The following is a 72089-nucleotide window of genomic DNA, read 5'->3' as shown; positions in this document are numbered from 1 at the left end:
ATAGGGGACAGCACTGTCGTGTTCCTGAATATAGAGCAAAGGGCTTCAGTTTTTCACTGTTAATTATGAGATTAGCTAAGGGTTGTCACATATGGCCTTTATTATGTTAAGGTATTTTCCTTCTGTAACTATTTTGTTAAGTATTTTAATCATAAATGGATGTTGTATCTTCTCAAACGCTTTTTCTGCATCAATTGATAGAATCATATGATTTTTGTCCTTTATTTTGTTTATGTGATGTACCACATTGATGGATTTGCGAATGTAGAACCATCCTTGTGCCCTGGGGATGAACCCCACTTGGTCGTGATGAATAATCTTTTTAATGCATTGTTGTATTCGATTTGCTAGAATTTTGTTTAGGATTTTAGCATCTGTATTCATCAGAGATATTGGTCTGTAGTTTTCTTTTTTTGTGTTGTCTTTACCAGGTTTTAGTATCAGGGTAATGTAGGCCTCATAAAATGAGTTAGGGAGTACTGTCTCTTCTTCAATTTTTTGGAAGAGTTTGAGCAGGACAGGTATTAGATCCTCTCTGAAGGTTTGGTAGAATTCACTAGTGAAGCCATCTGGTCCCGGACTTTTGCTTTGGGAAGGTTTCAGATGACTGATTCAATTTCCTTACTGGTGATCTGTCTATTTCGATTTTCCAATTCTTCATGATTCAGCCTAGGAAGGCTATATGTTTCTAAGAACTTGTCCATTTCTTCTAGGTTATTGAATTTGGTGGCATATAGTCCTTCATAGTATTCTTGGATGATCCTTTGTATTTCTGTGGTGTCCATGATAACGTGCCATCTTTCATTTCTGATTTTGTTTATTAGTGTCTTTTCTCTTTTTATCTTTGGGAGTCTAGCCAAGGGCTTGTCAATTTTATTAATCTTTTCAAAGAACCAGCTGTTTGTCACATTAATGTTTTCTATTGTCATTTTGTTCTCTATTTCATTTAGTTCTGCTCTGATTTTTATCATTTCCTTTCTTCTGCTGACCTTGGGTTTTATTTGTTCTACTGTTTTCTACTTCTTTGGGGTGTAACGTGAGGTATTTATCTGGGATTTTTCTTCTTTCTTGAGATAGACCTGTGATGATATAAATTTCCATCTTAAAACTGCTTTCACTGCATCACAAAAATTTTGGTAGGATGTATTTTCATTGTCATTTGTTTCTACGTATATTTTGATTTCTCCTCTTATTTCTTCTTTGACTCGGTCATTCTTTAAAAGTATGTTGTTTAATCTCCACATATTTGTGTTTTTTTCTCCTTTTTTTTTTTGCAATTGATATCCAATGTCAAAGCCTTGTCATCAAAGAATATGCTTGGTATGATTTCCATCTTCTTAAATTTGCTGACGTTAGTTTTATGTCCCAATATATGGTCTATCCTTAAGAATGTTCCATGTACACTAGGAAAAAATGTATAGTCTGATGTTTTAGGATGAAGTGCTCCATAAATGTCAATTATGTCCATTTCATCTAATGTGCCATTTAGGGCTGCTATTTCGTTATTTATTTTCTGTTTGGATGATCTATCCATAGCTGTCAATGATGTATTTAAGTCCCCTAGTATACTTGTGTTTTGGTCAATTTCTCCCTTTAGTTCTGTTAGTAGTTGCTTGGTATATTTCAGTGCTCCCTGATTCGGGGCATAAATATTGATGACTGTTATGTCTTCTTGTTGTATAGTCCCCTTTACCATTATGAAATGTCCATCTTTGTCTCTTGTTACCTTTTTCACCCTGAAGTCTGTTTCATCTGATATCAGTATGGCTACACCTGATTTTCTCTGGATACCATTTGCTTGGAGTGTCAATTTCCACCCTGTCACTTTGAATCTATATTTGTCCTTGTATCTGAGATGTGTCTCTTGGAGGCAGCATATGGATGGGGTTAGTTTTTTGATCCAATATCCTATTCTGTGCCTTTTTATTGGTGAGTTTAGTCCATTTACATTTAGGGTGATTATTGATATGTGAGGATTTCCTATCATTTTATCTTTGGTTTTCTGGTAAGACTGTGTCTCCATTGTTTCTTTGCCTCTTTGTTTTTGTCTATAATTTCTGTGTGGTGGTATTCAATGATTTTTCCCTCTGTTTCTTCTTTTATTATTTTATATATTTCAGTTCTGGAATTTTTTTGTGTGTGGTTACAATTAAGTTTATTCAAAAGAAAGTTTGATATTTAGAGTATTCCATTTTCTTCAGCATGCTTACTTTCTCCATTCCCATATTATGGTTCAGGCATTTACTCTCCCCCTTTTATGCTTTGGTTGTCACAAATTATCCCTATTTATGCTGGTCGAATAGCCTTCTTCAGTATTTCTGGTAGTACAGGTCGTGTGTTAGAAAATTCCCTCAGATTCTGTATGTCAGGAAAGATCTTTATTCCTCCTTCATATCTAAAGGATATCTTTGCTGGATATATTATTTTTGGCTCATAATTTCTCTTTTTCAATAGTGGGAATATTTGATTCCACTCCCTCCTGGCTTGTAGAGTTTCTGCTGAAAAATCTGATGGTAATCTAGTGGGATTTCCTTTGTTAGTTAACGTCTTCTTTTCCCTGGCTGCCTTGAGGATTCTTTCTTTGTCGTTAATTGTTGACAGCTTCAATACAATGTGCCTTGGAGAAGGCCTGTTGGGATTCAGGTAAGTAGGTGTTTTTTTTGCTTCTTTGATTCGAGGATCCAGTTCTGTCCACACATTTGGAAAGTTCTTATTGACTATTTGTTTGAATATACTCTCTGTTGCCTTCTCCCTTTCTTCTCCTTCTGGTATGCCCATTATTCTTATATTGCTGTTTCTGATGGAGTCAGAAAGTTCTTGTAGATTACTTTCATTTTTTTTAAGTCTCAAGTCTCTTTCTTCTTCCATCCATGTCATTTCTAGATTCCTATCTTCGATGTCACTGATTCTTTCCTTCATCTGGTCAACTCCACTACCTAAACTGGCTATTTCATTCTTCATTTCTTTTATTAAATTCTTAATCTCCAGAAATTCTATTTGGTTCTTTTTTAAAATTTCAATCACTTTGGTAAAATGTTCATTTTGTTCTTTGATTGTGTTTTTAGTTCATAAAACTGTGTTTTCTTGCATCTCGTTGAGTTTTTAAGAATTGCAATCTTGAAGAGTGACGTCATAGGAATGGGGGCAGCGGGATGCACTTTCTGAGTTCTCCGGATCTTATTACAAACAGGACATATAACCAATCAAAGAACTCTTTGCTCGTCACGCAGAACAGCTAAGAGACTCGTGGAAGGATTACTTGAAGGTGCTCAAATTGGGTGAGCAGGGGAAGAAGCAAGGGAGCGTAGTGAAAACGCGTGGTCCAGCGGTGGAAACGCGGCTGGAACCCGCATCTGCAGAGACGCATGGGACCCAGGGCGGAACAGAGAACATAAAAGCCAGGAGGTGGGCTCTTGCCCTGGGTCCCACAGCTGATCTCTCTTGCCAGGGAGGCAGCTAGGTGGGCCCTACAGCGGACAAAGAACACAGACTCCATACCTGGGCCCCTCTCCCCCTTTCTTCCAATCCTACCCCTGCCCTTCCAGAGATTTAAACTGGCCCCTGAATTGAGGAGTAGTGTCAGATTACAGAGGAGCCGTAGTGCTCAGGCTTTGGGAAGACTGACAGGCAGCTCTGACCCAGAGAAGAGCCTGGGAAGAGTGTGATTTTGGCTGGGCTGGACAAGAGAAGACCCCTCCATCCCCAGCCCCTACCCTTTCCGGCCTGCCTAGGGCGGGGCAAGTGCAACTGCGGAGGCACTCCAGAGATCAGCAGTAAATAGCAGACACAGCTCCCGGCTTTCAGCAGTTCACAAATATCCTGCCCACCCCACCCCGACAAACACACACACAGAAATGCCCTAAGACTCAGGAGTACTAGTCACAGGGCTGGTGTTGCTACTCTCAGTGTGCATATGTGCAGGCAAGGGCAAAAACTGCACTGACTTTATAAAAACTATCATCCAGACCACCCAGTCCCACGCATTTAAATCTACAGTCCCAAAGTCACCGTGGGGACCAGGTGACCGGTTCTGCCTGCACAATAGGCTGGTAGAGCAGAGGACAACCTGGAGATTACTTGGTGGGCTTAAGCCAAGACTGGCGCTGCTTTTTGTTTTGCTTTGTTTTATGTTGTTTTGTCTTTATATCTTTGATATCTTGACTGTGCTGAGTGGGAGTTATCGGGTGTTTTTACATGTGAATGTATTTGATTTTTTTCTTTGTTGTTGTTGTTGTGCTTGGTGATTTGCTTTGTTCTGAAATTGCCCTATCAGGGCCCAGGTTAAGAGGCACAAGATTCGACATATCCAGAGGCCAACTCCAGACCAAACCAGAGTACTACCGTGTTTGACCTACAAGTCACACACCCAGAGGGAATTCTCTGCAGGCACAAGAGCCCACAGAGGCAAAACCACATTTAAGTGGTCAACCCTCATGCAGCAGAACACCCTGTGTCGGGCAGAGCCAAGTCTCACAACTAGTCAGCCTAGGAGTTAACCCCATCTACTCACAAGCAGAAAAGCAATTAAAGATCTTCTTTAACAGGACAATATACACAACACAAGAGCACACACAGAGGAGAAGAACAGAGTAGTACAAGTCAAATATAAAGAACACATACTACATAAGATAACACAGCAAGAACTAAGAACTCTAGGGGATCAACCTAATACATCAAAGCAAACACAGAGAGTCAGCCAGAATGGGGAAACACAGAAACATGTCCCAAATAAAAGAACAGAAGAAACCTCCACAACTGGAACCAAATGAAGCAGAGGTAACCAACCTATCAGACATAGAGTTCAGAACACTGGTGATAAGAATGTTTAAGGAGCTTAGAGAAGACATAAAGAAGGATGTAGAAATCATAACGAACAACCAGTTAGAACTAAAGAACACAATTACCGAAATTAAGAACTCTCTTGAAGGAATTACCAGCAGGTTAGATGAAGCAGAGGATCGAATCAGCAACTTAGAAGACAAGTTAGCAGAGATCACCCAAACAGGAAAACAGAAAGAAAAAAGAATAAAACACAATGAAGATGGTTTAAGAGACCTCTGGGATAACATCAAGTGCAACAACATGCGCATCATAGGAATACCAGAAGGTGAAGAGAGGAAGGAAGGGATTGAGAACATATTTGATGTAATAATATCCGAAAACTTCCCTAACCTGATGAAGGAAACCAACATACAAGCCCAGGAAGTGCAGAGAGTTCCAACCAGGATAAACCCAAACAGGTCCACAACAAGACACATTATAGTTAAAATGGCAAAGCTTAAAGACAAAGAGAGAATCCTAAAAGCAGCAAGAGAAAGGCAGAGGGTTACATACAAGGGAACTCCCATAAGACTATCAAGTGACTTTTCTACAGAAACATTGAAGGCCAGGAAGGAGTGACAGGAGATACTTAAAGTGATGGAAAACAAAGGCCTACAACCTAGATTGCTTTATCCAGCAAGGCTATCATTTAAAGTTGATGGAGATATAGTCAGATAAAAATTTTCCTTTAATCTACTGCACCAATAAAAAGATCAATTAAAATGAAGATTCAGAGCTGGCAAAAAAAAAAAAAAAAAAAAACTTGATTTGAGTCTGTATATTGACTCTGTATTGTGAAATTTTACAAAATCCTCTTATTAGTTCATAGTGGTTTTACAGGTGACTTTGGATATTTTACGTACAGTTGGGCTGCCTGAAAAAAATGACAACTTTATTTCATCTCTTTCAAAATGTATTCCTTTTATTTCTTTTTCTTGCCCTATTATATTACTGGGATCTCTACTTCAATGTTGGGGGTGGGGGAAAGAGATGAGAACAGTCCTTGTTTTGCTGCTGATCTAAAGCAAAAGAGGTTCATTTTTCACCATTACATTTGATTTTAGCTATAAAGTTTTCATAGATGTTCTTTATCATATTGTAGAAATTTCCCTCTATTACTGGTTTATTGTTGGAATTTTTTTAAATCATAAATTGTCACTGAATTTAGCAAATGCTTTTTCTGCACTATTGAAATGATCATGTGATAAAAAAAAATAAAAAAAAAAATAAAATAAAAATAAAAATAAAGTTGATGGAGAGATAAACAGCTTCCCAGAAAAGAATAAGCTAAAGAAATTTATTACCACCAAGCCAGCATTGCAAGAAATACTAAAAAGACTTCTGTAAATAGAAGAAAGATAAAAACAATCTAACTACAAATTTAAAAATGGCAATAACAATAAAGATGGGAAAAATGGCGGCGTGAGGTGAGCCTCTGTAACGCTCCCCTGGAATTTACAACGAATCGGACAACAATAACTCCACAAAGGACTCCTTGCACAGCAGACAGGCAAGACGAAGAGGCCGACTACTGAATTCACCTCCAGGTGGGTGAATCGCGCGAGCGAGGGAGGAGGGAGAGAAGAAGTGCGGAGACGGAGCCGCGCGGGCGCAGGACGCAGACCTAGCTCAGTGCTCGGAGCCCGCTGCTCCCGGATCTTCCGCCGCTGCGGGAGAGGGAAGGACTCGGACTGCTAGGGCTCCGCTTACGGCCCACAGGGCTCAGGGGGCAGCATACAAAACCGCTGAACCCAACGCTCGCTCACGGCAGACCTCGGAGCAAAGACTGAGGGAAGAGGGCTGAAATCAGTGGTTTAAGCCCTCACTGCTGAGCGGAGAACGGAAGCCTTAGGCACGGAGACTAGCCGCCCCCTCCCTACCCTCCCAGAGCTCGCCCCGCCCCCACCTGCCCGGTGCTAGAAGCGATAAAGTAGCAGTGTCGGGTCAAAGGACAGAATATTTGCTGCTCTGAGAACTGTGGACCGCAGACACAGATTCGCAGCTCAACTAGTTCCGGCAAAGGGGAGGGAGCTGTGGAAGCAGGACTGGCTGTGGTGGTGGTCGCCGCCATTGCTCTGGGCCACCTCTCACAACTCACCCCGCCCCTGGCCCCACCTATCTGGGCGGATCCCTGCAGGAGTAAACAGAACTGCTGAAACAAACGGGCTCTGCATCTGGTGCAGAAAGAGCTTTGGAACTCCAAAAGCTCTTCACATACCTATCAACCTGTTGCAGAAGACACTCCTGTAGATGTCTAGGAAGAGAAATAGTAAATCAGTGATTGCCATGAATAACCAAGGCAACAAGATAGCTCAGAAAGAAAGTGAAAAGTCTCCAGAAAAGGAACTTAGAGATATGGACCTTTGTGATTTAAATGACAGAGAATTCAAGATCGCAATTCTGAAAAAACTGAACGAGATGCAAGAAAACACAGAAAGGCAGTTTAATGAACTCAGAAACACAATCAAAGAACACCATGAGCATTTTACAAAAGAGATTGAAATCTTGAAAAAGAACCAAATAGAATTTCTGGAGATTAAGAACTCAATAGAAGAAATTAACAATAAAATATCCAGCTTAGGTAGTAGAGTGGACCAGATGGAGGAAAGAATCAGTGACATCGAAGATAGGAACCTGGAATTTACACAGAGGGAAGAAGAAAGAGACTTGAGACTTAAAAGAAATGAAAGAACTCTACAAGAACTTTCTGACTCCATCAGAAAGAGCAATATAAGAATAATGGGCATACCAGAAGGAGAAGAAAGAGGGAAGGGAACAGAGAATATATTCAAGCAAATCGTCAATGAGAACTTCCCAAACTTGTGGACAGAACTGGATCCTCGAATCCAAGAAGCAAATAGAACACCTAATTACCTCAATCCCAACAGGCCTTCACCAAGGCACGTTGTATTGAAGCTGTCTAAAATCAATGACAAAGAAAGAATCCTCAAGGCAGCCAGGGAAAAGAAGACGGTAACTTACAAAGGAAAGCCCATTAGATTATCATCAGATTTTTCAGCAGAAACTCTACAAGCTAGGAGGGAATGGAACCAAATATTCAAACTATTGAAAGAGAGAAATCATGAGCCAAGAATAATATATCCAGCAAAGATCTCCTTTAGATATGAAGGAGGAATAAAGACCTTTCCAGACATCCAGAAGCTGAGGGAATTTTCTAATACACGACCTGCACTACAAGAAATACTAAAGGAGGCTATTAGACCACCATCAACAGGGACAACTTGTGGCAACCGAAACATAAAAAGGGGGAGCGTAAAAGCCTGAACTGGAATATGGGAATAGAGAAAGTAAGCGTACTGAAGAAACTGGAATACTCTAAATATCAAACTTTCTTTTACATAAACTCAAGGGTAACCACTCAAAAAACATCCAAATCTGAAATATATATTGTAAAAAAAGAAGAAACAGAGGGAAACATCATAGAATACCACCACACAGAAATAACAGACAACAACAAAAAGGCAAAGAAACAATGGAGACACAGCCTTACCAGAAAACTAAAGACAGAATGACAGGAAATCCTCACATATCAATAATCACCCTAAATGTAAATGGACTGAACTCACCAATAAAGAGACACAGAGTAGCAGATTGGATCAAAAAACTAAACCCAACCATATGCTGCCTCCAAGAGACACATCTCAGCTACAAGGACAAGCATAGACTCAAAGTGAAAGGGTGGAAATTGACACTCCAAGCAAATGGTACCCAGAGAAAATCAGGTGTAGCCATAATGATTTCCGATGGAACAGACTTCAGGGTGAAAAAGATAACAAGAGACAAAGATGGACATTTCATAATGGTAAAGGGGACTATACAACAAGAAGACATAACAGTCATCAATATTTATGCCCCCAATCAGGGAGCACCGAAATATACCAAGCAACTACTAACAGAACTAAAGGGAGAAATTGACCAAAACACAATTATACTAGGGGACTTAAATACATCATTGACAGCTATGGATAGATCATCCAAACAGAAGATAAATAACGAAATAGCAGCCCTAAATGACACATTAGATGAATTGGACATAATTGACATATATAGAGCACTTCATCCTAAAACATCAGACTATACATTCTTTTCTAGTGTACATGGAACATTCTCAAGGATAGACCATATATTGGGACACAAAATCAGCCTCAGCAAATTTAAGAAGATTGAAATCATACCAAGCATATTCTCTGATCACAAAGCTTTGAAATTGGATATCAACTGCAAAAAGAAAGCAGGAAAAAACACAAATACATGGAGATTAAACAACATACTTTTAAAGAACGACTGGGTCAAAGAAGAAATTAGAGGAGAGATCAAAAGATACATAGAAACAAATGACAATGAAAATACATCCTACCAAAATTTTTGGGATGCCGCGAAAGCAGTTTTAAGAGGGAAATTTATATCATTACAGGCCTATCTCAAGAAACAAGAAAAATCCCAAATAAATAACCTCATGTTACACCTTAAAAAACTAGAAAAAGAAGAACTAGCGAAACCCAAGGTCAGCAGAAGAAAGGAGACAACAAAAATCAGAGCAGAACTAAATGAAATACAGAACAAAAAGACAATAGCAAAAATTAATGTGACAAAAAGCTGGTTCTTTGAAAAGATTAACAAAATCGACAAACCCTTGGCTACACTCACTAAGATAAAAAGAGAGAAGACACTAATTAACAAAATCAGAAATGAAAAAGGGGAAGTTATCACGGACACCACAGAAATACAAAGGATTATCCAAGAATACTACGAAGGACTATATGCCACCAAATTTAATAACTTAGAAGAAATGGACAAGTTCTTAGAAACATATAGCCTTCCAAGGCTGAATCATGAAGAACTGGAAAATCTTAACAGGCCGATCACCAGTAACGAAATTGAATCAGTCATCAAAAACCTTCCCAAAATCAAAAGTCCTGGACCAGATGGCTTCACCAGTGAATTCTACCAAACCTTCAAAGAGGATCTAATACCAATCCTGCTCAAACTCTTCCAAAAAATTGAAGAACAGTCAGTACTCCCTAACTCATTTTATGAGGCCAACATTACCCTGATACCAAAACCTGGTAAGGACAACACAAAAAAAGAAAACTACAGACCTATATCTCTGATGTATACAGATGCTAAAATCCTAAACAAAATTCTAGCAAATCGAATACAACAATGCATTAAAAAGATTATTCATCACGACCAAGTGGGGTTCATCCCCGGGGCACAAGGATGGTTCAACATTCGCAAATCCATCAATGTGATACATCACATAAACAAAATAAAGGACAAAAATCATATGATTCTATCAATTGATGCAGAAAAAGCATTTGATAAGATACAACATCCATTTATGATTAAAACACTTACTAAAATTGGTATAGAAGGAAAATACCTCAACATAATAAAGGCCATATACGACAAGCCCTCAGCTAATCTCATAATTAATGGTGAAAAGCTGAAGCCCTTTGCTCTACGTTCAGGAACACGACAAGGTTGTCCCCTATCACCTCTGCTTTTCAACATAGTGTTGGAAGTCCTCGCCAGAGCTATCAGGCAAGAGAAAGAAATAAAAGGCATCCAAATTGGGAATGAAGAAGTTAAATTGTCACTCTTTGCAGATGACATGATACTATATATAGAAAACCCTAAAGACTCCACCAAAAAGCTATTAGAAACAATCAATGAATACAGTAAAGTTGCTGGCTACAAAATCAACGTACAAAAGTCCATTGCTTTCCTATATACCAACATTGAAATCTCAGAAAAAGAGATAGAAAAAACAATTCCTTTTGCAATTGCAGCAAAAAGAATAAAATACCTAGGAATAAACTTAACCAAGGATGTGAATGATTTATATGCTGAAAACTATAAGACATTTTTGAAAGAAATTGAAGAAGACACAAAGAAATGGAAAGACATTCCGTGCTCATGGATTGGAAGAATCAACATAGTTAAAATGGCCATATTACCCTAAGCCATATACAGATTTAATGCAATCCCCATTAAAATCCCAATGGCATTTTTTAAAGAAATAGAACAAAAAATCATCAGATTTGTTTGGAACCACAAAAGACCCCAAATAGCCAAAGCAATATTAAAAAAAAAGAACAATACTGGAGGTATCACACTCCCTGATTTTTCCTTGTACTACAGGGCTACAATAATCAAAACAGCTTGGTATTGGCGGAAAAACAGACACATAGACCAATGGAATAGAATTGAGAACCCAGAAATAAAACCACATAAATATGGACAGATAATTTTTGACAAAGAAGCTAAAAACATACAATGGACGAAAGACAGCCTCTTCAATAAATGGTGCTGGCAGAATTGGATAGCTACGTGCAAAAGAATGAAACTGGACTGCTATCTGTCACCATGTACCAAAATTAAATCAAAATGGATCAAAGACTTAAGCATAAGACCTGACACAATAAACTGCATTGAAAAAAACATAGGTACTAAACTTATGGACCTTGGGTTCAAAGAGCATTTTATGAATTTGACTCCAAAGGCAATGGAAGTAAAAACTAAAATAAACAAATGGGATTATATGAAACTGAAAAGCTTCTGCACAGCAAAAGAAACTATTGACAAAATAATGAGGCAACCAACTGAATGGGAGAAGATTTTCGCAAACAGTTCCTCTGATAAGGGGCTAATATCCAAAATATACAAGGAACTCATGAAACTCAACAACAAAAAAACAAACAACCCAATTGAAAAATGGACAGAGGACCTGAAGAGACATTTCTCCAAAGAGGATATACAAATGGCAAATAGACATATGAAAAAATGCTCAACATCGCTAATCATCAGAGAAATGCAAATGAAAACCACAATGAGATATCACCTCACCCCAGTCAGAATGGCTTTCATCAACAAAACAAATAGTAACAAGTGTTGGAGAGGCTGTGGAGAAAAAGGAACTCTCATACACTGTTGGTGGGAATGCAGACTGGTGCAGCCGCTATGGAAGGCAGTGTGGAGGTTCCTCAAGAAATTACGAATAGAATTACCATATGACCCAGCAATTGCTCTCCTGGGTATCTACCCCAAAAATATAAAAGCATTTCTCTATAGAGACACGTGTACACCAATGTTCATTGCAGCTTTGTTTACGGTGGCCAAGACATGGAAACAACCAAAATGTCCTCGATAGATGAATGGATAAAGAAGTTGTGGTACATATACACAATGGAATACTATTCGGCGTTAAGGAAAGATGATATAGGAGCATTTGTGACAACATGGATGGATCTCGAGAGAATAATGCTAAGTGAAATAAGTCAGACAGAAAAAGCAGAGAACCCTATGATTTCACTGATATGTGGTATATAAACCAAAAAGAACAAGACAAACAAATGAGAAACAAAAACTCATAGACACAGACAATAATTTAGTGGTTACCAGAGGGTAAGGAGGTGGGGGGTGGGTGATGAGGGTAAAGGGGATCAAATATATGGTGATGGAAGGAGAACTGACTCTGGGTGGTGAACACACAATGGGATTTATAGATGATGTAATACAGAATTGTACACCTGAAATCTATGTAAATTTACTAACAATTGTCACCCCAATAAAATTAATAAAAAAAAAAGAAAAAAAAAAGTATCTGGGCCTCAGAGCCCCTGATTTCCAGCCCACTTTTTGCATTAAAAACAATGATTATGACATGTTCAATCACTTAATATGTAGCAGGTGGTTTTTGAAGTAAATATCTTTACACCCTATTTTATAGATGAGAAAATTGAGGTTTAAAGATATTAAATATTTTGCATGAGGTTATTCAGCTACTAAAATACAGAGGGATGTTGATTCTAATCTCAAATTTATATCCTTCATTATTGAATTCTGCCTCCAGTTGAACTGTCAAATTGGGTTTTGTTTTAACTTTAGCCCTAATTTTGCTTTAAAAGTAACTTCTGTTTACTATTGTAGAATTGAAATATGCTAGTATACAACCTTTCATAAAAATTGTAACCATTGAATATTACAGCTATTTCCATATTTGTTCAAGGTAAATTATTCAATTTATCAACATTACTTTTTGAGGGAATATGTGTTTAGTATTATACTCTGTTTTTGTTTTTAACCTTCTTTAGATTTTTTTTTAATGAACCATGATAATAAATCATCATCAATGGTAAAAAAAAAATGGCAATAACTATGTACCTATCAATAATCACTTTAAATGTAAATGGATTAAATGCTCCAAGAGACATAGGGTGGCTGAGTGGATAAGAAAGCAAGACCCTTCTATATGCTGTATACAAGAGACTCACCTCAGATCAAAAGACACACACAGGCTGAAAGTGAAGGGTTGGAGTAAGATATTTCATGCAAATGGAAATGAAAAAAGGTGGAGTTGCAATACTTATATCTGACAAAATAGTAAATTTTGTAAAATGAATAGTAAAATGAAGAACATATTAAGAGACAAAGATGGGCACTATATAATAATAAAGGGATCGATCCAACAAGAGGACATAACCCTAGTAAACATCTATGCACCCAACATAGGTGCACCTAAATATATAAAACAGATGTTGACTGACATAAAGACAGAGATCAACAGTAACACTATCATAGTAGGGGACTTCAACACACCTCTGACAACAAGGGACAGGTCTTCCAGACAGAAAATCAATATGGAAACAACGGCCTTAAATGACACATTGAACCAGTTGGATTTAATCAATGTTTTCAGAGAATTTCACCCCAAAGCTGCAGAATACACATTCTTCTCAAGCACAAATGGAACATTTTCCAAGGTAGACCATATGTTAAGCCACAAAACAAGTCTTGATAAATTTAAAAAAATTGAAATTATACCAATTGTCTTCTCTGATCACAGTGCTATGAAATTAGAGATGAACTACAGGAAAATAACTGGAAGACACACCAATTCATGGAGGCTGAATAACATGTTACTAAATAATGAATGGGTCAAGCAGGAGATCAAGGAAAAAATCAAAAGATATCTCGAGACAAACGAAAATGAAAACACGATGACCCAAAATCTAAGGGATGCCGTGAAAGATGTCCTAAAAGGGAAATTCATAGCATTGCAGCCTACCTAAAGAAACAAGAAACATCACTAATCAACAGTTTATCTTCACACTTAAAGGATTTGAAAAAGAACAGCAAAATAAGCCCAAAGGGAGCACAAGGAAGGAGATAATATAGATCAGAGAAGAAATAAATGAAATAGAAACCAGAAAAACAATACAAAAGATCAATGAATCCAAGAGCTGGTTCTTGGAGAAGATAAACAAAATTGACAAACCTTTAGCTAGACTCATTATAAAAAAGAGAGAGAGGATCCAAATTAATAAAATCAGAAATGAAAGAGGAGAAGTGACAACAGACACTGCGGAAACACAAAAAAAATTTAAGAAATTACTATGAGCAAATATATGCCAACAAATTTGACAATCTGGAAGAAAAGGACAATTTTCTAGAGGCATGCAACCTTCAAGGCTAACTCAAGAAGAAACAGAAAACCTGAATAGACTGATTACGACCAGGGAAATTGAATCAGTAATCAACAATCTCCCAACAAACAAAAGCCCTGGACGAGATGGCTTTACAGCTGAATTTTACAAAACGTTCGAAAAAGAATTATCACCTATTCTCCTCAAGCTCTTCCAAAAAATCCAGAAGGAGGGAAGACTCCCAAACACTTTCTACGAAGCCACTATCACCCTGATCCAAAAATCAGACAAAGACATCACAAAAAAAAGAGAACTACAGGCCGATATCTCTAATGAACATAGATGCAAAAATCCTCAACAAAATATTAGCGAACAGAATTCAGCAATACATTAAAAAGATCATACACCATGATCAAGTGGGATCATCCCTGGTATGCAGGGGTGGTTCAACATCCACAAATCGATAAATGTAATACACCACATTAACAAAATGAAAAATAAAAATCATATCAATAGATGCAGAAAAAGCATTTGATAAAATCCATCAGCCATTTATGATAAAAACCCTTAAGAAAGTGGGAATAGAGGGATCATATCTCAATATAATAAAGGCCATATATGACAAACCGATAACTAACATCATACTCAATGGGGAAAAGCTAAAACCATTTCCCTTAAGATCAGGAACAAGGCAAGTTTGCTCACTATCTCCACTTCTATTCAACAACAGTGCTGGAAGTTCGAGCCACAGCAATCAGACAAGAAAAAGAAATAAAAGCCATCCAAATTGGTAAGGGGGAAGTAAAATTATCATTATATGCAGATGATATGATACTACATAGAGAGAATCCTAAAGACTCCTCCAAGAAACTATTAGAGCTGATAGATGAATTTAATAAGTATTAATAATTTAATAATAAGAATTTAATCAGAAATCAGTTGCATTTGTATATACCAATAATAAAACATCAGAAGGAGAAATTAAAAAACACAATCCCATTTACAATTGCTCCAAAGACTATAAAATAACTGGGAATAAATTTAACCAAAAAAGTAAAAGAGCTGTACTCAGAAAATTATGACACTGAAGAAAGAAATGAAAGAAGATATAAATAGATGGAAACACATATCATGTTCATGGATAGGAAGAATTAATATAGTTAAAATGTCCATACTGCCTAAGGCAATATACATATTCAATGCAATTCCTATCAAACTACCAACGACATTTTTCACAGAAATAGAACATATAATCCTAAAATTTATATGAGACCATAAAAGACCCCGGATAGCTTCAGCAATCTTGAGAAATAAGAACAAAGTGGGAGGTATAATGATACCTGACTTCAAATTATACTACAAGACTCCAGTAATCAAAACAGCATGGTACGAGCGTAAAAATAGACACATAGATCAATGGAACAGAATAGAGAGTCCAGAAATAAATCCATGCCTATATGCCAATCTAATCTACGACAATGGAAGCAAGAATGTACGATGGGGTAAAGACAGTCTGTTCAATAAATGGTGCTGGGAAACCTGGACAGACACATGCAAGAAAATGAAGCTGGACCACCTCCTTAAACCATATACAAAAATAAATTCAAAATGAATTAGAGACTTAAATGTAAGATCTGAAACTACAAAATACCTAGAAGAAAATAGAGGAAGAAACTTCACAGACATTACCCGGAGTAAGATTTTTACTGATGTATTCCCTCGGGTGAGGGAAGTAAGAGAAAAAATAAACACGTGGGATTACATCAAACTAAAAAGTTTTTTCACAGCAAAGGAAACCATCAATAAAACAAAAAGGGATCGTACTGAATGGGAAAAGATATTTGCCAATGATGTATCTGATAAGGGGTTAATATCACAAATCTATGAAAAAACTCACTCAACTCAACTCCAAAAAAACAAACAACCCAATTAAAAAATGGGCAGAGGACTTGAAGAGACATTTTTCTAAAAAGGACCTACAGATGTCAAACAGACATATGAAGAAATGCTCAACCTCACTAACCACCAGAGAAATGCAAATAAAAACCACAATGAGATACCACCTCACTCCAGTCAAAATGGTTATCATCAATATATCAACAAACAACAAGTACTGCCGCGGATATGGAGAAAAGGGAACCCTTGTGCACCGTTGGTGGGATTGCAGATTAGTGCAGCCACTATGGAAAACAGTATGGAGGTATCTCAAAAATCTGAAAATGGAACTACCTTATGATCCAGTAATTCCACTCCTAGGTATCTATCTGGAGAAACCCAAAACTCCAATTCAAAAATCTGTATGCACTCCTGTGTTTATTGCAGCTCTATACACAATAGCCAAGACATGGAAACAACCGAAATGCCCATCGGTAGATGACTGGATTAAGAAACAGTGGTACATTTATACAATGGAGTATTACGCAGCCATAAAGAAGAAAGAAATCTTACCATTTGCAACAACATGGATGGACCTAGAGAACATTATGTTAAGTGAAATAAGTCAGACAGAGAAAGACAATATGATCTCACTTATATGAGGAATCTAAAGAAGGGAATAAGTGAATGAACTAATCAGAAACAGTTTTGGAGACAAAGAGGAAAAACTGAGGGTTGTTAGATGGGCGGGGTTAGGGGATAAGGGGGAAGGTGAGGGGATTAGAAAGCACAGTTGGTAACCACAAGATGGCCATGGGGTTTTGAAAATTAATTTGGGGAACGTAATCAATAATGTTGTAAAGATTTTGTAGGGTATCCGATGGACACGTGTCCCATTTGGGAGACCACCTCAGGGAATATGTAGATGCCTGATCACTGCAATGTACACCTGAAGCTGAAAAATTATGAATGCCAACTATAATTTTATATATATATGTGTGTGTGTGTGTGTGTGTGTGTGTATGTATGTATATACAAGAGGCGGAGTACAGCATTGGGAGTGGAGACAGTGCAAATGTGATGGCTCTGTGCGATGTCAGAGGGATAGTGGATGGGGGGAGGGGGTCCACAGTGTGAGGGATATAAATGATAAACGTCTAAGTATAACTTTGTCTTGTGCACCTGAAACTAAAAAAAAACAAAACAGCAAGAATATGAGAAGGTAGTTTTATATGAAAAGGCTGAATATACCGAAGTAGTTTAAAATAAAATGGGATTAAATGAGATAATATACGCCAAGGATCTTTAACGATAAAGTGCTTTTGAAATATAAGGTATCACAATTATAAATGAAAGGGAGAAAGGCCTTGCATACATCTCTCATTTCTCTGGTCAATCATTTGGTGCTGTGTCATCCTGAAGATCATAATAATGTCACAGCATGGAGGACTTTTATCACAAAAAGCATCATATTAGTGTATCCTCCAAAGCTTTTCTAGCTGCTCTTGTAGGCAACGCTTTATCTCAATATTTTAGTATATGATGAGGGTTTCTTTCACTTGATATTTCAGAAGTTCATTATCTTCCAAAGTGATTTGCATTCCAAAGAACATGGACAATTCAGTAATGACAGCATTTTTTTTTCTGATCCTCCTCATTATTTTTTACAGCTGCCAAATATTACATCATGTAGATGTAAGACATTTACTCAACCAATTTCCTATGTATGGGCATTCAGGTGATTTCCAATATTTTTCCGTTATACGAGTAAACAATGCTGCAACAAATAACATGTGCATATTAATTTATACATATCAGTGGAATATACCTTCAGAATAAATTCTTTGAAGTTGAAAAAAAAAAGAATTGCAGAGAAGGAAAGCGGAATCTACACCTTCCCGGCAGCGGTAGCAACTGCAGAACTGCTGGAGACAATCTTTCTAGACAAGGCAGTTGAGGAGGAGGGAACGATTGGAGGGGAGGTTGGCCTGGTGTGCACTCTGCACTTCGGGAACGTTATTGTGCGTGGAACGGTTGCCTTTGGAAGAGTATTGCCCAGAAGAAAAGATGTTTGGTTTTCACAAGCCAAAGATGTACCGAAGTATAGAGGGCTGCTGTATTTGCAGAGCTAAGTCCTTCAGTTCTCGATTCACTGACAGTAAACGTTATGAAAAGGACTTCCAGAGCTGTTTTGGGTTGCATGAAACTCGTTCTGGAGACATCTGTAATGCCTGTGTCCTGCCTATGAAAACATGGAAGAAATTGCCAGCAGGATGAAAAAACACTGGAATCATGTGGTCCATGCTAGGGCAGGACCCAGTCTAAAGACTACACTGAAACCAAAGAAAGTGAAAACTGTCTGGAAGCAGGAGAAAAAGTAACCAGATCAGCAAACTGCAGAGAGAATTGAAATGTCACAATTCTGATGCCCACAGTACCACCTCAAGTGCCTCCCCAGCTCAATCTCCTTGTTATAGTAAGCAGTCACATGATGGCTCAGACACAGAACGCCAGTTTTTTTCTTTTTAGATCTTACATATTGGAAAAGACAGAAAATATGTTGTGGAATTATCTGTAAAGGTCGTTTTGGGGAAGTCCTCATTGACACACATCTATTCAAGCCTTGCTGCAGCAATAAGAAAGCCGCTGCTGAGAAGCCGGAGGAGCAGGGGCCAGCGCCTCTGCCCATGTCCACTCAGGAGTGGTGACTGAGGTTTGTGGAGAAGGGGAACAAAAAGTGATTTAAATCTTAGGGGGGGAAAAAAGCCAACAAAATGACCCTCCTCTTGTTAACGTGGATCCTTGCTATTCTGCCAAAAGACAATTTCTAGAATAGTTTTGAATGGGTTGTTTTCCTCACGTTCCACAAACTCTGAAGCCAGTATCTGGCATACTACAAGAAAAAAAGACGTGTACATAATATTTAAGATGCTGAGTATTTCATAGGAAAGCTGAATGCTGCTGTAAAGTGCTCTTTAAGTCTTTTCTTTTTAATCCCCTTCTAATGAATGAAACTAGGGGAATTTCAGGGGACAGGGATGGGATTTGTTGTATGATAAACAAACGTATGTAGTTTTAGTTTTTCTATATTGAGAAGCAGTGGTTGGGGCATTTTTAAAGATGGCTGGCTACACTTGTTTTCTTTCATGATAATAAATTTGTCATAACTCAGTAACATGGACTTGCCCCTAGAGGTAGTTGTTAATACTTTTGAAATATTAAGGTCTTGCCAAGGTTCTGATGATTAGAAACCTGTACTACTGAATATTAAGCAGGACAGACTAAGCTCTCTGGTGCAAATACCTTGAAGGAGTAATTTCTGAATATATACAAAGAGGTAACTGGACTGTATATGTTGTATCCTGTGTCACCTCCCTCATAATGATATTTGATATTTTAATTTATATGAAACTTCTAAAGCAGAATCAAAGCTCCTCTTGGGTGGAAATATCAAGTCTTTAGGATAGGCAATCTTATATGAATAGTACCAAAGCATTACCACATTGTAGAGAACACACTCTATTAAAAATATTAAATTATCTGAAAAATAAAATGTGTGCAAGCCTTCAGGATGGCACACACACACACAAAACAAAGGTTAATGCTTCTTGGGGCACATTTCTTAGAGGCCTTGCTGAGTGTGTAAATAATTGACTTTTGTTTGTATTACATGACTGGTGACTTCATTGAAAATCTGCACAATTCAGTTTTAGCTCTGGATTACTTCAGTTGACCTTTGTGAAGGTTTTATCTGTGTAGAGTGGTTGTTTGACTTGTTTTAACCTATTAGGATTTGGGGTTTTTTTTCACTCTTGGTAAAAAAAGAGGTGTGTGTGAATGCTCAGTGGGATGGTTTTGGTTTGGCTTCTTTCAGTCAGGCTTTCTAAACATTGAGATGTTAGATGTTAAGGCCTGAACGCAGAGCCCTTCAATTCTAAAATCTATTAAAAGCCTCTTACTTGAATCCAAACCAAAGTATTCACATTGCCTCTTTTCTCAAAGTTCAGAAAAAATATATTACCAGTTCAGGTTTATCATAACGAGGGAGGGTCATTTGCCTACCTTATAATAAAATGAATCAGTGCTTATTTTTAAAGCTGGATTTTAAAAATTGGATAGTATAAATAACAAGGAGTGAGCCACTTTTCATGGGCACCTTGTAGTTTTATAGTTCTTGATCTAAACTTAGAATTTTGTATTTTTTCCTTTTGGAGAAAACTACAAGCCACCATATGCACAGATTACACAGTCAGTTGGGTCGGCTCTCCCACAGCTGTGTATTACAAGAGTCCCAGCCATTATCACCTACCTCCTGAGTTATTTTGAAATGGTTCTTTGTCTTTTGTTTTTTTGTACATTTTGGCTGCAGTATTGGTGGTAGAATATACTATAATATGGATCATCTCTATTTCTGTATTTATTTATTTATTACTAGACCTCAACCACAAGTCTTATTTTTCCCCTTCCACCTCTTTGCCTGTAGGATGTACTGTATGTAGTCATGCACTTTGTATTAATATATTAGAAATCAACAGATCTGTTTTGTACTTTTTATACTGTTGGATACTTATAATCAAAACTTTTACTAGGTTATTGAATAAATTTAGTCTTATTAGAAAACAAAACAAAACAAAACAAAACAAAAAAAGAATTGCAATCTTGAATTCTCTGACATTTAAGTCACATATTTACGTCTTTAAGTTCATTTTCTGGAGACTTCATTTTCTTTCTGAACTGTCTTACTACCTTGGTTATTCATGGCAATTGATGATTTATTATTTCTCTTCCTAGACATCTACAGGAGTGGGTTCTGCAACAGGTTGATAGGAAGAGGTCCTTCTTTTGTTTTCCAGTAGGTGTTGGTAGAATGTTTTATTTTCTCTCCGTCTGCAGCCCCTCATTCTCTCTCACACTGTAGTGTTATATTTTTCTGCACTATTCTGCCTTCTCACACAATGGGGAGATTCCCCGGAAGGCGGGCTTGTCCTTGTGAACAGTTCACCTAGGTTATAGGGTGCCGCCTCCGTGGGGAGATGTGGAGAGGTTTCGAACTCTTCCTACACCAATTCAGAACCCGTATGTTTCAGCAGCTCTGTTTACTCCTGCAGGGATCCGCCCAGATAGGTGGGGACAGATGCAGCGTGAGTTGTGAGAGGTGGCCCAGAGCAATGGCAGCGACCACCACTGCCGGTCCTGCTTCCACAGCTCCCTCCCTCCCTCCCAGAAGTAGTTGGGCTGCAACTCCATGTCTGTGGACCGCAGTTCTCAGAACTGCAAATATTCTGTTCTTTTCATCTGGCACCGCTACTGTTCCGCTTCTAGCACCGGGCAGGTGGGGGCGGGGCGAGCTCTGGGAAAGTAGGGAGGGGGCGGCTAGTCTCAGTGCCTAAGGCTTCCATTCTCTCCTCAGCAGTGAGGGCTTAAACCACCGTTTTCAGCCTTCTTCCCTCAGTCTTTGTTCCGAGGTCTCTGCCATGAGCATTGGGTTCAGCCGTGTGATATGCTGTCCCCTCAACCCTGTGGGCCAAAAGTGGAGCCCTAGCAGTCCGAATCCTTCCCTCTCCCAAAACTGCGGTAGTTGGGAATGCACTGAGCTCGGAGCTCCCAGCTAAGTTTGCATCCTGAGCCCCCGTGGCCCCCGTCTCCACATTTTCTCCTCCCCTCCTCCCCTACCCACCCAATTTGCCCACCTTTAGATGATTTCAATTGCATGTCTCTTAGTCTTGCCTGTATGCAGGGAGTCCTTTGTGGAATTATAGCTGCTTAATTTGTTATAAATTCCAGGGGAGATTTCAAGAGGCTCACCTCACGCTGCCATTTTTATGACGTCCCCTTTTTTTTTTAAATGAGGGGGAGATTTATTAGGAAACAGAGGGGACCAAAAAGCAGAGACTAGAGTAGCTGGACTTCTCAAAACACTGAAGCCAGCAACTCGTAAGACATGAGACACTACTTCTGCTGCCTTTCTTCATCAGCCAGTGCCACAGAGTCTCTGTCTGCTTCTCTGCACACCACCACTAGATCCTCCTGTCCTTTAAATCTATTGGTTTCTCTCAGTTTCTCTCAGTTTTCCTGCCTGGAAAACTGAAATGGCCTCTTGCCCATTTCTAATCTGTTCTCCTCACTATGACCAGAGTGATTTATTGAAAATGGAAATTGTACTCAATGGTTTTCCGTTGCTCCGAGCGTGAACATCGAAATCTTAAGTGTGGTGTGGAACCAGGTTACCATTCATCCCCATTCAGTGGCCTTGCTGTGGCACCTGTCTCATTGGCATTATACACACTTTTGCCCCCATTGCTCTCATATGTAGCAAAGGGGCTAATGTACAGTGACAGAATTGTGAGCACACACTTTAAGAACCAGTGTGTGATTTACTACCTTTTCCTTCTTCCCGGGCGATGGCAGTAGTCCAGATAGAGATGGCTCTGGCAGGCTGAGTCCGAGGGAAGTGACATGAGGCAGAGCCATGTGGACAGGAAACATGAGGATAACTAAGGCTCGCTGTAGGCCACTGAGCTCTGGGGAGTCCCCTGTTACTCAGCACGACCAGCCTGTCCTTCGATACACATGGCCCGCGCGCTGTCACTCAGGCCCATGTCTTTGCTGAGCCCACTGCCTTTCAGGACTTCACAAATTACTCCCTCCCACCTCAGAGTGTGTGTGAGTCTCTTATCCTCTCTTCTAGGGAAGTTCTTTACACTCTCTTTTGCCCAGTTCATATTTACTCACCAGTGAGATCTCAGCTTAAATGTGAAGTACTCAGGAAAGGATTGCCTGACCTGTGTTCAAGTACGTTGAATCCACCCTCTTTGTCATTAGCTCTCTTTCGCTAAACTGTGAGTTCCATGAAGGCAGAGCCTAGGAATTTAGCTCCTGCTCTTTTGAGGCCCTGCTCCATCCCCACCATGTCAGGGCACTGCTCCACAAACCAGCCCTATGGTAAGGCAGAGAGACAGGCAAACAGCAGCATTTGAACTCACTGTGATTGTTCTAGCAGGAAGTTAGTGGAGGGAAGAAGCTGCAGAGAAGGCCAGGGAGACTGCTTGGAGGAGGAGGTGGTGTCAGAGTGGGTTTTGAGGAAGAGCTGGAGTTGTCCAAGTGGGGAGCTTGCTGCGGGAAAGTGGTGGCAGGATTTTAGAGCAAGAAGCAGTGTGTCCAAAATTGCCAAGGTTTTAAAGAGGATGAGCTCAGGAGCAGTGGGACCAGAGTGAACATCTGGCATCTGTATTCCTGTGAACATAAGTGTTTTTGTTTCAGTGCCTTTGCAGTGAAAAGTGGCTCGTGGTGTTTGGTTCTCAGGGTCTGTAGACAGTGATGATAATAGCAGGTCCCAGGCCTACCACACAATGGGTGTCGGTGACAAACTGTGATCTGGGAGTCTGGTGGGCCACCTCTGGGTGCCGGCTGGAGCTTTGTTCTGGCAGGAAGCAGCGAGATAGCTTTGTCTCCACTCTGCTCATTGGGGATGTCTCATGCCTTAAGTTCCTGTCCTTGTTTTCAAGAGCCCACCATAGTCAGTTCTTTCTAGTAAATCAAGACTTCCTGCTCACACAGCCCCAGCAGTCATTTAAAATTTGCATAAGATAAATAAAATGGAAGAAAAATGAATCAGCAAAAATACCATGTCACTGGATATAATCTCTCAGTATTATTTTGTTATTAAAATGATCTGCAGGTAGCAGGGTAAGGCTGAATGAGTCCTGCTGCTCGGTGATGAAGGACAGTGGTCACTCAGCAGTCGCCTGCTTTGGGGGAGAAGGCGTGTACACACAGGACTGGGGTTTCAGGGCTGTGATGGAAAATCGCAGAAGATCCTCCAGTCTCCCAGAAGGTGGGAAAGAGGGCAGTGATGCTAAAAAGTCACTGTCCTTTGTGACCCTTGATTTCCTCATTGTGATAGTGGGGAGTGAAGCCCTATCCTCACTGCCAACTTTACTGGAGAGTGCTTGGAAAAGTCTGTTTATTCCAAGGAATTGTTGTTTCTGATGGTATTATTATTTTCGTGCCAGTTGAGAGGTAGTCTCTAAGGGCTCCCTGAAGTGGGGGACAGACACCCACAGAACCTGCACCCTGATCCAGTGCACAAGTTCTCTATGACAAAGCTGACCTCTGTGTCATGGACACCTAGAGGAGGGGTCCTGAACTCCTGCTGGGGGGGAAAGGGCTAGGACACTGCAGCCTCGGAGGATGGGGTCATAAGGGAAGGAGAGGGGGACCCTCCATGTAGCAGGTGTCCCAAGAGCAAAGGCCTGCAGGCCTGAGTAGCAAAGATGGTGAAGGAATGCTGTCCTTCTGCCTCAGGGAGGAGGGTCTGATAAGGCTCAAGGGGCCATTTCCTGGCTGCCCTCTGCGTTAGTGATGATGAGCTCCTGCCTGGCTCTCTGTGCTCGTCTGGCTGTTCTTCAGTCCTAAGCTCACCAGCATAGGGTAGTCACAAGCCTGCCCCAGACAGGTGGGAGAATGGAGCCCCGGAAGGAAGGTGGGTCGGCAATGAGAGGCTCCAGGATACTGGCAGCCATAGGGGTGGGCACTGTAGAAGTTGAGGTCTCACGCTGCCAGGGTCTGGTGAGGGCCAGCTCCAAAGCCAGTGGGCTGCTCCCTAAGAGGCACTGGCTTACAAAGTATAGGCACTAGGGTGCCTGCCAGCTGGCTTCAAAACTCCCAGGCCAGAGCTGAATGAACTCTCCAGGTCAGCAAGTAGGTCTCATAGAGTCAGCAAGTAGGTCTCGTAGTGTCAGCAAGTAGGTCTCAGCAAGTGTGCCACCTCTGACCGACCGTCCCTGGCGGTCTGCAGTGCCAAGCTGAGGAGTCCAAAGCTGTGTACTGTGAGCTCAGCGTGGAAGAGTGCTACAATCCACTAGTAATGTCTCAAGTGGGCAAGGCAGGGGTCGTTGTGTTATGCATGCAATTTATTTTTGCACTCTTCTGTCAATGAGTATTTGGATGATTTCTGTTTTGGATTGTTGGTTTTTTCCCCCCGATTATTAACAATGCTGCTATGAGATCTTCTTGTATGTGCCTTGTGTGGACTTGCAGGGTTATAAGGTATGTGAACAGTCAACCTAACAAGAAAATTCCAGTGATTTATAAAGTGGTGGTACCAGTTAACACTGTCACCAACAGTATTGATGTATTCCAGTTGATTTGTACCCTCTCAAACCCTTGGTACTATCAGATGTCTTCCTTTTTCCAGTCTAGTGGGCATAAAATGACATCTCATTGGGATCTTAGTTTGCATTTCTCTGTGTACTACTGAAGTTAAGCATCTTTTGCTACCATGTTTCCCCAAAAATAAGACCTAGCCAGACCATCAGCTCTAGTGCGTCTTTTGGAGCAAAAATTAATATAAGACCCTGTATTATATCATATCATACTATATAAGACCCAGTCTTATTATATTAACTTTTGCTCCAAAAGATGCATTTGAGCTGATGATCCAGCTAGGTCTTATTTTCAGGGAAACATGGTATGTTCATCTGTGTACCTGCCTTCTCCTCTAAGAAATGCCTGCTCCAGTCTTTTTGCTCATTGCTTCTTTTTCCTATAGATTTGTAGGAGATATTTATGTATTCTGGATACTAATCCTTTACTGGTTCTGCATATTCCAAATGTCTTCTTGCTGTTTGTAGTTTGTCTTTTCACCTGTCTTTTGGTAAAAAGTAATTATTTGTTTTACTGAAGTCAAATCTACCAACATTTTTATGCTTAGTGAGCTTTTTGTTTCTTAAGACATTGTTCCCAGCCCACAACTCTGCACCCCCACAGCAGGGGTGGAGCCTTATTGGCAAGAACACGGCGCCCTGTTCAGGGCTTGAAGGTGATGATGGAGTGCTGTTAAAAGGCTGTCAGAGTCTTTTAGATTCCTACTGTGGCTCTGACTCATACTCTATGATGATGATAATGATGATGACAATTTGGACAGATAGTCCCTTATAAAAATTCTTTTTAAAGTTTTCCCTTTCAAAGGTAGGTTTTTAGTGCGCCTGCAATTTGTTTGGGGATGTAGTGTGAGGTAGGGATCCAACTTCATTTTTCCATATGGATACCCAATTGTCCCAGCTCCATTCACTGAATGGGCCTCCTTTTCTAAGTCACATATTTAGAAGCCTTTTTAAAAATCATAAGTATTGAGGCCTTTAGATCTTTGGTATTTGTAGAGTACCCTGCACTCATGCCTTTTGTCTGTCTTCTGCCCGTCTTCCTCTTTTTACCATTGTGATTTCTAGTATGTGCAAGTGCCTCAGGAGACCCAGGGAGCAATCCAAGGATGGTTTTGGGAGGACAAGGAAATGCAAGCACAGAGGAGGGGCTGTCTGTAATCATCTTGCTGGGGTGACTCCGACATGGAGTGTGGCTGGGATTCACTGAGGGCAATGTCTGTGATCCTTCCTCTCAGTGTCTGACTGTGCACAGTAGGGCGCTGGAGCTGGTGGTGGAGAGATCAGACCCGATAGCCTGCATTCCATTTCCCTCCTGTGGGCTCTGCTGAGACATCATGAAGAGCATTCTGGCACGTTTCTCCTAAAGGCTCAAAAGGCATTTACTGCTTCTGCTTTTCATTCCCTGGCCTCATCCCTCCTGGTGTCATTTCAATGATGAAGTACCTGTGGTTTAATATACTCCTTCTCTCATTCCCCACCAGCTCCTCGTCTGGGAGTGAGGAGAACTGTGGGAGCAGCACACCATCACCCTCAAGCCCAAAACAGAGAGCCGTGTCCTTGCCAACAAAGCTCCACCCCTGCTGTGGGGCTACAGAATTGTGGGCTCTGATTACACACCTCAGCTCATCCCTACCTCCTGGGCCCTTGACCTAGGCCCCACTCTGAGGTCTTGAGCCTAGAAGTGAGCTAGCCGCCCCTCCCTGACCCACAACCAGTAGCAGGCACTTGCTCCAGCTCCCCCCACCACCTGATCCGTCTGGCTCCCAGGCTCCTTCAGGGTCAGTGAGGGCAGACGCTATACAATCGTGTCCAGGGAAAGGCTGTGGGAGACTTTGAGGCTCCTGCTGTGGCTCTGACCCATTCCCTATGATGATGGTACAGATGATAACAGCTCACTTCCACAGCCTTGTGATGCGCCAGGAGCTGGTCTAAGCATTTCAGTGAGGGTCCTCACAACCCCATAAGGAGATGCTGTTTCTATGCCCATTTTAGGAGAAAGCCAAGCATTAGGACTATTGTGTGACTTGCTCAGGGTCACTCAGCAGTTCGATCACTGACCTGAGATTTGAGCCCAAATGGCGGGGGCCCCTTTCAGTCTCCCATTCCTCAGCAGTGCCCTGAGGCTGGGGCAGTTCCAGAGGATTGCGCTCTGCTGTACATACCCAGCTCCTGAGGCAGCCCCTGCTCTGTCCCCTCAGTGTGGGAGCCCGCAGCTCAGCAGGCCTGGCCCAGGGCCCAGCCCTGGCGGGTGCTCCACTGATTCAGCATTTGTGGGGTGGAACGCCTCCTTCCTGTGGGCTGGGCACTGCTAGCTCCATTCTCGTCCTTCACTGTAGTTGGCACTGCCCAAAACCAGGCCCTCAAGCCTATCATCTTCCAGAGACAAAAAAAGCTTGTTTTGCACCTGTCTTCCTCCCCGGTTGCGCATCAATGATATGTAAATGAGTGGGTGTGGCTGTTTCAACAAAAACTTAGAAAACTAGATGGTGGGCCTGGCAAGGCCTGTGGGCCATGGCTTACTGACTCAAGTGTAGAGGGCCTGAGACAGGGCAGACTAAGGGGAAGCTGCCACTGTAATCATGATGGATGATGACGACGCCATCCTCCTCCAGGATAAATCAGCGTCACCTGAAAACTCAGTCCGTTGATTTCTTTTCCTTCTCCTTCCATCCAGTACATTAAAAAATATCTATTATTCTTCTTCCTCTTTAACTTGGAATCTCTATGTAACGTTTCCCATCTTCAATTCCCTTCTGTCTGTCTCCTATTCCTTGCTCCCATCTCTTCCAAGATAATTACTCCCACAGGTGTTTTAACTACTTTTCTTCCTGTCCTCTCCAAGTCCCTTGTTTCAACAACTAGCGTCCATTTTCTTCCTTCTATTCCTTTCTAAGGAGTCCTTACCTTGCTCCAGACTCTCACTCCCCCTACTATAAATTATTCCATTGATGCTATTTCCATTGAGTGTAATAAAGATAACAGGATGCTATTGAAAGGTAAAGGGTGATATTTTGATGGTATCTGACCAGGGACTCTTGAATACCTGGATCCAGCCACCTCTCAAGGACCCCAAAAGAAATTTATGCAAAACGAACAAGGCAAAGTAACATTTCACTATTAGCTGGAGCTTTGGTCCCAAACACCAATATGGGACTCCAGTGAACGAAGCCAAGCTACGTGAAGGACTCATTTTTCCACAATCAGACAGGTCTCCATATCCACTGTCCAAAGAAGGTCAAAGTCTGCTCTGTTATGTCCACCCTGATGTCCAATCTCAGCTCTTATCAATCTACTAGACCCAAAAGGAAGAGGGACAGATAAACAGCAAGTTTGCCTCAACCCTAGTATGAAGGACACACAGACTCCCAGAAGGGAGCTGCCTCCAAAATCTTGTCTAGCCATGGAATCGTCCACAAAGATCATAGGTACATGCACACTAACTTTGAACTCCCCACAGTCACTCCACCCACTAGCAGATATAACTAGGTAAAATTTTCATTTCTGCACCTTAAAGTAATAATAATAGTTAAGTTAAAGCAAGCAACAGCCTGTGAGGAAATATTCACCACATATGTGATAAAATTATCCAAAATATATAAAAACTTCTACAAACCAATAAGAAAAAGTTAAACACCGAGGGAAGAAGAAAGAGACTTGAGACTTAAAAGAAATGAAAGAACTCTACAAGAACTTTCTGACTCCATCAGAAAGAGCAATATAAGAATAATGGGTATACCAGAAGGAGAAGAAAGAGGGAAGGGAACAGAGAATATATTCAAACAAATCGTCGATGAGAACTTCCCAAACTTGTGGACAGAACTGGATCCTCGAATCCAAGAAGCAAATAGAACACCTAATTACCTCAATCCCAACAGGCCTTCACCAAGGCACATTGTATTGAAGCTGTCTAAAATCAATGACAAAGAAAGAATCCTCAAGGCAGCCAGGGAAAAGAAGACGGTAACTTACAAAGGAAAGCCCATTAGATTATCATCAGATTTTTCAGCAGAAACTCTACAAGCTAGGAGGGAATGGAACCAAATATTCAAACTATTGAAAGAGAGAAATCATGAGCCAAGAATAATATATCCAGCAAAGATCTCCTTTAGATATGAAGGAGGAATAAAGACCTTTCCAGACATCCAGAAGCTGAGGGAATTTTCTAATACACGACCTGCACTACAAGAAATACTAAAGGAGGCTATTAGACCACCATCAACAGGGACAACTTGTGGCAACCGAAACATAAAAAGGGGGAGCGTAAAGGCCTGAACTGGAATATGGGAATAGAGAAAGTAAGCGTACTGAAGAAACTGGAATACTCTAAATATCAAACTTTCTTTTACATAAACTCAAGGGTAACCACTCAAAAAACATCCAAATCTGAAATATATACTGTAATAAAAGAAGAAACAGAGGGAAACATCATAGAATACTACCACACAGAAATAACAGACAACAACAAAAAGGCAAAGAAACAACGGAGACACAGCCTTACCAGAAAACTAAAGACAGAATGACAGGAAATCCTCACATATCAATAATCACCCTAAATGTAAATGGACTGAACTCACCAATAAAGAGACACAGAGTAGCAGATTGGATCAAAAAACTAAACCCAACCATATGCTGCCTACAAGAGACACATCTCAGCTACAAGGACAAGCATAGACTCAAAGTGAAAGGGTGGAAATTGACACTTCAAGCAAATGGTACCCAGAAAAAATCAGGTGTAGCCATAATGATTTCCGATGAAACAGACTTCAGGGTGAAAAAGATAACAAGAGACAAAGATGGACATTTCATAATGGTAAAGGGGACTATACAACAAGAAGACATAACAGTCATCAATATTTATGCCCCCAATCAGGGAGCACCGAAATATACCAAGCAACTACTAACAGAACTAAAGGGAGAAATTGACCAAAACACAATTATACTAGGGGACTTAAATACATCATTGACAGCTATGGATAGATCATCCAAACAGAAGATAAATAACGAAATCGCAGCCCTAAATGACACATTAGATGAATTGGACATAATTGACATATATAGAGCACTTCATCCTAAAACATCAGACTATACATTCTTTTCTAGTGTACATGGAACATTCTCAAGGATAGACCATATATTGGGACACAAAATCAGCCTCAGCAAATTTAAGAAGATTGAAATCATACCAAGCATATTCTCTGATCACAAAGCTTTGAAATTGGGTATCAACTGCAAAAAGAAAGCAGGAAAAAACACAAATACATGGAGATTAAACAACATACTTTTAAAGAACGACTGGGTCAAAGAAGAAATTAGAGGAGAGCTCAAAAGATACATAGAAACAAATGACAATGAAAATACATCCTACCAAAATTTTTGGGATACCGCGAAAGCAGTTTTAAGAGGGAAATTTATATCATTACAGGCCTATCTCAAGAAACAAGAAAAATCCCAAATAAATAACCTCATGTTACAACTTAAAAAACTAGAAAAAGAAGAACAAGCGAAACCCAAGGTCAGCAGAAGAAAGGAAATAACAAAAATCAGAGCAGAACTAAATGAAATAGAGAACAAAAAGACAATAGAAAAAATTAATGTGACAAAAAGCTGGTTCTTTGAAAAGATTAACAAAATCGACAAACCCTTGGCTAGACTCACTAAGATAAAAAGAGAGAAGACACTAATTAACAAAATCAGAAATGAAAAAGGGGAAGTTATCACGGACACCACAGAAATACAAAGGATTATCCAAGAATACTATGAAGGACTATATGCCACCAAATTTAATAACTTAGAAGAAATGGACAAGTTCTTAGAAACATATAGCCTTCCAAGGCTGAATCATGAAGAACTGGAAAATCTTAACAGGCCGATCACCAGTAAGGAAATTGAATCAGTCATCAAAAACCTTCCCAAAATCAAAAGTCCTGGACCAGATGGCTTCACCAGTGAATTCTACCAAACCTTCAAAGAGGATCTAATACCAATCCTGCTCAAACTCTTCCAAAAAATTGAAGAAGAGTCAGTACTCCCTAACTCATTTTATGAGGCCAACATTACCCTGATACCAAAACCTGGTAAGGACAACACAAAAAAAGAAAACTACAGACCTATATCTCTGATGAATACAGATGCTAAAATCCTAAACAAAATTCTAGCAAATCGAATACAACAATGCATTAAAAAGATTATTCATCACGACCAAGTGGGGTTCATCCCCGGGGCACAAGGATGGTTCAACATTCGCAAATCCAGCAATGTGATACATCACATAACCAAAATAAAGGACAAAAATCATATGATTCTATCAATTGATGCAGAAAAAGCATTTGATAAGATACAACATCCATTTATGATTAAAACACTTACTAAAATTGGTATAGAAGGAAAATACCTCAACATAATAAAGGCCATATACGACAAGCCCTCAGCTAACCTCATAATTAATGGTGAAAAGCTGAAGCCCTTTGCTCTATGTTCAGGAACACGACAAGGTTGTCCCCTATCACCTCTGCTTTTCAACATAGTGTTGGAAGTCCTCGCCAGAGCTATCAGGCAAGAGAAAGAAATAAAAGGCATCCAAATTGGGAATGAAGAAGTTAAATTGTCACTCTTTGCAGATGACATGATGCTATACATAGAAAACCCTAAAGACTCCACCAAAAAGCTATTAGAAACAATCAATGAATATAGTAAAGTTGCTGGCTACAAAATCAACGTACAAAAGTCCATTGCTTTCCTATATACCAACAATGAAATCTCAGAAAAAGAGAGAGAAAAAACAATTCCTTTTGCAATTGCAGCAAAAAGAATAAAATACCTAGGAATAAACTTAACCAAGGATGTGAAGGATTTATATGCTGAAAACTATAAGACATTTTTGAAAGAAATTGAAGAAGACACAAAGAAATGGAAAGACATTCCGTGCTCATGGATTGGAAGAATCAACATAGTTAAAATGGCCATATTACCCAAAGCCATATACAGATTTAATGCAATCCCCATCAAAATCCCAATGGCATTTTTTAAAGAAATAGAGCAAAAAATCATCAGATTTGTTTGGAACCACAAAAGACCCCGAATAGCCAAAGCAATATTAAAAAAAAAGAACAATACTGGAGGTATCACACTCCCTGATTTTTGCCTGTACTACAGGGCTACAATAATCAAAACAGCTTGGTATTGGCGGAAAAACAGACACATAGACCAATGGAATAGAATTGAGAACCCAGAAATAAAACCACATAAATATGGACAGATAATTTTTGACAAAGAAGCTAAAAACATACAATGGAGGAAAGACAGCCTCTTCAATAAATGGTGCTGGCAGAATTGGATAGCTACGTGCAAAAGAATGAAACTGGACTGCTATCTGTCACCATGTACCAAAATTAATTCAAAATGGATCAAAGACTTAAGCATAAGACCTGACACAATAAACTGCATTGAAGAAAACATAGGTACTAAACTTATGGACCTTGGGTTCAAAGAGCATTTTATGAATTTGACTCCAAAGGCAATGGAAGTAAAAACTAAAATAAACAAATGGGATTATATGAAACTGAAAAGCTTCTGCACAGCAAAAGAAACTATTGACAAAATAATGAGGCAACCAACTGAATGGGAGAAGATTTTCGCAAACAGTTCCTCTGATAAGGGGCTAATATCCAAAATATACAAGGAACTCATGAAACTCAACAACAAAAAAACAAACAACCCAATTGAAAAATGGACAGAGGACCTGAAGAGACATTTCTCCAAAGAGGATATACAAATGGCAAATAGACATATGAAAAAATGCTCAACATCGCTAATCATCAGAGAAATGCAAATGAAAACCACAATGAGATATCACCTCACCCCAGTCAGAATGGCTTTCATCAACAAAACAAATAGTAACAAGTGTTGGAGAGGCTGTGGAGAAAAAGGAACTCTCATACACTGTTGGTGGGAATGCAGACTGGTGCAGCCGCTATGGAAGGCAGTGTGGAGGTTCCTCAAGAAATTACGAATAGAATTACCATATGACCCAGCAATCGCTCTCCTAGGTATCTACCCCAAAAATATAAAAGCATTTCTCTATAGAGACACGTGTACGCCAATGTTCATTGCAGCTTTGTTTACGGTGGCCAAGACATGGAAACAACCAAAATGTCCTTCGATAGATGAATGGATAAAGAAGTTGTGGTACATATACACAATGGAATACTATTCGGCGTTAAGGAAAGATGATATAGGAACATTTGTGACAACATGGATGGATCTCGAGAGAATAATGCTAAGTGAAACAAGTCAGACAGAAAAAGCAGAGAACCCTATGATTTCACTGATATGTGGTATATAGACCAAAAAGAACAAGACAAACAAATGAGAAACAAAAACTCATAGACACAGACAATAATTTAGTGGTTACCAGAGGGTAAGGGGGTGGGGGGTGGGTGATGAGGGTAAAGGGGATCAAATATATGGTGATGGAAGGAGAACTGACTCTGGGTGGTGAACACACAATGGGATTTATAGATGATGTAAGACAGAATTGTACACCTGAAATCTATGTAAATTTACTAACAATTGTCACCCCAATAAAATTAATTAAAAAAAAAAAAGTTAAACACCACAAGAACAAAGGACAAGATAGGAAATTCATAAATGAAATAGTCATAGTCAAAACTGGAAAGGTGTTCAACTGTATTAATAACCTGTAAAGATCAAGTTTAATCAATAATGACATATTTTTATCCATCAAACTTACCAAAGTTAAAACTTGGAAAGTAATCGGTGTTAACTGAAGCCAATTTAGCAGTACCTACCACAATTTTCAGACACCCAATAATTTTGTTTCCTAGTACCTACAGAAATATTTGTTCATGCACAAAAGTATGTCTAGCAGTGTTCATTCACTCTGCATTTTTAAAATAGTAAAAAAAGGAAATGCTCTAAATATTTATCAATATTAGAATATAAAAATATAGTCTATCTATGGAATTAAATGCCACAATTTAAAAGAATACTATCCACCTGGGGATCACGAGTTCATTGTTGTGTGCGCCCTGCGCTCTGTCCCTTACTTGCTTGGAATGGCCTGCGTCACCGCCCGCACACCTGTAGCTGACCCACAGAAATGCTTCGATTACACGAAGTCCTTCACCAGATGAGGCCAGTATCCAGGGCACTGGCTCCTCATCTCAAGCGGGCTTATGCCAAAGATGTAAAATTTGGTGCAGATGCCCAAGCCTTAATGCTTTAAGGTGTTTTAGCCGATGCTGTAGCCATTACTATGGGGCCTAAGGGAAGGACAGTGATTATTGAACAGAGTGGGGAAGTCCCCAAGTAACGAAAGATGACGTGACTGTTGCAAAGTCCATTGACTTAAAAGATAAATACAAAAATATTGGCACTAAACTTGTTCAAGATGTTGCCAAGAATACAAAAGAAGAATGGGGGTGGCACCACTACTGTTCCAGTGCTGCATGCTCTATTGCCAAGGAAGGCTTTGAGAAGATTAGCAAAGGTGTTAATCCAATGGAGATCAGGAGGGGTGTATGTCAGCTGCTGATGCTGTAACCAAACTTGAGAAGCAGTCCACACCTATGACAACCCCTGAAGAAATTGCTCAGGTGGCTATGATCTGCAAATGGAGACAAAGACATTGGCGACATCATTTGTGATGCAATGAAACAGGTTGTAAGAAAGGACATCATCATGGTAAAGGATAGAAAAACCCTGTATAATGAATTAGAAATTACTGAGGACATAAAGTTTGATCAAGGTTATATTTCTCCATACTTTATTAATACATCAACAGGTTGGAAATGTGAATTCCAAGATTCCTGTGTTCTACTGAGTGAAAAGAAAATTTCAAGTGTCCAGTCCATTGTACCTGCCCTTGAAATTTCCCGGGCTCCTGTAAGTCCTTGGTCATCATTGGGGGAGATGTTAAAGGAGAGGGGCTAAGTACACTCATTTTGAACAGGCTACAATTTGGTCTTCAGGTTGTAGCAGTCAAAGCTCCAGGTTTTGTTAACAATAGAAGGAACCAGGTTAAAGACATGGCTATTGCTACTGGTGGTGCAGTGTTTGGAGAAGGATTGATTCTAAATCTTGAGGACATTCAGCCTCATGACTTACAAAAAGTTGGAGAAGTCACTGTGACCAAAGATGATGCCATGCTCTTGAAAGGAAAAGGCGACAAGGCTCAAACTGAAAAACATATTCAAGAAATCATCGAGGACTTAGATGTCACAACTACTAGTGAATATGAAAAGGAAAAACTAAATGAACATCTGGCAAAACTCTCAGATGCAGTAGCTGTGCTGAAAGTTGGTGGGACTAGTGATGCTGAAGTGAATGAAAAGAAAGAGTAACAGATGCCCTCAACGCTGCACGAGCTGCTGTTCAGGAAGGTGTTCTGCTGGGAGGGGGTCGTGCCCTGCTTCGGTGCATTCCAGCCTTGGATTCATTAACTCCAGCTAATGAAAATAAATATCGGTATAGAAATTATTTTTTAAAACCACTCAAAATTCCTGCAATGACCATTGCTTAAGAATGCAGGTGTTGAGGGATCATTGATAGTTGAGAAAAGCTATGCAAAGTTCCTCAGAAGTTGGTTATAATGATGTGTTTGTGAATATAGTGGGAAAAGGAACCATTGAACCAACTAACGTTGTAAGAATTGCTTTATTGGACACTGCTGGAGTGGCCTTTCTGTTAACTGCAGCAGAAGTTGTAGTCACAGAAATTCCTAAAGACAAAGACCCTGGAATTGGTGGAATGGATGGAATGGGAGGTGGTATGTATGGGAAGCGGCATGTTCTAATTCCTAGAGCAGTGCTTTACCATTACTAATGGGAACTTTGAGAGGGAGCTCAAGGCAGTGCTCCTCACCTATAACTTCAGAGAAGTCAGCTGAAGGAAATGACTGGAGAAAGGCTGATGTTTAAGAAAATCACTATGACCATCAGTTACTGGTTTCAGTTGACAACATACAATGGTTTACTGCTGTCCATGCCTACAGATAACTTATTTTGTATTTTTGAATAAAAAGAAATTTGTACATTCCTGATAACCAAGTGCAAGAGCCATGTACCAATGTACTGTTTTCAACTTAAATCACTGAGGCATTTTTACCATTTCACTATTCTGTTAAAACAGGATTTTAGTACTTGCCATCACCCGATGAGAAGTTACGAAGCAGCCTATATGTGGAGAGTAAGAATTGTGTACAAAGTAGTAATATCCAATTATATGACAACCTTTGTGTAATAAAAATTTGTTTAAAGTTTAAAAAATTTGTTAAATAAATAAATACTGTCTACCTATATACAAACTTGGAAATTTTTCTAAGACATTTTAAAGTGAAAAACACAATGAGCAGAATTGGTACAGTATAATTTATGATGTGAGGAAAGAGTGAAGATAATATATAAAATGGGGTCACTTTAACCAAGCTGCTAAAATTGTTAACATTTTGAAGTCTGAGGCGTGAGGATAGACTCCATTCTTGTTCTAACTAGTCTAGGAACTTAAATTTTTGAACTCGCTAGTCCTGCGTCAATGCCTGGATATATACATCTGGACCTCCAGGTACCACCCAAATTACCCCTGAAGGATTCACACATACATCCACCTGACGTCCAGTATCCAGACTGCTGGATGTGACCAGACCTCCTGGCATCCATCTTCTGGACCACCTGGCATGCATCATCCTGACTGACAAATGTCCTGGACCTATCCTAGGGCTAAGAATGCAGGACTGATAATTCTCAGGAATGCACATTTTACTATTAGAACTTTTAACTTTTCTCTCTTCTTTGGACACTTCTGGGTTTTTGCCTAGCTGTTTCCAGTTTGCAAACTCTAAAATCTTTGAAAACAAGTAAGTCTCAATCATTTATTTCTGGCAAAGTTTCCAGACTCCTTTTGAGTTCATTTGACAGATGTAAAAGTTATTTATATCTGTGATAGATGTGCATGCACATGCGTACAAAAAGGCCTAGAGGGAAGCTCATCTTTTACTGCATTGAACAGTGTCCCCCCAAAATTCATGTCCACCTGGAACTTCAGAATGTGACCTTATTTGGAGTCTTTGCAGATGTGATTAGCCAAGTGAAAATCGGTCCTATTGGATTAGGATGGGCCCTAAATCCAATGACTGGTGTCCTTATACAAGGGCCACGTGAAGACACATAGGGGAGAAGGTCACATGAAGATGGAAGCCCAGGCTGGAGTGACACAGCTCCATGCCAAGGAATGACAAGGATTGCTGGCAACCACAAGAAACTAGGAGAGAGGCATGGGACAGATTCTCCACAGAGACTCCAGAAAGAACCAACACTGCTGACACCTCGATTTCAGACTTCCCACCTCCTGAATTGTGAGAAAATAAATCGCTGTTGTTGTAAGTCGCTCATTTTGTGATAATTTGTTACAACAGCTGTAGAAAACTAATACACACCTGTTTAAAAATGGTTAGCTCTAAGGAAGATATTCTATATACTTCTAAATTGTTTGACTATTTTACAGTAAGAATTTATTCCTTCTTGGCTAATTTTTTGCCAAATAAATGGATAAAGAAATTACCCACAATTATTTTGGAAGTTTTGGCTCTTATCAAATATGAAATCTTGAACAAGTCATTAAATATATCAAGGTTTCAATCGCTTCATCTGTAAAATGAGGATGTTAACATCTACTCTGCTCACTTCCCAGGTTGGTACTGGAGTCTCCCTGGACCCTCTTCTTTCACTGTCCACATCTATTCTACCTCCAAAATGGTTCTAGTGACTGGGAACACCTTTCTATTCACCCTGCCATGTCGCCAATCCGTGTCCCCAGCCGCCAGGAGATTCATTTTACCAAAATACCACTACATGTTCCTTTCCTTTTTGAAGCCCTTCAACAGCTCTTCATCCATCACCTGTTAAATTAGATCCAAACTCTTTAGCTTAGTTCAAGACTCTCTACATTCAGAGCCCAAGTACCTGCCACCACTGTCACTCAGCACTTTCTTCCTCAGTAGAGGGAAGCCAGGTTTGTAGGCAATCTTCGAACCTTGAGACTTGCCTTTTTCAATGTCACTGAATATGCTTTTCCCTGTAAGTGGATTGTCTTCCACCCCAAGCCCCTTTCCAGTCTGAAGGCTGCTCCCATAGCCGCACAATGGAAGTGCTTTCACTTTCCTTTTAATTCCTGTAACACAAACCCTCTGTATCTTATGTATTTTAATTACTCATTAAACTGCAAACACCTTTTGAGAGAAATAATTTTATTCATCACTGTGCCTAGCACATTATCTTATGGCGAGTAGGTGATCAATACATATTCGTCAAATAAATGAATAACAATGATAAAACACTTGAGTTTTATGGAATTAATATGGGTTCTAAAAGTAAAATAAAATAATTATAGACAGAAATGATATTCAGCCAGTACATACCGGTACGGTCATACTAGTTGTAAAATACTGAAGTACTTCCTTCCCTCTCACTGCCCCTTGCCACCCGAATGCTTCCCGCTACCATTGCTGGCCAGCTCTCTCCTCCTCTGAAAGCATCTGAATTCCCACAATCTCCCAACTAAAGGATCAATGGCTTGTACAGCAAGGAGCACTCAGGACTCTGCTCCAACCATGTGGCTGGGGTCCACTGATGGCAGTGTCCATTCTGATTGATCAAGACCTATGCAGCGTCTCACTGTTCAGTATTTTGATAATCACCCCTGATTATAAATAAAGTTAAATTATACAATTTAAAAATAGTACTTCTCTAAATTGCAAAATCTCTTAAAGAGCAGACTCAGGAATAGAAAAAGAAAATGATACTTTGTCAGTCTCTGAAGATTTGGGGTATATCCATTAGGACTCAGTCTTCGTGTACACCAGAAGATATGCAGTTTCCCGCCTACAAAGAAAAAAAATGCAACATGACAGCATATAGGAAACATTCATAGCTAACTGACACATTATTAATTCATGATAGGATAAACATCAGCAAACTTTCCAAATTGTTGGCTCAAGTGTTCATCTACCCATCACCTCCGAGGAGAACAAGACAGATAACCTGGGAAAATAATCACTAAGCTGCTGTTCGTTAACATCTAAATCAGAGGATGACAAACTACAAACCTATGAGCCAAATCCAACCCTGCTTTTGCAAACACATTTAACTGGAGCACAGCCACGCTCATTCACTCATGTGAGTGGCTGCTTTTGGCTACAAGGGCACAGTTGCAGCACAGACTGTGTCCCAAAGCCCAATGTATCTATTCCCTGGCCCTTTACGGAAAACGTTTGCCAGCCCTGACCTACATAATGGGGGAAATCACTGACAACCAGAAAGTGACAAAGGGAGATGCTTAGAAGAAAGAGAAGAGAAAAAGTAGGTTAGAGGAAAATTTCAAACACAAATTTTACCTAATTCATTATTTTTTCAAATTATCAGGCCTACCTCTGCAGCTGAAACCATCTCAAATATCACTGCAATATACAATGTCACCCCTAACCCAGAAACTCAGCTGGGACAACTGTCATGCAGGGATTATGCAGGGTCTCTGGTCCCACTCCCCACATAAGAATGCAGGACATGGTGAGGCCAAACTGGAACCCCCACGGAGCCGTAGATAGGGGAGTCATACCACTATATTCTCCCTGGCGGCTGGGTTGGAGACACAGGAAGCAGGAGCCACACACCTGCAACCTGCCATCCACTTCTCTCTGGCATTCAACCTCACTTGCTAGCTGCAATCCGCTCTTGCTAGCTCAGCCCCCATCTTCTTGCTAGCCCCCATTTGCTGCTAGCGTAGCCACAGCAGTTATATTAGTGGCCAATGGCTCACTGGTTACAGCTGCCGGTCAACTAGCCACAGCTGATGGCCATCCAATCACAGTTGATGGCCATTTACTACCTGAGCCAGCACCTTTCCACGTGAGGCCGAGAGCCTGGAAACTTCACTCCTGGTTCTGTGCCCACAACTTACAAAATCTGTGATTTAACCTCACCCAGACTTTTTCTTTCCAGCTTTCCCTCTGTACTGATTTTTAAAAATACAGTTATTGATATTTACTAAATACAAGCCACTCTACCAGACAAAGAAAGAGGAAAAGAGTGATTCTTGACCCAAAAGACTTCATGGTCTAATGTGAAAGTTATATAAGCAAACAATTACAAAACAGTGTGATCCCTTCTATAAAAAAGGTATGCTCAAAATGCAGTGAAAGCACATGAGAAGCCACTACAGGTGCACCTGGGTGCACCAGTAAGGCTTTACAGAGCACGAAAAGGCCCTGAGCAGAGATACTGGAGTATGATGGGACTTCACCTTGACTATAAATTAAGAGAGGGTAACACTAGCCAGGAATTGCATGTGCAAAGCCTCAGAGAGAACCTAATGTTTGGGGAGCTACTTACACTTAGTACTGTTGGAGCACAAATTGTGAGAAAATCATGGTGCAGTGGGATGGATACTAAAATATGAGGATGAACAGTCAGTAACAGGGGAGCTATGCAAATATAAGTGGCAGCTGAATCCATGAAAGTTTCATACAGCAATAAAACCCCTGTGCCAGCTGATAGGGTTTCTGTCACTCAAACACTTCTCTTACCAGCGGCAGTTATGATTTCCATAGGTACAGCGGATGTCTTCCCAGGATACCTAGAAGTACATAAACATATAAAATGACGCAGCCAGCTGACCTTTGTTAAACATCCAGAGAGAATCCAGGCTGCTAATCTGCCCTCCGTCACTCCACAGAAAACCCATCCCCTAGGAATTCTCCAGACATGCAGCATCTAGTGACATGATAGATGCCATGTACATGAAATCTTATTCAGTAGCCTTGTCCCTCTGTTTAAACTTGGCTATGCTCAGCCCAGAGTTCTAACTTACGTATTTCTAACTCTTCTTGCTTTCCATAAGTTTCCCATAAAGCATTACTTCTGGGTCTTTTGGCTAAGATCAAGTATAGTTTCCCATACAGCATGAAGCTGCAGGGCACTGAGCCTAGAACACCAAAAACCTAGACACTGAGCTATGTGGTCTTATAGAACTGTAAACCAGATGGGGACTTCATACAGAAAACAGCTTTAAACCTCATAAAAGTCCCATCCCCCCACAGAGAACAGGACCATAATGTGGCTTGACCTTGAGGACCAAGCCAGGCCTGGGCTCAGAATGTATTAGAGGTAACTAATCCAAGGCAAGAGGCAATTTTGGATGATGTTCCTCACCCAACAAACACTGGAATCATTGAAGCAGAACCACTTTCCATCCACAGAATTCCGGACATAGGCACAGTAATGGCCGAAGTCAGCCAGCCCCAGGTGGGCAATCACGGCAAAGAGTTCATACTGTCCCCCGAGCTGGAAGAACACAAGGCATAGCATGATTCGCCCATCATCCTTCCTTTCCTAAGCCGAGTTTAGAAAAAGGAAACATCTCACCACCTTTATTCAGTGCCTACTCCATGCCAGGCACTGGTGCTTCAACAGGACCAACAAACAGTTCCTGACTTCAAGAATTTCACAGCGAGGTAAGCCACAATTAGAATGCCATGTTTTATTCCAGGTGAATTTACAGGTAAATTTGAGAAGACCTAACTTTTGCCCCCCAAAACGAGAAGGAGCAACCAGCTGAGGAATGGCTGATGAGCCAGGAAAGCTTCCCAGAGAAGACATGCTTGAATTGCTCCTGCAGAATGAACAAGATTGGCAGACAAGCTGTGGAAAAGGTGTATCCTTGAATGTGGACCCCGAAACTGCAAAGGCTCGGCAGCATAACAGAGCAGAGCACATGGAGGAAATGAAGTCAGGGAGCATGCTGGGAAGTCATTAGCGTTCAGGCTCCGAGGCCAAGTCAGAAATTAGAACTTTATCTCATGAGTAGTACGGAGCCCTCAGAAAGTTTTCAGCAGAGGAACATCATCAGATTTGTGTTTGAGAAACAAACTGAAATAATGTGGCTTGAAAACTGGATGGAGAGACAGAAGCCAGTGTGATAAATTAGGTACCACAATAGTGCAAAGAAGAAGTGGTGGTAACTTGAATAATTACCATCAGTAGTAATCACTAAAATGATAATTATCATTATTAACATAATTATTAGTTAACTTTTAGCATTCACTATGCATTTGGCCAAGACTTTATGTGCATCGTGTCATTTAAGATTCACACAAACCTGGAAACTGGGTTCAAGTATAAATCCTACTTTATAGAGATTGAATCTGAGCGCAGGGAGGTAAAGTAATCGACCCATGGGTCAGGCTTTATAAATGGGTCAGCCTGTCTGGCTTCAAAGCTCAAGCTCTTAACCTCTCTACAATGTACTGAGGAAGCGAGGGTGAATGTAAGGTGAGGGGACAGATTTGTGCAAAATTAGGGAGAAATAATGAAAGGTACATATGTTGTAACTGATTGGATGCAGAGGTGGGAGAGTAAGTAGAAGGCACTATAAGGATGAATCCCAGGTTTCTGGCTTGGAGATTTAGGAAGATGTCAGTACTATAAAGTTAATATTGAGCAGAGCTGCTGGGAATGAAGATAATGAATTTGGGACTGTGACAACATTCACTAGGAGATGAGTATACTGGTTTGGAGGTCAAGAGAAAGACCTGGACAGGAGATACGTATTTGCAAGTCTTTAGTTTGAGGTGATCATTGAAACCATGAGTATTAATAAGACGACATATGAAAAAAGGGGAGAAGAATAGCATTAAAACTATATACCAACAAAAGGATAGGCAGGAAAGGATCCAGCAAGAGAGACACCGAGGGTAGACCAATTTTGAAGGAGAGTAGAATCAATAACACAGACTAGCACAGAAAGATCGAGTAAGAGAGAAAGCCCAAAAAGTATCCATTAGATTTGGCAGTAAGTTATTCTACTCCCTAAAATCTTAGAAAGTGAAGATAAAAAATCACTCTCTGTGAAAAAAAGAATAGTGAAGGGAGAGACAGAGCTTTGATTGACTGTGAGCAGGAGCTCCACATTAGTCAGGAATATACTATTTTCCCAACACAGTGAAATAATGTTCCTAACCTGAGACTTTGAGACAGGACCAACGAGGCAGGACCAGGGTGAGGGCAGTGCAAATGAAGCTAAGTCACCCAAAAGGAAGGGCTCACGGCATTTTCTATTTTCATTTGTGGACTTCATGCTGGATTTTAAAAATGCAGTGCAATACCTAGATCTAATTATCTAATTTAGAAGAAATACAAGGGCTTAGAAAAACAACATGTTAAGTAACACCAACCAGCCAATTCTGAATACACGATTTGGTTGAAGAAACCTTCAACCAAATGAATTACAAGGAAAAGAAAAAGAGAAGAAACATAAAAGACACTTGACCTAAGCGAAAAAGAAAGAAAGGGAGGGTGGGAGGGATGGAGAGAGGAAGGGAAACAACTTAAGCAAATGCAAGTGTAGACCTTACTTGGGTTAGATTCAAGCCAAACAAATTATAGGACAGCCAGGGGACTCTGAATATTGACTGGATATTAGATGATATTAAGGAAGTATGAGATAGAATTGATTACATTTAGAAAAAGAGTGCTTTTTCTTTAGAGTGACATAATGAAATGGTTTGATGTCTGGGATTTGCTCCCATATAATTCAGTAGAGGGTCAAGGAAAGAAGAGAAGGTGCTGTAGATAAAGCAAGACTGGCCAGGAGTTTTGATAATGGTTTAAGCTGCTTGATGGATGTAGGATTTATTACATAATCCCTCACTACTCTGGTATATATTCAGAATTTTCCATAACAAAGTCATTTTTAAGTAGAAAAAAGTTAAGATATACTTCATCAGGTAGACTGTGCAAGTAGAAATAAGGAAAACCAGGAGAGAAAAATGAGACTCTTATGAGTGTATATGACCTGAACTGGTAAAGAAACTATATTATAATAGGAGCTATTCCAACATGTTATCAGGCCTCAATATTTAAAATACTAGAGCATGAATAGTAAATAGACCAATGAAACAAAATAGTTCAAAAATGGATATACATATGTGTGTGTGTGTGTGTATATATATATATATATATATATATATATATATATATATATATATTGCTAAATGTAGAATTTCTAGTACAAGGAGAAAAAATATTTATGTCACTTTTTCTCAGAAACTTCCAGTAAGTTATTAACTCAGGACAACTGAATGCAACTTTACTTTGATTAAATTTGGCCCAATGAACTGGTTACTTCCTTATTATCCTCAAAGTGGGCATAAGCTGTTTTAAGAAGGTTTGGTTGATATTATATTTAGAACTCAAGATGTTGTGTTTATCTATGTACACGGATCACACATCTCATTTAAAAGGAAGGTCCTAAATTATGGGTTCCTTCCCTCAGTGCTGTGAGGCATACGAGTACAGACCCAATGTTTAGAAATATAGTCTTCTGAATCTTAAAAGGGAAGAAAAGCAGCTACAAAGAGCAAATGGTGGTGTAGGTAACAACTTCATCATTGTTATTCAGGAACACACAGGTTTCCATCATTAAAACACTGTTTTTTAAAAAAATGAATGTTTCTTGAACACACAAAAATGTTTCTATAAACCACACACACCCAGCTGCTGGTGAGTTTTCCTCCCTTTGTATATCCTAAGTATGGCCAGCAGAGGACATAATTTATGAGATGAGAGAATGATACAAACAAGGCATCCCAAAATGCCATCTCTGATGACCGAGTGACTTCAAGTAGCTTAGGGGGAATGGGAGGCAAAACTCAAAAGGACGTGGTGTCCGATGAGGTGAGGAGGTACGGAAGGTGAGGCGTGTCTCACCTGGTCCTCAGCACTGCAGAGGTCGTTCTCAGTCAGAAGGACCTCATTTAAATCCAAGCTCTGGGGGAAATACAGTGGGTGGCAGATTTTTTCTGTCCGTGAATTCCTCATGGAGAACCGCATTAGGTGGATTGTCAAGGTCTGGGGCAAATCGGTCAGCTTCAAAACCTACAAAAGCAAAATCACTGCGGAGATGAAGTCCTAAGGCACTTCAAATGGGCAGATTTGGAGCAATACCAGGGCAGTAATACGTGTTTCTTCCCACAAAGGAAACAGAATGCTGCAACACACAGGTGGACAGCCCCCATGTGCTGTATCTACTGAGCCCTTCTACCCAAGGCCTGAGCAGCCCTGGTCCTACACAAGCCCTGGAACCCAGGTGAGCAATGGGATCTGCTCTAGGGAGCTGGTGTAGCCCTGAGGGGAAAAACTCTGACCCGTGATCTCGGACCTTCTCTTCTTACCTTTAAAAGGCTCTGCCCTTCTCTTGATGCGATCTGAGGAGTCCCAGGATCCCATGAGATCAGGATCTAGCCTGATCAGGATCCCTCCATCAACAGTCATGAGCTGCCCTGGGGACTCTGGGAAGAGTCGACCAGGAAACTTACAAGGGGCAGGAATCTGGTTTGGGGGACTGTGTACCTGTTTCCCACAGGTCTTCTTGCCACAGTTCTCACAGAAGCACTTGCTCTTGCCTGACAACTCCCTGGGCTGGAAGAAACAGTGCAGGGCGTCCTCCTGTGCAGGAGAACAAAGAAGAAGCCGGGTTGGCACTTCCCACCTAGAGTATAGCCCGTCACCCTGTAGACAGGGATTGCAGCTTCTCTTCTGCTTCTCTCTATGTCCCCTTGAATGTCTTGCCCAGAGTGGTGCACAGGGCAGGATCTCAAAAAGTGCCTGCTGATTGGAGAAAAAAACAGGAGGGGGCACCTGAAAGAGGAAATAGGAGGAAAAATATTTGTTTGCCAAAACGTAGGAGAACTTAGCCAGAGCCACGTAAAGAAGATAGAAATAATATTTTAAAAGTCCAGGGTGGACTAAAGAAGCAAGGGGACACTGGAGGTACTGGGTTGTGTAGGAACAGCAAATTCACCAAGAGAAATCTCTCACCAGTGTTTTTAGGGGCTTTGAGTCCATATCAAAAAGAGGAAGAGAGAGGGTCAGCATGCTAATATTGTTTCTGCTACTTTCTGTGGTGCATTCAAGGCAAATCAAGGACTCCTTCATCTGGATAACGTACAGGGCCTGCAGCCTCTCTACCTGCAAGAGGAAGAGGGGGGAGAGGTAAAAAGTGTGCCAAGCCACAAACAGATCAGGTCAGGACAATTTCCAGAAATTGGAGCCACTGGACAGAAGCTCCAGAAATGGCAGCACTAAAGTTCTTTGCGCTACTCAACAAGGTGCAAAATAACAATAATAGTGTGGAATAGTATGAGAAGCATTTTATGTAATTTTCTCTTTTCATCTTCTCTACATACTACATTAACAATCGCTGAATGAGTTACATGAGCAGCATCTTAAACTTCTGAGTTCTCTAGTGCTCGAATCTTACCAAGTCCACATCAGTGATTTGGTCCTTAATTAGGTTCCAGACTGTAAGGTAGAGCTGAGCAGCGTCATGCTGGATAAACACTGGCCAAAGAGAAAAATAACAGCCCAATTAGTGAGGTCACCAGGGATACTCGTCATGCCCTGGTGCCCCAGTTACCTACATGTACATGAACACTCACCACTTTGCATTTTCCTAGCCTTCACCTCATTTCCAGGCTAAGATTCCACTAGATGCTGGGTGTCAGAAATGGAAAATAAGCTTGGTATTGACTTTTGTGTGCTTCTCTTAAAACTTCAAATCCAGTCCCACTGCATCTCACAAGTTTTCTGTCCTCCGACTTGCCACCCACTCCTACTGGCCTCCACTGGGAGACACAGACAAAACCAACAGTCAATAGGGGATTCTCTTCCATGTCTATGCCAAGAAAACACTCTAATGAACTCCTATGGCCACTCATTTCTCTGTGCCTTTATGTATTTTCTTTATTCACTCCCCTAAAATTTGAGCAGTTTCCCAACACTCACATCTGACTCAGGTCTTCCCCAAAGGGGTCTATGAGAACAAGAGGAAAAGGACCATCGCAGTAATAGATGATGCTAAGAGGCAAGAATTAAGCAGTGAATTCTACGTATGTTATATAAGTAGATGTACAGCTAAAATGGTGTGTACAGATACCGGAAAGAAACCTAGAAGACAAAGACAATGAAAACACACTGAGGACTATTTTACAAAATGACAGATGTCTGCCTACATGCAAAGACATTGCAAAAAAGGATGGTTATTGTAAATGTACTAAATATTCATATCTGCTATCTCAATATCATTTTATTCCCTTCATGATACTTACCATCTTTGTACTTAGTGTTTTGGGGTTTTATTTTGTTTTATTTTTGTTTTGGCCTATTTCCCCTCTGAACTGTAAACTCCACAGAGGCAAAGCTTCTTATTACTCTTATTCCCTCATCTACAGCACCAGCACAATATCTGGCATATAATAGGTGAATATTTTATGTTAGTTAAATGGGTTAAATATTCTAAAATAATAATCCCAAAACATACAGACAAACAACAGTGTTAAACTGATGTTGTCTCCAGGGAATTGTTTAAAGATGGCTTCCTGCTACCGAGCCAACACTAGACATAAAGGAAGTTGGTTAACCTTGCCATGTAGAGGTATTTTGCCTAATCTGACAATACCAGAACCAAAGTCCCAATTCATCTAAGGAATACAGGGATATTTGCCCAGCCCATAATTGACTTAATACCTGCTATGTGCAAAGCCTTGCACATGCCAGGGAAAGCTCCCGTCCCGAAGAAACCTATATTCTAGTGGAGGACAAGTATCCATATAATCAGAATTCAAAGAAAAAAAAGGAAATTTCATACAGGTGTTTCCATACTGCTATGGAAAGTTAAAGGAAGGTGAGAATAGAACTAGAATGATAGGTTGAAGGTCTCCATTAATCTATTCCTCCATAAAAGCAATAGAAATACAGGCAAAAATTGTCAAAATAAATTTTTTCAGAACTCTGGAAATTTACCAAAAGTTGACAAAAATCTTAGGAATGTTTATTCAAGAAAAATTGTAGAATCTAAGTAAGAAGAGCGGGATTTAAGGCCATTTCAACTTGGCTTATTCCCATTTCCTTCTTCCCAGCTCTGCAGTAGCCTTCACAACCAGAAACCTTGCAACCATAGAAGCTATGAGAACCAGAAGCCTTACCGTAGCCAGAGGAGTGGACTAGGACTGGGGATGTTCAAAAAGTCCCATCAGGAGGGCGTTTTCATTGTTTGATCTGTCTTGCAGCACTGTGCAAAAGCCCCATTTGAAGGACGTCATTATTTGACCTGACTCAGAGCTCAAAACCCTCTCCCCAGGGCATTTGTGGAAAACAATCAGTGACAGTTAACATTGCAGTTACCTGAGGCTGCACTTCCAGCTGAGGCAAAAAAGAGCCAGGCCAAAAACTTAAAAGAAAGATCTGGGGAAGGAGTTGTCCAAAGGGGACTTTTAAAAGCTGCAACATATTCCTGATGATTTAGAAGACCATTTGTATGTCCAGGTAAGACCTCAGATGTCCCAGTCTCTTAGATCTGGCTGACTTTGAGGCCCTGTGCAAGCAAGAAATAAAGGCTAAAAGTGTCATAAACTGCCTGATCTTTCAAGATGTGTCCCAATAAGTACAGAGCCACTCAGCAAAGACTGGAAAACATATTGGTTCAAAGCATTTAAAGCTCTGACCAGTCATTAGCTGACACGAAGTTAACCAAACGAACTTCAGTGGCCACACACTACGGGGAATATAGACTTTACAGAATTAATCCAAACAACAGCAGCAATAACAAACCCTGCTGTGGGGTTTTCTGATTTTCACTGTTGTCACATTGTTTTATCTAAAATATTTAGTTTTTTACAAAAAACTTACCAGACACACAATAAAACACAGAAGTACGATCCACAAACAGGAAAAAAGCAATTAGTAGAAATTGTCACTGAGAGCCCCACATGTTAGCATTAGTAGACAAAGAGTTCAGATTAGTTAATATAATATCTTCAAAGAACTAAAGAAAATCATGTTAAAAATAACTAAAGTATGAAAACAATGTCTCACCAAATAAAGAATATCAATAAAGAGAAAATTATTTAGAAGGACCAAATAGAAATTCTTGAGTTGAGTACAATGACAGAAATGAAGAAGTCAACAGCAGATTTAAGCTGGCAGAAGAAAGAATCATCAAATTTGAAAATAGGTCAATTGAGACTATATAGTCTGGAAATGAAAGGAAAAATGAATAGAGTATTCAATGGGTTCAGTAATAAATTCTACCAAACATTTATGGAAGAAATATACCAATTCTCAGAAATATTTTCACAAGATAGAAGCTGAGGGAATACTTCTTAACTCATTCTATAAGGCCAGCATTACCCTAATACCAAAATCAGACGATGACATTACAAGAAAACTATAGATTGATCTCTCTTGTAAACAACATAGATTCAAAATCCACAAGAAAATATTAGCAAATAGAATCCAACAAAATATAAAAGAAGTATACACCACAACCAAGTGAGATTTATCCCAGGTATGCAAGGCTAGTTCAACATTTGAAAATAAATTAATATAATCTATGTCATCAACAGGCTAAAAAGAAAATTCACATGATCATTTTAATAGATACAGAAAAAGCATTTGACAAAACCCAACACTCATTTTTGATAATAACTTTCAGTCAAGGAACTGAGAGGAACTTCTGAAGTTTGATAAGGAACATTTTCAAAAAAACCTACAGCTATCACCATACTTAATGGTGAGGAATTAGAAGCTTTCCACTAAGATCAGGAAAAAGGCAAGAAAGTCGCTCTCAACACTCCTTTTCAACATGGTGTTAGAAGTCCGGGCTAATGCACTAACACAAGAAGAGGAAATAATATCATCCTGATTGGAAAAGAAGAACTAAGAGTGTCCTTGACATGATCATTCATGTAGAGAATCCAAAAGAGTCAACAAAAAGCTCTTGGAACTAATAGGCGATTATAACAAGGTTGCAGAATACAAGGTAAATATATAAAAGTCAGTCACTTTCCTATATATGAGTAATGAACAAGTAATAATTTAAATTAAAAACACAACATCATTTACATTAGAACCTAAAAAATAAAATACTTAGGTACAGATCTAACCAAATATGTACAAGTTCTACATGAGGGAAGCTACAAATTTTGACGAAGCAAATCAGAATAACTATATAAATGGAGAGATCTCCCATGTTCATGAATAAAAAGACTCAATATTGAATTGCAGCAAAATGGCGGAGTGATGTGAGCCTCTGTAAAGCTCCCCTGGAATTTACAACTAATCGGACAACAATAACTCCACAAAGGACTCCCTGCACAGCAGACAGGCAAGACGAAGAGGCCCACTACTGAATTCACCTCCAGGTGGGCGAATTGCCCAAGCAGGGAAGAAGGGAAGGGAGAAGTGCGGGGACGGAGCCGCGCGGGCGCAGGACGCAGACCTGGCTCAGTGCTCCAAGCTCGCTGAATCCCGGAACTACCGCAGCTGCAGGAGAGGTAAGAGCTCGGAATGCTAGAGCTCCGCTTACGGCCCACAGGGCTGAGGGGGCAGCATATAACACAGATGAACCCAACGCTCATGGCAGAGACCTCAGAGAAAAGACTGAGGGAAGAAGGCAGAAAACGGTGGTTTAAGCCCTCACTGCCGAGTGGAGAACGGAAGCCTTAGGCACTGAGACTAGCCGCCCCCTCTCTACCCTCCCAGAACTTGCCCTACCCCCAACTGCCCGGCGCTAGAAGCGATAAAGTAGCAGTGTCAGATCAAAAGGACAGGATATTTGCTGTTCTGAGAACTGTGGACTGCAGACACAGATTCGCAGCTCAACTAGTTCCAGCAAAAAAAAGGGAGCTGTGGAAGGAGGACCAGCAGTGGTGGTCCTACCATTGCTCAGGGTACCTCTCACAACTCACCCCGCCCAAGCCCGACCTCTCTGGGCGAATCCCTGAAGGAGTAAACAGAACTGCTAAAACATACGGGCTCTGAATCAGGTACAGAAAGAGCTGTGGAACTTCAAAAGCTCTCCGCACCCCCACAGGGACGTGGTGCCTTATGAGCCAGGTGAACTGTTAACAGAGGACAGGCCTGTCTCCCAGGGAATACCCCCATTGTGTGAGAAGCTGGAATAGTGCAGAGAAAACATAGCTCTACCATGTGAGAGGGGAAAAAAAAAGGCTGCAGTCAGAGAGAAAATAAAACTTTCTACCAACAAGTACTGGAAAACAAAAGAAAGACCTCTTCCTATCAACATGTTGCAGAAGCCACTCCTGTAGATGTCTAGGAAGAGGAATAGTAAATCAGTAATAGCCATGAATAACCAAGGCAACAAGACAGCCCAGAAAGAAAGTGAAAAGTCTCCAGAAATGGAAATTAAAGATATGGAAATATGTGATTTAAATGACAGAGAATTCAAGATTGCAGTTCTGAAAAAACTCAACGAGATGCAAGAAAACACAGAAGGCAGTTTAATTAACTCAGAAACGCAATCAAAGAACACCATGAGCATTTTACGAAAGAGACTGGAATTTTAAAAAAGAACCAATAGAATTTCTGGAGATTCAGAACTCAATAGAAGAAGTCAAGAATGAAATAACCAGCTTAGGTAGTAGAGTTGACCAGATGGAGGAAAGAGTCGGTGACATCAAAGATAGAAACCTGGAAATGACACAGATGGAAGAAGAAAGAGACTTGAGACTTAAAAGAAATGAAGGAACTCTACAAGAACTTTCTGACTCTATCAGAAAGAGCAATATAAGAATAATGGGCATACCAGAAGGAGAAGAAAGAGAGAAGGGAACAGAGAATATATTCAAACAAAATGCTGATGAGAACTTCCCAAATTTGTGGACAAAACTGGATCCTCGAATCCAAGAAGCAAATAGAACACCTAATTACCTCAATCCCAACAGGCCTTCTCCAAAGCACATTGTATTGAAGCTGTCTAAAGACAACGACAAAGGAAGAATCCTAAAGGCAGCCAGGGAAAAGAAGACGGTAACCTACAAAGGAAAGCCCATTAGATTATCATCAGATTTTTCAGCAGAAACTCTACAATACAGGAGGGAGTGGAACCAAATATTCAAACTGTTGAAAGAGAGAAATCATGAGCCAAGAATAATATATCCAGCAAAGATATCCTTTAGATATGAAGGAGGAATAAAGACCTTTCCAGACATACAGAAGCTGAGGGAATTTTCTAATACACAACCTGCACTACAAGAAATACTAAAGGAAGCTATTTGACCACCATCAACAGGGACAATTTGTGGCAACCGAAACAGAAAAAGGGGGAGAGTAAAGGCCTGAACCGGAATATGGGAATGGAGAAAGTAAGCGTGCTGAAGAAAATGAAATACTCTAAATATCAAACTTTCTTTTACAGATCTTAAGGGTAACCACTCAAAAAAAAAATCCAGAACTGAAATATATAAAATAATAAAAGAAGAAACAGAAGAAAACATGATAGAATACCACCACACAGAAATAGACACCAAAAAGGCAAAGAAACAATGGAGACACAGCCTTACCAGAAAACTAAAGATAGAATGACAGGAAATCCTCACGTATTAATAATCACCCTAAACGTAAATGGACTGAACTCACCAATAAAAAGGCACAGAGTAGCAGATTGCATCAAAAAACTAAACCCAACCATATGCTGTCTCTAAAGACACATCTCAGATACAAGGATAAGCATAGACTCAAAGTGAAAGAATGGAAATTGACACTCCAAGCAACTGGTACCCAGAGAAAATCAGGTGTAGCCATAATGATATCAGATGAAACAGACTTCAGGATGAAAAAGATAACAAGAGACAAAGATGGACATTTCATAATGGTAAAGGGGACTATACAACAAGAAGACATAACAGTCATCAATATTTATGCCCCCAATCAGGGAGCACCAAAATATACCAAGCAACTACTAAAAAAACTAAAGGGAGAAATTGACCAAAACACAATTATACTAGGGGGCTTAAATACATCATTGACAGCTATTAATGGTGAAAAACTGAAGCCCTTTGCTCTATGTTAAGGAACACGACAGTGCTGTCCCCATCACCTCTGCTTTTGAACATAGTGTTGGAAGTCCTTGCCAGAGTAATCAGGCAAGAGAAAGAAATAAAAGGCATCCAAATTGTGGATGAAGAAGTTAAATTGTCACTCTTTGCTGATGACATGATGCTATATGTAGAAAACCCTAAAGATTCCACCAAAAAGCTATTGGAAACAATCAAGCAATACAGTAAAGTTGCTGGCTACAAAATCAACGTACAAAATTCCATTGCATTCCTATATACTAACAATGAAATCTCAGAAAAAGAAATACAAAAAACAATTCCTTTTGCAATTGTAGCAAAAAGAATAAAATACCTAGGAATAAACATAACCAAGGATGTGAAGGACCTATATACTGAAAACTATAAGACATTTTTGAAAGAAATTGAAGAAGACACAAAGAAATGGAAAGACATTCCATGCTCATGGATTGGAAGAATCAACATAGTTAAAATGGCCGTATTACCCAAAGCAATATACAGATTTAATGCAAACCCCATCAAAATCCCATTGGCATTTTTTAAAGAAATAGAACAAAAAATCATCAGATTTGTTTGGAACCAGAAAAAAACTTCGAATAGCCAAAGCAATCTTAAGAAAAAAGAACAATACTGGAGGTATCACACTCCCTGACTTTAGCTTGTACTACAGGGCTACAATAATCAAAACAGCATGGTATTGGCAGAAAAACAGACACATAGACCAATGGAATAGAATTGAGAACCCAGAAATAAAACTACATAAATATGGACAGATAATTTTTGACAAAGAAGCAAGAAACATACAATGGAGGAAAGACAGCCCCTTCAATAAATGGTGCTGGGAGAATTGGATAGCCACGTGCAAAAGAATGAAACTGTACTGGTATCTGTCACCATGTACCAAAATTAATTCAAAATGGATCAAAGACTTAAGCATAAGACTGAGACAATAAGCTGCATAGAAGAAAACATAGATACTAAACTTATGGACCTTGGGTTCAAAGAACATTTTATGAATTTGACTCCAAAGGCAATGGAAGTAAAAGCTAAAATATGAATGAGACTATGTCAAACTTAAAAGCTTCTGCACAGCAAAAGAAACCATTGAAAAAATAAAGAGGCAACCAACTGAATGGGAGAAGATTTTTGCAAACAGTGCCTGCGAAAAGGGGCTAATATCCAAAATACACAAGCAACTCATGAAACTCAACAACAAAAAAACAAACAACGCAATTGAAAAGTGGGCAGAGGACCTGAAGAGGTATTTCTCTAAAGAGGACATACAAAAGGCAAATAGACATATGAAAAAATGCTCAACATCACTAATCATCAGAGAAATACAAATAAAAACCACAATGAGATATCACCTCACCCCAGTCAGAATGGCTATCATCAACAAGACAAATAGTAATAAGTGTTGGAGAGGCTGTGGAGAAAAAGGAATCCTCATACATTGTTGGGAATGCAGACTGGTGCAGCCGTTATGGAAGGCAGTGTGGAGGTTCCTCAAAAATTACGAAGAGAATTACCATATGATCCAGCAATCCCTCTCCTGGGTATCTACCCAAAAAATCTGAAAGCATTTTTCTGTAAAGATGTATGTGCTCCTATGTTCACTGCAGCTTTATTTACAGTGGCCAAGACATGGAAACTATCAAAATGTCATTCGCTAGGTGAATGGATAAAGAAGTTGTGGTATATATATATGTATATACAATGGAATACTGTTCAGCTGTAAGAAAAGACAAAATAGGACCATTTGTGACAACATGGATGGATCTCGAGATTATAATGCTAAGCGAAATAAGTCAGACAGGAAAAGCAGAGAATCATCTGATTTCACTGATATTTGGTATATAAACCAAAAACAACAAAAGAACAAGGCAGTCAAATGAGAAACAAACTCTCTTAGACACAGACAATAGTTTAGTTGTTACCAGAGGGTAAGGGGGGTGGGGTGAGGGAAATGAGGGTAAGAGGGATCAAATATATGGTGATGGAAGGAGAAGTGACTGGGTGGTGAACACACAATGGGATTTATAGATAATGTAATACAGAATTGTACACCTGAAATCTATGTAACTTTACTAACAATTTCATCCCAGTAAACTTTAATTAAAAAAAAAAAAGAAAAAAAAAAGCAGAGGTGATAGGAGACAGCACTGTCGTGTTCCTGAACGTAGAGCAAAGGGCTTCAGTTTTTCACCATTAATTATGAGATTAGTTGAGGGCTTGTCATAGATGGCCTTTATTATGTTAAGGTATTTTCCTTCTATACCTATTTTATTAAGTGTTTTTATCATAAATGGATGTTATATCTTGTCAAATGCTTTTTCTGCATCAATTGATATAATCATGATTTTCGTCCTTTATTTTGTTTATGTGACGTATTCATGGATTTGCGGATGTTGAACCATCCTTGTGCCCCAGGGATGAACCCCACTTGGTCATGATGAATAATCTTTTTAATGTATTGTTGTATTCAATTTGCTTAAATTTTGTTTAGGATTTTTGCATCAGTATTCATCAGAGATATTGGTCTGTAGTTTTCTTTTTCTGTGTTGTCCTTACCAGGTTTTGGTATCAGGGTAATGTTGGCCTCATAAAATGAGTTAGGGAGTACTGACTCTTCTTCAATTTTTTGGAAGAGTTTGAGCAGGATTGGTAGTAGATCCTGTTTGAAGGTTTGGTAGAATTCAGTAGTGAAGCCATCTGAACTTTTGCTTTTGGAAAGGTTTTGGATGACGGATTCAATTTCTTTACTGGTGATCGGTCTGTTTAGATTTTCCAGTTGTTCATGGTTCAGCCTTGGAAAGCAATATGTTTCTAAGAACTTGTCCATTTCTTCTAGGTTATTGAATTTGGTGGCATATAGTCCTTCATAGTATTCTTGAATGATCCTTTGTATTTCTGTGGTGTTCGTGGTAACTTCCCCTTTTTCATTTCTGATTTTGTTAATTAGTGTCTTCTCTCTTTTTATCTTAGTGAGTCTAGCCAAGGGTTTTTCGATTTTATTAATTTTTTCAAAGAACCAGCTCTTTGTCACATTAATTTTTTCTATTGTCTTTTTGTTCTCTGTTTCATTGAGCTCTGCTCTGATTTTTGTTATTTCCTTTCTTCTGCTGACCTTGGGTTTCACTTGTTCTTCTTTTTCTAGTTCTTTAAGGTGTAACATGAGGTTATTTATTTGGGATTTTTCTAGTTTCTTGAGGTAGGTCTGTAATGCTATAAATTTCCCTCTTAAAACTGCTTTCGCTGCATCCCAAAAATTTTGGTAGGATATATTTTCATTGTCATTTGTTTCTATGTATCTTTTGATCTCTCCTCTAATTTCTTCTTTGATCCAGTCGTTCTTTAAGAGTATGTTGTTTAATCTCCATGTATTTGTTTTTTTTCCTGCTTTCTTTTCGCAGTTGATATCCAATTTCAAAGCCTTGTGATCAGAGAATATGCTTGGTATGATTTCAATCTTCTTTAATTTGCTGAGGCTGCTTTTATGCCCCAATATATGGTCTATCCTTAATAATGTTCCATGTATACTCGAAAAGAATGTATAGTCTGATGTTTTAGGATGAAGTGCTCTATATAGGTCAATTATGTCCTTTTCATCTAATGTGTCATTTAGGGCTGCTATTTTGTTATTTATTTTCTGTTTGGATGATCTATCCATAGCTGTCAATGATGTGTTTAAGTCCCCTAGTATAATTGTGTTTTGGTCAATTTCTCCCTTTAGTTTTTTTAGTAGTTGCTTGGTATATTTTGGTGCTCCCTGATTGGGGGCATAAATATTGATGACTGTTATGTCTTCTTGTTGTATAGTCCCCTTTACCATTATGAAATGTCCATCTTTGTCTCTTGTTATCTTTTTCACCCTGAAGTCTGTTTCATCTGATATCATTATGGCTACACCTGATTTTCTCTGGGTACCATTTGCTTGGAGTGTCAATTTCCATCCTTTCACTTTGAGTCTATGCTTGTCCTTGTATCTGAGATGTGTCTCTTGGAGACAGCATATGGTGGGGTTTAGTTTTTTGATGCAATCTGCTACTCTGTGCCTTTTTATTGGTGAGTTCAGTCCATTTACATTTAGGGTGATTATTGATACGTGAGGATTTCCTGTCATTCTATCTTTCGTTTTCTGGTAAGGCTGTGTCTCCATTGTTTCTTTGCCTTTTTGGTGTCTATTATTTCTGTGTGGTGGTATTCTATGATGTTTTCTTCTGTTTCTTCTTTATTATTTTATATATTTCAGTTCTGGATTTTTTTTTGAGTGGTTACCGTTAAGTTTATGTAAAAGAAAGTTTGATATTTAGAGTATTCCATTTTCTTCAGCACGCTTACTTTCTCCATTCCCATATTCCGGTTCAGGCCTTTACTCTCCCCCTTTTTCTGTTTCGGTTGCCACAAATTGTCCCTGTTGATGGTGGTCAAATAGCCTCCATTAGTATTTCTTGTAGTGCAGGTCGTGTATCAGAAAATTCCCTCAGCTTGTGTATGTCTGGAAAGGTCTTTATTCCTCCTTCATATCTAAAGGATATCTTTGCTGGATATATTATTCTTGGCTCATGATTTCTCTCTTTCAATAGTTTGAATATTTGGTTCCACTCCCTCTTGTCTTGTAGAGCTTCTGCTGAAAAATCTGATGATAATCTAATGGGCTTTCCTTTGTAGGTTACCGTCTTCTTTACCCTGGCTGCCTTTAGGATTCTTTCTTTGTCGTTGACTTTTGACAGCTTCAATACAATGTGCCTTGGAGAAGGCCTGTTGGGATTGAGATAATTAGGTGTTCTATTTGCTTCTTGGATTCGAGGATCCAGTTTTGTCCACAAATTTGGGAAGTTCTCATCAACATTTTGTTTGAATATATTCTCTGTTCCCTTCTCTCTTTCTTCTCCTTCTGGTATGCCCATTATTCTTATATTGCTCTTTCTGATAGAGTCAGAAAGTTCTTGTAGAGTTCCTTCATTTCTTTTAAGTCTCAAGTCTCTTTCTTCTTCCATCTGTGTCATTTCCAGGTTTCTATCTTCGATGTCACCGACTCTTTCCTTCATCTGGTCAACTCTACTACCTAAGCTGGTTATTTCATTCTTAATTTCTTCTATTGAGTTCTGAATCTCCAGAAATTCTATTGGTTCTTTTTTAAAATTCCAGTCTCTTTCGTAAAATGCTCATGGTGTTCTTTGATTGCGTTTCTGAGTTCATTAAACTGCCTTTCTGTGTTTTCTTGCATCTCTGTGTTTTCTTGCATCTCGTTGAGTTTTTTCAGAACTGCAATCTTGAATTCTCTGTCATTTAAATCACATATTTCCATATCTTTAATTTTCATTTCTGGAGACTTTTCACTTTCTTTCTGGGCTGTCTTGTTGCCTTGGTTATTCATGGCTATTACTGATTTACTATTCCTCTTCCTAGACATCTACAGGAGTGGCTTCTGCAACATGTTGATAGGAAGAGGTCTTTCTTTTGTTTTCCAGTACTTGTTGGTAGAAAGTTTTATTTTCTCTCTGACTGCAGCCTGTTTTTTTCCCTTCTCACGTGGTAGAGCTATGTTTTCTCTGCACTATTCCAGCTTCTCACACAATGGGGGGATTCCCAGGGAAACGGGCCTCTCCTCTGTTAATAGTTCACCTAGGTCACAGGGTGCAGCATCCATGTTGGTATTCGGAGAGCTTTTGAAGTTCCAAAACTCTCTCTGTACTTGATTCGGAGCCCGTATGTTTCAGCAGTTCTGTTTACTCCTGCAGGGATCCGCCCAGATAGGTGGGGCCAGGGGCAGGGTGAGTTGTGAGAGGTGGCCCAGAGCAATGGCGACGACCACCACCACTGCTGGTCCTCCTTCCACAGCTCCCTCCCCTTTGCCGGAACTAGTTGGGCTGCGAATCTGTGTCTGCGGTCCACAGTTCTGAGAACAGCAAATATCCTGTCCTTTTGATCTGACACTGCTACTTTATCACTTCTAGCGCTGGGCAGTTGGGGGTGGGGATAGCTCTGGGAGGGTAGAGAGGGGGCGGCTAATCTCAGGCTTCTGTTCGCCGCTTGGCAGTGAGGGTTAAACCACCGTTTTCAGCCTTCTTCCCTCAGTCTTTTCTCCAAGGTCTCTGCCTTGAGCGTTGGGTTCAGCCATGCTATATGCTGCCCCCTCAGCCCTGTGGGCTGTAAGCGGAGCCCTAGCAGTCCGAGCTCTTCCCTCTCCCACAGCTGCACTAGTTCCAGAATGCAGCGAGCTCGGAGCACTGAGCTAGGTCTGCATCTGCGCTCACGCAGCTCTGTCTCCGCACTTCTCCCCTGCTCCTGAGTTTCGCCCACCTTGAGGTGAATTTAATAGTGGGCCTCTTCGTCTTGCCTGTCTGCTGTGCAGGGAGTCCTTTGTGGAGTTATTGTTATTCAATTAGTTGTAAATTGCAGGGGAGCTTTACATAGGCTCACCTCACGCCGCCATTTTGATGACATCTTGGATTGTTTGTTTTCTCTATGTATATTTTGATCTCTCCTTTTATTTCTTCTTTGACCCAGTTGTTCTTGAAAAGTATGTTGTTTAATCTCCACATATTTCTGGTTTTCCTGCTTTCGGTTTGCAGTTGATATCCAATTTCAAAGCCTTGTGATCAGAGAATATGCTTGGTATGATTTCAATCTTCTTAAATTTGCTGAGGCTAGCTTTATGTCCCAATATAATGGTCTATCCTTGAGAATGTTCCATGTACACTACAAAAAAATGTATAGTATGATATTTTAGGATGAAGTGCTCTTTAAATGTCAATTATGTCCATTTCATCTAATGTGTCATTTAGGCTGCTATTTCATTATTTATTTTCTGTTTGGATGATCTATCCATAGCTGTCAATAATGTAGTTAGAACCCCTACTATAATTGTGTTTTGGTCAATTTCTCCCTTTAGTTTTTTTAGTAGTTGCTTGGTATATTTCAGTGCTCCCTGATTGGGTCATAAATATTGATGACTGTTATGTCTTCTTGTTGTATAGTCCCCTTTACCATTATGAAATGTCCATCTTTGTCTCTTGTTATCTTTTTCACCCTGAAGTCTGTTTCATCTGATATCATTATAGCTACACCTGATTTTCTCTGGGTACCATTTGCTTGGAGTGTCAATTTCCACCCTTTCACTGTGAGTCTATGCTTGTCCCTGTAGCTGAGATCTGTCTCTTAGAGACAGCATATGGTTGGGTTTAGTTTTTTGATGCAATCTGCTACTCTGTGCCTTTTTATTGGTGAGTTCAGTCCATTTACATTTAGGGTGATTATTGATATGTGAGGATTCCGTATCATTCTATCTTTAGTTTTCTGGTAAGACTGTGTCTCCATTGTTTCTTTGCCTTTTTGTTGTTGTCTATTATTTCTGTGTGGTGGTATTCTATGATTTTTCCATCTGCTTCTTCTTTTATTACAGTATATATTTCAGATCTGGATTTTTTTTTTGAGTGGTTACCGTTAAGTTTATGTAAAAGAAAGTTTGATATTTAGAGTATTCCATTTTCTTCAGCACGCTTACTTTCTCCATTCCCATATTCCGGTTCAGGCCTTTACTCTCCCCCTTTTTCTGTTTCGGTTGCCACAAATTGTCCCTGTTGATGGATATCTTTGCTGGGTACATTATTCTTGGCTCATAATTTCTCTCTTTCAATAGTTTGAATATTTGCTTCCACTTCTTCCAGGCTTGTAGCGTTTCTGTCGAAAAATCAGACAATCTAATGGGCTTTCCTTTGTAGATTATGGTTTCTTTTCCCTGGCTGCCTTGGGGATTCTTTCTTTGTTGCTGATTTCTGAAAGCTCTTCAATACAATGTGCCTGAGAAGGCCTGTGGGATTGAGTTAATTAGGTGTTCTATATGCATCTTGGATTCGAGGATCCAGCTCTTTCCACAAGTTTGGGATGTTCTCATTGACTCTTTGTTTGAATATACTCTCTGTTCCTTTCTCTCTTTCTTCTCCTTCTGTTATGTCCATTATTCTTATATTGCTCTTTCTGATGGAGTTAGAAAGTTCTTGTAGAGTTCTTTTATTTCTTTTATGTCTCAAGTCTCTTTCTTCTTCCATCCGTGTCATTTCCAGGTTTCTATCTTTGATGTCACTGATTCTTTCCTCCATCTGGTCAACTCTATTACCTAAGCTGGTTATTTCATTGTTCATTTCTTCTATTGAGTTCTTAATCTCCAGAAATTCTATTTGATTCTTTTTAAAAATTTCAATCACTTTGGCAAAATGTTCATTTTGTTCTTTGAGTGTGTTTTTAGTTCATAAAACTGTTTTCTTGCATCTTGTTGAGTTTTTTCAGAACTGCAATCTTGAATTTTCTGTCATTTAAGTCACTTATTTCCATATCTTTAAGTCCATTTGCTGGAGAGTTTTCACTTTCTTTCTGGGCTGTTGTTGCCCTGGTTATTCACGGCAATTAATGATTTATTGTTTCTCTTCCTAGGCATCTACAGGAGTGGGTTCTGCAACAGGTTGATAGGAAGAGGTCCTTCTTTTGTTTTCCAGTACATGTTGGTAGAATGTTTTATTTTCTCTCCAACTGTAGCCCTTTTTTCTCTGTAACACTGCATTGTTATGTTTTCTCTGCACTATTCCAGCTTCTCACACAATGGGGGGATTCCCTGGGAGACGGGCTTCTCCTCTGTTAACAGTTCACCTGGGTCATAGGGCACCGCATCTGTGTGGGGATGTGGAGAGCTTTTGAAGTTCCAAAGCTCTTCCTGTACCAGATTCAGAGCCTGTGTGTTTCAGAAGTTCTGTTTACTCCTGCAGGGATTCGCTCAGATAGGTGGGGACAGGGGCAGTGTCGGTTGTGAGAGGTGGCCCAGAGCAATGGCACTGACCACCACCACGGCCAGTCCGGCTTCCACAGATCCCTCCCCTTTGCTGGAACTAGTTGGGCTGCGAATCTGTGTCTGTGGACCACAGTTCTCAGAACTGCAAATCCTGTTCTTTTGATCTGTTCTTTTGATCTGACACTGCTACTGTTCCACTTCTAGCACGGGGATGGTGGGGGTGGGGAGGGTTCTGGGAGGATAGAGAGGGGGCAGCTAGGCTCACCGCCTAAGGCTTCCATTCTCTGCTTGGCAGTGATGTCTTAAACCACTGTTTTCAGCCTCTTCCCTCAATCTTTGCTCTGAGGTCTCTGCCGTGAGCGTTGGGTTCAGCCGTGTTATATGCTGTCCCCTCAGCCCTGTGGGCCATAAACAGAGCCCTAGCAGTCTGAGTTCTTCCCTCTCCCACAGCTATGGTAGTTCTGGGATGCACCGAGCTCGGAGCACTGAGCTAGGTCTGCGTCCTGCACCCGCGTGGCCCTGTCTCAACACTTCTCCCTTGTCTCCTCCCCTGCTCACGCAATTTGCCCACCTTTAGGTGAATTCAGTAGTGAGCCTCTTTATTTTGCTGTCTGCTGTGCAAGGAGTCCTTTGTGGAGTTATAGTTGGTCAATTTTTTGTAAATTCCAGGGGAGATTTCCAGAGGCTCACCTCACACCGCCATTTTAATGACATCACTCCCTCCTCTGCTTTTCAACATAGTATTGGAAGTCCTAGCCAGAGCAATCAGGCAAGAGAAAGAAATAACAGGCATCCGATTTGGGTATGAAAAAGTTAAATTGTCACTTTTGTAGATGACATGATGCTATATATAAAAAGAACCCTAAAGCCTCCACCTAAAAGCTATCAGAAACAATCAACGAATACAGTAAAGTTGTTGGCTACAAAATCAACGTAGAAAAGTCCACTGCATTCCTACATACTAATAATAAAATCTCATAAAAAAGAAATAAAAAAAACCAATTCCTTTTGCAATTGCAACAAAAAGAATAAAATACCTAGGAATAAACTTAACCAAGGTTGAGAAAGACCTATATTCTAAAAACTGTTAGATATTTTTTTAAAAGACATTGAAGAAGACAAAGAAATGGAAAGATATTCCGTGCTCATGGATTGGAAGAATCAACATAGTTAAAATGGCCATATTACCCAAAGCAATATACAGATTTGATGCAATCCCCATCAAAATCCCAATGGCGTTTTTTAAAGAAATAGAAGAAAAATCACCAGATTTCTTTGGAACCACAAAATACCCCAAATACCCAAAGCAATCCTAAGAAAAAAGAACAATGCTGGAGGTATCACACTCCCTGACTTCAGCTTGTACTACAGGGCAACTATAATCAAAACAGCGTGGTATGGCAGAAAAACTGACACACAGACCAATGGAATAGAATTGAGAATCCAGAAATAAACTCACATAAGTATGGACAGATAATTTTTGACAAAGAAGCCAAAACATTCAATGGAGGGAAGATAGCCTCTTCAATAAATGGTGCTGGGAGAATCAGAAAGCCACGTGCAAAAGAATGAAACTGGACTGCTATCTGTCACCATGTACCAAAATTAATTCAAAATAAATCAAAGACCTAAACATAAGACCTGAAACAATAAACTGCATAGAATAAAATATAGGTACTAAACTTATGGACCTTGGGTTCAAAAAGCATTTTATGAATTTGACTCCAAAGGCATGGAATTAGACGCTAAAATAAATGAATGGGACTATATCAAACGAAAAGGCTCCTACACAGCAAAAGAAATCATTGACAAAATAAAGAGGCAACTGACCAAATGGAAGACGATTTTTGCAAACAACGCCTCCTTTAAGGGGCTAATATCCAAGATATAGAAGGAACTCATACAACTCAACAACAAAAAAACAAACAACCCAATTGAAAGATGGGCTGATGAGCTGAAGAGACATTTCTCCAAAGAGGACATGCAAATGGCAAATAGACATATGAAAAAATGCTCAACATCACTAATCATCAGAGAAATGCAAATAAAAACCACAATGAGATATCACCTCACCCCAGTCAGAATGGCTATCATCAACAAGACAAATAGTAACAAGTGTTGGAGAGGCTGTGGCGAAAAAGGAATCCTCATACACTGTTGGTGGGAATGCAGACTGGTGCAGCCGCTATGGAAGGCAGTGTGGAGGTTCCTCAAAATATTACGAATAGAATTACCATATGACCCAGCAATCCCTCTCCTGGGTATCTACCCAAAAAATCTGAAAACATTTATCCATAAAGACATATGTGCTCCAATGTTCATTGAAGCTTTGTTTACGGTGGCCAAGACATGGAAACAACCAAAATGTCCTTCGATAGATTATTGGATAAAGCAGATGTGGTATATATATCCAATGGAATACTATTCTGCCATTAGAAAAGATGAAATAATGCCATTTGTGACAACATGGATGGATCTTGAGATTATAATACTAAGCGAAATAAGTCAGACAGAAAAAGCAGAGAATCATCTGATTTCACTGATATGTGTTACATAAAACTGAAAACAACAAAGTAACAAGACAAATGAAGAAGCAAAACCTCATAGACACAGGCAATACTTTAGTGGTTATCAGAGGATAAGGAGGGAGGGGGGGTGGTAGATGGGGTAAAAGGGATCAAATATATGGTCCCTTTATATTTTATCAAATATATGGATGGAAAGAGAACTGACTCTGGGCGGTTAACACATAATGTGATATATAGATGATGTATTACAGAATTGCACACCTGAAAGCTATGTAACTGTCCTAACACTGTCACCCCAATAAACTTTAATTTAAAAAAAGAAAGAAAATATAATGCACATGAAAACAAAAACAGAAACAAAACACACCCCACAGAATGGGAGGATATATTTGCAAATCATATATGTATCTGAAAAGGTATTAACATCCAGAATATACAGAACTTTAACTCAACAACAAAAATCAAATTACCTGATTCAAAAATGGGCAAAGGACTGGAAGAGACATTTTTCCAAAGAAGATATACAAAGGGTCCATAAGCATGTGAAAAGATGCCGAACATCACTAATCATTAGGAAAATGCAAATCAAAACTACCTCACATCCATTAGGACAGCTACTATCAAATGAAGCAGAAAACAGTAAGTGTTGACAAGTATGTGGAGAAACTGAAACCTTTGCACAGTTTGTAGGAATGTAATATGGTACAGCTGCTGTGTAAAATAGTACCATGGTTTCTTAATAAATTAAAAATAGAATTACCATATGATCCAGCAATTCTGCTTCTGGTTATATACCCAAAATAAGTGAAAGCAGGATCAAAGAGGTATGTGTACACATGATCAAAACAGCATTATTCACAACAGGTAAAACATGGAAGCAAGCCTAGTGTCCATCAATGGGTGACTGGATAAGCAAAACGTCACACACACACACACACACAAATACTATGCCGCCTTACAAAGGAAGGAAATTCTGCAATATGCTACAACATGAATGAATCTTGGGGACATTATGCTAAGTGAACTAAGTCAGTCACAAAAATATAAATACTGATGATTCCATCTATATGAGGTACTTAGAATAGTCAAAGTCATAAAGACAGAAAGTGTAATAATGGTGGTTGCCAGGGGCTGGGGAGAGGGGAGAATACGGAGTTGCTGTTTAATAGGTGTAGAGTTTCAGATTTACAAGATGGAGAGTTATGGGAATGGATGGTTGTGATGGTTGCAGAACAATGTGAATTATTTAATACCACTGAACAATACACTTGAAAATGGTTACAGTGGCTAATTTTATGTTAGGTGTATTTTGCCACAATAAAAAGAGAAAGAAAGAAATGAGCTTTCAAGCCATGAAAACACTTGGAGGAAACTTAAGTGCATGTTACCAAGTGAAAGTAGCCAACCTGAACAGGCTATGTACTGCATGATCCCAACTGTATGACATTCTGTAAAAGGCAAAACTATGGAGACAGTAAAAGGATAAGGTTGCCAGTGGTTAGAGAGGGAATGAGGGATGAATAGGCAGAATGCTGAGGATTTTTAGGGCAATGAAACTACTCTGCATGATAATAATAATGCATTATATGTTTGTCAAAATCCATAGAATGTACAATACCAAGAAGAGTGGACTCTAACAGAGAGTAAGGATTTGAATGAAAATGATGTATAAATTCAGGTTCATCTATTTTAACAAATGTACCACTCTGCTGCAGGCTATTGATAGGGAGGAGGCTGCATGTGTGGTGGTACAAGAAATGTCTGGACTTTCTGCTCAGTTTTACTATGAAACTAAAACTGCTTTAAAAAATAATCTATTAAAAAATGAACCACTATTGGTGGGAATGCAGACTGGTGCAGCCGCTATGGAAGGCAGTGTGGAAGTTCCTCAAAAAAATTACGAATAGAATTACCATATGACCCAGCAATCCCTCTCCTGGGTATGTACCCAAAAAATCTGAAATCATTTATACAAAAAGATACGTGTGCTCCAATGTTCATTGCAGCTTTGCTGGGTTTTGCTGTAATATTACAAGATATATTAATTAACACTAGTTTTACCAAGAATTTGGCTTATTCTGGGGAACATTTAATCAAGAATACCATTGCATAAAACATACACTCCTTTAACACGTAAAATGGATGAAGCCCAATAACGATGACAGAGAAGGTGGTCCCAGTATCCTCCATGCACAGGAGCAGCCATGGCTCCCAGTGGCCTGCTCTACTGAGGACCCCATCAGCTTTTGCCACTGAAGAAACCAGCACAGCCACCAGACACCCTGCAGATTTCACTGCTGAGGGGTTTGTGTTTGCAGATACCAGTACCTATGTCCCTCTGCACGATATTCCCATCTCCCAGAGCCCAAGATCCACAATGGAAACATGCTTTGGCCTCTGCAGCTGCACAGTGCACGGTGCCAGCTGGCCCCCACCACCAATCGCACACTCAAGGCTATCCCCTGAAGCTGTGCTCCTGCACTAGCTAGCCTGAATCCTGTCACCTCTTCCACTGCATGTGTGTGCCCCACAGCAAGCCCCTACCGTCGCATGAGTGCTTGCCAACAGCCAAGGCCCCACAGCTGCCGGTGGGACTGAATCCAACCTGACATCTGTCACTGACCTGCACTCTGTGAATATACTAAAACCCTCTGAATTGTACATTTTAAGTGGGTCAATTTTATGGTTATGTGATGTAGCTCTCAATAAAACAGGTTTTTTTAAACTAACTAATTTATGAGTTTTCTTATGCAGAATATGGTTTCTCCTTATTAATCCTTTATTCTGTTTTCCTGGAATTCTTTATCTGCATCTGAACTACCTCTGAGGACTCTTAGGCTTACTTATTCTGAGAGACAGAAAAACAGTGAGTGTGAAAATAACATATGCATAAATAATACCAATTCTGTGCCTGTAAAAATGTGGGCTTTTAAAAATATTTCAGATCTACATAAATGCTTCTCATATAAGGGGTCCATAGTCTACCTAACGTCCTTGTTCACTCATGACATTAATCCCTCCCCTTGTCCTCTCCTCTCACCTTCCCCACCTCCTTCCAACCTCCCACCTCCTTAAGAGCACTGGATCAGGAGCCAGAGCTAGGAGGACTGTCTTACATGGTACATCATGCTTCTGGAGACAGTAGACAAGCTCCATGGGTCGCACTGCTTTCTGTCGGCTGTCCTGCATCTTCTCCAGCAGCAAGAGCAGCTGGAAGGGGACATTTCTCCTCTGCTCTTCTACTCCCCTTGGCACTGTTATCCTGCCAAATAAGAACAATCACGAACCTCCTTATTCTTCTCAATGTTAAGTGCATATAGGAATCAACTCGAGGCAACTTTCAAAATCTCCATGTGCAGGCCACTCTTCACACTAAATCAGAATTTCTGAGGGTGGAACAGAATTTTTAAGTTTCCTGGATGATTTAACTGTACGGACAAGGTGGAGAACCAACATATGAGCAAATCAGCTATAGAGAGAAGCCTGCTGAGAGGGGGTCAGCACAACCGCTGCCTCGCCTCTCTCCCCATCCTACCGACAGTCACACTCAAATGAAGGGCAGATGCAGTAGGTCCTGGGCCCACAGCAAAGTGGCCAAACAGCACCATGCCCACCCTGAAGCTCTCTGAAATGAAAAAGCAGCACTCATCCAGGTCTTGGGAAGAAAGGGGAACAGGGAGGGATGTCAGTGCCTTTTGGCAACGATTTATTTAATTACAGGCATCTTTCAGTTGCCCATGCCAGTGGAAGGGAAAAAAATAGAAAGCACAGGGCAGAAAAGAATATACGATAAAGTACATACATACACACACACACACACCAGTGTTTTTTAAGTGTGTGTGTGTGTGTGTGTGTGTGTGTGTGTGTGTGTGTGTTTTGTTTGAGAAAAATCAATAGACTCATGCACCTACACACTGGTTTACTCCTCCTTTGACATTGGTCTAGTCCCAACTTCCTTTTAATCAAATCAGTGGCTGTGAATCCTGACTGCAGTTTTCAATCACTTCGGGCATTTTTTAAAAAACACCAATGCCTGGAGCCCACCCTAAACCAACTGAAACCAAATATCTGGGGGTAGGACCAGGCATTTTTTAAAACTTCTTAGATGATTAGAATGTGTAGTCCAGATTGTGCAGAACAAGACTTTTCTCTGGCAACTTTTGAAAGAACACTTCTAGAAGTTCAAGTCACTGTGACTAACTGAACATTCAAAAATGTAAAGTAATATACATGTTTACCAGCGTGCGTAATAGTCTCACCTCTTCAGTATCTGGGTGAAGCCCACATTCATAATGAATACCTGGATTAGGGAGTTAAGGCAGCAGGTCTGTCCAATGTTGTGTAAACCAACTGGGCCTATAAAGGAAGAGAAAAAAAACACTGAGGGAAGGCCGAGCTAAGGGATTTAACAAAAATCATGTTTTTCTAGAATCTACAAAGGACATGAAATCCTATAAAGTACTCTCAGAAGTACAAAGAATTCACTAAGGAGCTTGCAACAAATTCAGGAGGAAACATAAAGCATGAACCTCTGAAAAGTGAAAAAGCAATACAAGTTTTTATAGTCCATTAGGAAAAAAGAGATGTCACAAGAAATTGTATTACTCATTGTCAAATGAGTAGTACAAGCAATTGTAAGAACAAAGGAAAAGAGGAACATTACAGAAAGTGGAACTGGGAGAATTATGAGTTCCTTAGAGACTTGAGTCAGAATGGGCAACTATGGGCTCAAGGATGAAAGGAATTTCAGACTCCAGTGGAAAAGCCCTACTCAGTTCCTACCATATGGCTGGAGAAATCAAACCAAAGCTTTAGGGAAGATCCACTAATCTAAACTCGCTTTGAGAGGCTGTAAGCTAGAAGGAACTTATGACGAGGTGAGAAAACCAAAGGATAGCATTTCTCTAACCCACTAGCAACCAACCTCTCCTCTTCCAACCCAGACTTAGCTCTGCAGACCCCATAAGGTGAGTTATGTAAGTGGAGGAGGGGGAAGAGTATCACTAAGCTCAGGGTTTCTGGGGAAAGGATTTTGGTGTACATGAGATAGGGTAATAAGAATGTAAAAATCCAGGAATGGCAGGTAATCACAGATTTCCACTTGCCTCTAGATATACTAGCACACAGATATAACAACAAAGAAAGAAACTAATGCTGAGTGCTACTATATGCTGAACACTGGTTTAAAGCAGTTTCCACAGATTATCTCATTTATTCTTCCCAACAATCCTATGTGCTCAGTACTATGATTATTCCTATTTAAAGGAGAAGAAATGGAGACACAAAGAACAGGAGTCATTAACCACAAAGCTCTACAGCTTCAGAGTATAGTGGGTGAGCAAAGCATTTCTACACAGTCAAAAAGAGAAAGATGACAGGGAGGTAATGACCCTGAGGGCAGTCCCAGGCCGTGAAGCGTTCTGGTAGCTCATTCCTCTTCTTCTTCATGTTGCTGTTTTCTTCCTTCTTCTCAACAGGGTCTGTAGAGAACTGCTAAGACTCAGTTAGGACTGACTAGCAAATTTTCTCAGGAACCCAAACACTTGCCCATTAGTGATCACTCCAAAATTTCCAGACAGTTGGCTGGTCAGTCTTCAGGACTGCAGACCCCACTTCCAGGAAGAGCTCTCATGAGACAGCCTTGGTAGGACTTCTGTGAAAATACACCATAGGCAGTTAAGGATAAGAGAAGGAGAACAAGTATTCATGTGATCAGTTCTACTTCCAAACAGCCAAGTCTGGGAGGGAGATAAATGCTTGGAGAGACTGACTCAAAAAGCTCTGGGGCTAGAAAAGAGAACTAGGCTAGACACCCCCTCTCCTTCGTCCCACATGCCTCCATTTTTATTTTATCATAGTAGCCATATCTTCTTCCCTCCAAGTTCTTTATTCTGGTAAATGGCACAGCATTCACCAATAGGTTCAGACCAGAAGCCTAGTGTGTCCTTGCTCCCAGGCCCAAACAACCATTGAGGGCTGTTAAATTCTACTGCCTAAAGGCTGCTCACAAGAACTTTCCTTGCTATCCATGCCCTAACTTCCTGGTGGAAACAAGTAATATAAATGGAGCCACTTTAAAATGGAGTCAGTGCTGCAATCCCCGAGGAACTGCCTTGCGTGTTTTATGCCGTCAAAACTTTGGAATGTTAAAACTGGGCAAAATAACCTTCGGACTGGGCCTATAGCAACACTGTATCTCAAAGAACTATTGGCAAAGAAACAAGAAAGCAGATATTATAACTAAGGGACTGCTGATTACCTGGACTAAAAATTAAAAACCTTGTTTAAATTTAGCCTCACTGTGTTATCTTAGGAGCACCAATAGAAATGTCTTCCTTCTCCCATTAACATCAATGGATAGATCATTCAGGCCAAAAATGAACAAGGAAACAATGGCCTTAAATGATAATTAGACCAGATGTATTTAATTAATATTATTAGAGCACTTCACCCCAAAGCAGCAGAATATACCTTCTTTTCAAGCACACATGGAACATTTTCCAGGATAGACCACATATTAAGCTACAAAACAAGTTTTAATAAATTTAAAAAGATTGAAATCATATCAAGCATCTTCTCCCACCATAATGGTATGAAATTAAAAATCAATTACAAGAAAAAAACTGAAAAACACACAAACACATGGAAGCTAAGTATCATGCTGCTAAAAAATGAATGGGTTAACGATGAGATAAAGGAAGAAATCAAAAAATACTTTGAGAAAATGACCCAAAATCTACAGGATACAACCAAAGCAATTCTAAGAAGGAAATTCATAGCAATACAGCCCTACCTCAAAAAACAAGACAAATTTCAAGTAAATAATCTAACCTAACACATAAAGAAACTAGTAAAAAAACAACAAACAAGCCCAAAGTGAGTAGAAGGAAAGGTATAATAAAGATGAGAGTGGTAATAAATGAAATAGAGTCTAAACAAAAATACAAAAGATCAATGAAACCAAGAGCTGGTTCTTTGAAAAGCTAAACAAAATCGATAAACCTTTAAAAAGACTCATGAAGAAAAAAAAGAGAGACCATGCAAATAAATAAAATCTGAAATGAAAGAGGTAAAGTGACAACTGACAATACAAAAATACAAAAGATTATAAGAAAATACTATAAACAATTATATGCCATCAACTAGACAATCTGGAAGAAATGGATAAAATCCTACAAGCCAAGAATCTTCCAAGATGAGTATAGAAAAACAGAAAATCTGAACAGACTGATAACCAAAAACAAAATCAAATCAATAATGAAAAAACTCGCAACAAGCAAATGTCCTGGACCAGATGGCTTCAAAGTAAATTTTACCAATCATTTAAAGAAGAATTAACACCTATCCTCCTCAAACTATTCCAAAAAATTCAAGAGAGGGGAAGGCTCCCAAGCTCATTGTATGAAGCCAGCATTATCCTGGTTCCAAAACCAGACAAAGACACTACAAAAAAAGAAAATTATAGGCCAATATCCCTGATGAACATAGATGCAAAAATCCTCAACAAAATATCAACAAACCAAA

The 72089-nt window shown here is 39.8% G+C and overlaps 1 protein-coding gene and 2 pseudogenes across 3 annotated transcripts; 2 read left to right on the top strand and 1 right to left on the bottom strand.

Annotated features, from left to right (window-relative positions):
* The first annotated feature begins 18212 nt into the window (after positions 1 to 18212).
* Positions 18213 to 18853, top strand: LOC308502356 (SIN3-HDAC complex-associated factor-like; annotated as a pseudogene). The gene has a single exon. The product of its transcript is annotated as an SIN3-HDAC complex-associated factor-like (transcript).
* Positions 18854 to 34427: 15574 nt separating this feature from the next.
* On the top strand, positions 34428 to 36151 carry LOC308501951 (60 kDa heat shock protein, mitochondrial-like; annotated as a pseudogene). The gene has a single exon. The product of its transcript is annotated as a 60 kDa heat shock protein, mitochondrial-like (transcript).
* A 2406-nt stretch (positions 36152 to 38557) lies between these two features.
* USP18 (ubiquitin specific peptidase 18) lies at positions 38558 to 70218 on the bottom strand. The gene is made up of 10 exons (XM_081060114.1): positions 69956 to 70218; positions 68825 to 68921; positions 67682 to 67827; positions 46637 to 46716; positions 46195 to 46344; positions 45727 to 45822; positions 45085 to 45252; positions 41530 to 41661; positions 40905 to 40954; positions 38558 to 39204 (listed from the first exon to the last, which is right to left on the bottom strand). Exons 1-10 carry the CDS (start codon positions 70011 to 70013, stop codon positions 39159 to 39161), a joined length of 1023 nt encoding a protein of 340 aa, XP_080916240.1. The 5' UTR covers positions 70014 to 70218; the 3' UTR covers positions 38558 to 39158.
* Between the last annotated feature and the right edge of the window lie 1871 nt (positions 70219 to 72089).

This window comes from Rhinolophus hipposideros (assembly GCF_964194185.1).
Source record: "Rhinolophus hipposideros genome assembly, chromosome: 9".
Lineage (NCBI taxonomy): Eukaryota > Metazoa > Chordata > Mammalia > Chiroptera > Rhinolophidae > Rhinolophus > Rhinolophus hipposideros.
The sequence above is the reverse complement of the archived record's forward strand: the minus strand, read 5'-3'. Positions and strand labels throughout refer to the sequence as shown.

Bases quoted from the DNA above. Each gene is read 5' to 3' on its own strand.
- USP18 (XM_081060114.1), bottom strand. From the start codon at position 70,013: ATGAAGAAGAAGAGGAATGAGCTACCAGAACGCTTCACGGCCTGGGAC. The intron at 41,662-45,084 runs GTGAGACACGCC...GTGTTCTTCCAG, and splicing joins TCTGCAGTGCTGAGGACCAG to CTCGGGGGACAGTATGAACT. The intron at 40,955-41,529 runs GTGAGGAACATC...ATGTACTTCTAG, and splicing joins ATGATTCCAGTGTTTGTTGG to GTATCCTGGGAAGACATCCG.